General features: G+C 47.2%; 4 protein-coding genes and 1 pseudogene across 4 annotated transcripts; 3 read left to right on the forward strand and 2 right to left on the reverse strand.

Moving 5' to 3' along the window:
- The first annotated feature begins 1,705 nt into the window (after positions 1-1,705).
- LOC138819820 (olfactory receptor 13G1-like) lies at positions 1,706-4,831 on the forward strand. The gene is made up of 3 exons (XM_070011377.1): positions 1,706-1,877; positions 2,231-2,329; positions 3,745-4,831. The coding sequence occupies exon 3, from the start codon at positions 3,869-3,871 to the stop codon at positions 4,793-4,795; it is 927 nt and encodes a 308-aa protein (XP_069867478.1). The 5' UTR covers positions 1,706-1,877; positions 2,231-2,329; positions 3,745-3,868; the 3' UTR covers positions 4,796-4,831.
- Positions 4,832-17,303: 12,472 nt separating this feature from the next.
- LOC138819821 (olfactory receptor 13G1-like) lies at positions 17,304-23,175 on the forward strand. The gene is made up of 3 exons (XM_070011378.1): positions 17,304-17,533; positions 18,285-18,448; positions 19,174-23,175. The coding sequence occupies exon 3, from the start codon at positions 19,302-19,304 to the stop codon at positions 20,226-20,228; it is 927 nt and encodes a 308-aa protein (XP_069867479.1). The 5' UTR covers positions 17,304-17,533; positions 18,285-18,448; positions 19,174-19,301; the 3' UTR covers positions 20,229-23,175.
- Positions 23,176-27,243: 4,068 nt separating this feature from the next.
- LOC138819818 (cytochrome P450 2E1) lies at positions 27,244-36,417 on the forward strand. The gene is made up of 9 exons (XM_070011375.1): positions 27,244-27,457; positions 27,839-27,998; positions 29,919-30,068; positions 30,410-30,570; positions 30,948-31,124; positions 31,852-31,993; positions 33,883-34,070; positions 34,561-34,702; positions 35,608-36,417. The coding sequence occupies exons 1-9, from the start codon at positions 27,281-27,283 to the stop codon at positions 35,796-35,798; spliced, it is 1,488 nt and encodes a 495-aa protein (XP_069867476.1). The 5' UTR covers positions 27,244-27,280; the 3' UTR covers positions 35,799-36,417.
- A 2,170-nt stretch (positions 36,418-38,587) lies between these two features.
- Positions 38,588-52,320, reverse strand: LOC138819819 (synaptonemal complex central element protein 1-like). Its single transcript, XM_070011376.1, has 13 exons — positions 52,218-52,320; positions 49,266-49,346; positions 48,624-48,683; positions 48,205-48,279; positions 47,637-47,684; positions 47,361-47,415; positions 46,880-46,969; positions 46,620-46,683; positions 45,918-45,984; positions 45,719-45,842; positions 45,519-45,650; positions 45,304-45,388; positions 38,588-39,368 (listed from the first exon to the last, which is right to left on the reverse strand). Exons 1-13 carry the CDS (start codon positions 52,294-52,296, stop codon positions 39,351-39,353), a joined length of 978 nt encoding a protein of 325 aa, XP_069867477.1. The 5' UTR covers positions 52,297-52,320; the 3' UTR covers positions 38,588-39,350.
- Positions 52,321-56,726: 4,406 nt separating this feature from the next.
- On the reverse strand, positions 56,727-57,525 carry LOC138819843 (olfactory receptor 2B11-like; annotated as a pseudogene).
- Between the last annotated feature and the right edge of the window lie 12,352 nt (positions 57,526-69,877).

Genomic DNA, 69,877 nt, shown 5'->3' on the forward strand with positions numbered 1-69,877 from the left:
GGTCGGCCTTTTTATGGCTGAATGACCGTATGTATATTGTTGTATATATAACATATATGTATAGATGACCCAATTTCTGTTTCTATGTATCAATAGATACTTGATTGTTTCTTTCTGTAGGAAATTGTTAATAATGCTGCAATGAACGTAAAGATGGGACATCTCTTCAATATAGTGATTCAATTGTCTTTAATACTCAGAAATGATCCTGCTTATCCATATGGAATTCTCTTTTCAATTGTTTTTGAAAGGTCACCATTTTTGTTTTCCATAATGGTAGTGCCCACGCTTAGTGTGCAAGGTTCCCTTTTCTTCTCGTCTCCACCCATACCTGTTATTTTTAGTCTTAGTGAAGGAACTTTCTAGGAAGTGTGAGGTGATAACGGATTGTGGAGTTGATGGGCAACTTCCACATGAGAGGTGCTATTGAGAATCTTTGTATAAGCCCTGTTGTCAACTCTGCATCTTCTTTGCAAGAATGTCTATTCAAGTTATTTGCCGGTCTTAAGTACTTCTTATACTATTGAATTACTTGGCTTCTTCATATTTTTGGACAGTGACCAAATATTTCCTCACACTCCATAGATGGCCTTTTCATTTTGACTATGCCTTCCATTGAGGTGAGTAGTCTTTTCATCTGATGTAGGCCAACTAGTTTATTTCTAATTTGTTTTTGCCTATGTTTTCATGTGATATCCAAAATATACCTGTCATTATGTCAAAGAGTTGTTTCTTTATGTTTCTTTTGAGCACTTTTACAAGTGTATAACTTATGATATAAGTTACTAGCATAAAAGAAGGCTGATGAAGGTGATTAAAACTGTATAGTACATCTTTAATTCTTCTAGAAGTATCTGCAAATCTCCCAGATGAAAAAGACCTTAGGCTATGCCAATGCTTTGGGCAACACAGAATGGTTGCTTATGAGCAAAAAGGAAGGGTAAAAGTTGCATAATTGAACAAATCCATTTGGAGAAGCCTGACTACTAAATCCTGATTTAAGTAGGGCTTTGCCAACAGAAGCAATCTCCATTCACGGACCAGACCCTGGTTCCTTTAGAGTCTGGCCTCAGGCTTCTTGTCTGGCCTCTCCCATGTGGAGGTCCCAGTAATCTCTAGTGTCAGTAATCTCTGTGTCAGTCACAACAAAGGAAGTAGGTTTTATCCTTTCCTGTACACATTTTGTCATCGGAAGATCAACCACTGCAAGCACTTATTTTGGATGGGCCAGTGAACTGAGAAGTTAAGATCCTTTCCCTCATTGAACGGATCCCTCCACTGCCTTAGGTCTTCAATGCCAGCGATTAAGCAGGATCTGGGCCAGCATCTGTTTTCTACCATGTGTAGGCAGCACGCTGCAGTGGGACCCCTGTACTTACCTTTCTTGGGGCCACTTGCGTTACCCTGAGGTTGGCTTTTGGAGTAACTCTCTATCATGGACCTCACAGGCAGCATCAAGGCCACCTCAGTGGCCCGGAGTGAACCCTAGGGCACAGCCCCCTAGGGCTTGGGTTGCACCACACAGCCAAAACCAACCTTATATAACCAGGATGACCTGGAGCGAGCAGCTACCTCTGGACTCCAGACAGCAGGATCATAGCCACCGAGTGTGGACGGGGTGGGGGGGCCGTGCGGGGCTGACCCCTGGGGCATGTCTGTCCACACTCTCTCTGGGCAAGTGCATCTTCCCTGTGACACAGTTTGTCACCCGGGGCTCATCTGGAACAGTCCATTTGTCTAGAGATGCCCTGGTGTGCTGTGTACAGGCAGGCTGTACTTCCCCAGGCTTTTCCTCTGTCAGTCGGGATATTCCCTTGCAGTGTGAGTGCCCCTGAGGGCCCAGTGACTCCCTGTCAGGAGGACACCGACTCTGTGCTGTGAGTACTTCTCATGTCCAGGGAGGAGGGAGTTCAGGTATTCTGATAAATATCACAGGAATATGAGCGACTCGGGGACAGTCACAGACCCTGCTCTCCCCAGCCTCCTCTGCGTTGACTCTGCTGGGAGCCAGGGCTCATGCCTGCCTCAGGCGGTCGGCTCCACAGTCACACCATGCACTTGATCCTTGGAAACGAAGATATGGTGTTTTCTATGGAGCTGATGCCCCAGACACGACAGTAGCATACAGTTCATGATTGGGAGGGTACGGAGCTGTGTTTGACCACAGAAGCTGGAGGCGGGCGGGAGGGTCCCTGCTCTCTCTCAGCTGCCCTCTGCACCTGCCCCACAGGAACCATCCATCTGCACTTCCCCAGGGCTCCGGAAAGGTTTCCACCGCACGTCCATCCAGAGGGGTAGAGGACACAGAAAGGACACCTCCCCTCCTTGGGTAGGAGAAACTGCTTCAGACATCCCCCACTTGCATCCTGTCACGAACACAAACAGGGTTTGGGGCTGCGGTCTTTCTACAGTCCCTCTGGTTTGGCAGCTGTAAAGTGGTGTTGGAGGTGAGAGTGGTGTTTGGGAAAGGAAAGTGGTTGCAGTGTTGGTGCTGAGCTGGTGTGATAACCATTCAGATGTGTTGAGCCTCTCCCTCTCTCTCCCTCCCTCCCTCTCCTCCTGTTTCTCTAGTGTGTGTGTGTGTGTGTGTGTGTGTGTGTGTGTGTGTGTGTGTGTGTGTGTGTGAGTCCTGAGGCACTCTAGCACTCTACCACTTAAGTCACAGCTTCACTTGTGGCTTTTTGGGTGGTTAGTTAGAGGTAAAAGTCTCATGAACTTTCCTTCCAAGCTGGCTTGGAACTGCAATCCTCAGATCTCAGCTTCCTCCGTAGCTAGTATTACAGGTTTGAGCCACTGGCGATCTGATAAGGAGAAGAGGGTGGCTGATCCCAGAAACATATTATGTTCATTTCAAGAATTTCTCTCACAGGATTTGGGCCAAGCTTATACTGAAAATGATGACCTTTATTACCAGAAATTGAGGTTTAACAGGACATGTTGCAGCTTATTTGCTAAACTAGGACCATGTCTAATGCATGTGGCAGGTAGGGAAGCTGTGTGACCAATGACTAGATGTGTGCTGTGTAACTGAGAGCTGCTCGCCCTACACAGACTGAACGGGAACAAAGTGTGACTGAGAGTCTGTGGGCTGGCCAGATAGGAAGCAAGCAGAAAGAGGACCAGCCCATGGAGAGAGGCTGGGAATGGGCAGCTCCAGCTCTGAGGATGTTATTTTTATCACAATGAATTTTGGTTGTTCGTTTTGAAATGTGAGCGGAGCTGGTACAATGTAAACTTGGGCTGATTCATGGGGTGAGTCTGGATGGCCATATGACCCTGGAAGTTCCTGCAATGTGGTCCCAATGGCAGAATCTCCAGGATGGCAGGGGTAGAGAAAACCATGCAGAGAACTATTTGTAGACTCTGCTGTCTGCCATCACAGCTGGGACTGGCTGGCGCAGCTACAGCATGCCTGGATCTGGCTGCCACTTCCTGCATAGACCGATTGTCTATGAACAATTGGAGCCAGTTCCCACCCTCCCCTCAGCTGTCCACATGTAGGCAGGTACCATGGTCAGCTCGCTGAATCCTGGCCATCTCGGCCCCCATGGAGTGGAGTGGAGAAAGTGTGCCCCCGTTCCCTCCGTGGGTGGAATGGGGCCTCCGTGTCCGCCTGTGTTCACACACAGGTCTCTGGGGAATGTCTCACCGACCTGCCCTTCCCTTTAGTTAGAGAACCAGGAGTTTGCTGTTTATGTTTGGATCCGATAATGTAAATTTAAGCAATGATTTTCTACCAGACAGGCTGCCATTGCATGGACTTGGTTTTTCACATCTGAAAAAGTGACATTTAGGTAAAAGCCAAGTTCATCTGCCCTCGAGAAGGAGGCTCAAGCCTCAGACCCCTCTGGTCCTGCTCAGGATACTCATGGCTCCTGGAAACCAGTCTGCGGTGACCGTGTTCATCCTCCAGAGGTTTGTGGATGACCCTTGGCTCCAGGACGCCCTCTTCTGTCTCTTATTCATCTTGTTTGTCACAGCTCTTCTTGGCAATGTCCTGATCATCATAGCCATCCACTGCAGCCCCAACCTCCATACTCCCATGTACTTCTTCTTGGCCAACCTGGCCCTGATGGATGTCATCTGCACTGTGACTGTCCTGCCCAAATTCCTACAGAGCCTTGTAGCTGAGAACACCATCTCCTTTGGGGGCTGCCTTGTCCAGATGTTTGTCTTCTCCTGGGTCCTGGGATCTGAGTTGCTGCTTTTCTCTGCCATGGCCTATGACCGCTACCTGGCCATCTGCCGGCCCCTGCACTATGGCACTCTGATGAGTGGCAGGGCCTGTGTGTCCCTGGCCACCTTCGCGTGGTCCACAGGGGCTCTCAACTCCTTGGTGCTCACCTGCCTGGTCCTACGTCTGTCCTTCTGTGGCCCCAACCTCATCACACACTTCCTCTGTGAGATTCCACCGGTGCTGCAGCTGTCCTGCAGTCCCACCTTCATCAATGACATCATGACGGTTATTGCAGACATGTTCTTGTCTGGCCTGAACTTCCTGCTGACCATGGCATCCTATGGTTGCATCATTGCCAACATCCTGCGCATTCGCTCGGCTGAGGGCAAGCGGCGTGCCTTCTCCACCTGCTCGGCTCACCTGGTGGTGGTCACGCTCTACTACTCTACGGTACTCTACACCTACGTCAGGCCAGCCCTGGGCTCCACTGGGCTCCTGGACAAGGCCATCGCCATTCTGTACACTACCGTCACTCCCTCTCTCAACCCGCTCATCTACACCTTGAGAAACACAGAATTCAAGGCCTCCTGCAGGAATCTCCTGTCTTTTGCCAGATGACCCTGCAGAGAGAGGAGGTCTGGAAGTGGCAGGAGTGGGCCTGACGCTTCTCACATTTGAGTCTGGAGGATGTAGGTTTTTGTATCCTGGGGCTGTCAGTGTCTGAGACCCTGTGTAGGAAATGCCATACTTTGTGCCATAGACTATCTGGATTTTCACTCCTCTAAAGGTTTTACTAAGCTGCATGCATTGCTATATTTGTAGTACCTTAAAATTTATGTGTACATTAGATTCTCTTAAACATTAAAACCTTTGATCCTTTCAACTAGATATCAGTAACTTAACTCAAAAGTGTAGGTTCTTTTAACAGACAGGGGTTTTGGTTTGGTTGTTTTTTTTGTTTGCTTAATGTTGGTCTTTGTGCTTGAACTCAGGGCTTAAGCACTGTCCCTGGGCTTTTTTAAAAAGTTATTCTCACAGCTAGTACTATACCACTTGAGCCACAGCTCCACTTCTGGATTTTTGTTTTTAATTGGACATAAGAGTCTCATGGACTTTCCTGACCAGGCTGGCTTTGAACTATAATCCTCAGCCTCCTGAGTTGCTAGGTTTAAGATGTGAGCCACTGGCACACAGATTCATGTATCATTTTTAAATGTTTTCAACTCAAATACTGGTAGGACACCTCCTTGCTGCAGAATTGGCAGAATTTGAATATTTATAACAACACAGGCAGAAGGCCGAGGCCCCTAAGGAGAAGCGTAGGAGGAGCACAGTTGGCTGTTCTACCGGGTACCAGATGATTTTGTGGACTGGTGTTCCTTGCCCTCACTGCCCGTACTGTGCGTTGTACTGTGCGGTCCCGCTGACTGCGGACTCCGCACCCTACTCATACCTGGCTCTCTCTGTCACCACTTTCTAGTCTCTACTTTTCTGAGTTCAACACTTTAGATCTGTACAAAGTGAGAAATGTGACATTTGTCTTTCTGAGCTATTCTTATTTCATTCTGTGTAACATCCTCCAGTTACATCCTTATTATTGGATTTTCTTCCTCTACAGAGCGTTAGCTATATTGCTATATATCTAATATATATGTGTACATGAGACATTTTCTTTATACACCAATGGGCATTTACTTGCTTTTTTTTTTTTTTTTTTTTTTTTTTAACTCTGGGCCTGGGCTCTGTCCCTCAGCTCTTCAGCTCAAGGCTAGCACTCTACCACTTGAGCCACAGCGCCACTTCCGGCTTTTTTTCCTTTTTGCTTATGTGGTGCTGGGGAATCGAACCCAGGGCCTCATGCATGCAAGGCAAGCGCTCTACCACTGAACCACCTTCCCAGCCCCTGGCTTGGCGTTTTTTTTTTTTTTTTTTTTTTTTTTAAATTTTTTTTATTGTAGAGATACTATACAGAGGGTTACAGTTACATGAGTGAGGTAATGAGTACACTTCCACTTCCTCTTGAACATTGTTACCCCCTCCATTGTTTTCCCCCTACCATCCCCTCCCTCCCTCCCTTCCCCAAGGTTCTTTTTTTTTTTTTTTTTTGATCGTGATTAAGTGATTACTTAATTTCCAGAAATTCACAGTATTGTGGAATAATGATGCTCATTTAAAGTCACAAGTTCATTCTAACTTTCCTGGAGCAAATTGTCTATCACAGTCTGTAATATATAACGGTGCTCATATGTTATATACCATATATGTGATCAGCAGCATGGGGATATTTAGTAGTGGTTCAACCAGATGAGTGGGAGTTCTTTGTTTCTTAAGTCCTGTTAGTTTTGTCATATCACCTAACCTTTTGGATTCATCATCCACTTATCAGGGAGACCATGTACTGTTTGTCTCTTCGTTCTTGGCTTACCTCGCTCAACATGATTCCTTCTAGCTCCATCCATTTCCCTGCAAATGCCATTATTTTGTCATTTCTAATGGCTGCATAATATTCCATTGTGTATAGATACCACAATTTTTGGATCCATTCATCTGTGGTGGGGCATCTAGGTTGTTTCCATATCCTAGCTATTGCGAACAGTGCTGCAATAAACATGGAGGTGCACGTGTCCTTGTATATTGGTTCCTGTTGTTCAGGGTAGATGCCTAGAAGTGGTATGACTGGGTCGTAAGGGAGGTCAATCTTTAGCTTTCTAAGGACCCTCCAGACTGCTTTCCAAAGTGGTTGTATGAGTGTACATTCCCACCAGCAGTGTAATAGCGTTCCTCGTTCTCCACATCCCCTCCAGCATTTGTCGTTGGCTGATTTGTGGATGTGGGACATTCTGACTGGGGTAAGGTGGTATCTCAGGGTTGTCTTTATTTGCATTTCCTTCACCACCAGGGATGATGAACATTTCCTCATGTGTTTCTTTGCCATTTTTATTTCTTCATTTGAGAAGTCCCTCTTTAGTTCCCTTGCCCATTTAGTAATTGGTGTGTTGGGTTTGGGAGGGATTAGTTTCTTGAGTTCCCTGTATATACAGGATGTTAACCCCTTGTCTGATATATTGCTGGTAAATATTTTTTTCCCAATTAGTTGGTTGTCTTTCTAGCTTGGTTGCGATAGCTTTATCTGTGCAGAAGCTTTTTATTTTAAGGTAGTCCCATTTGTCGAGTCTCTCTCCAATTTGTTGTGACCCTGGGACTCTGTTCAGGAAGTTCCTTCCTGTGCCTATTAGTTCAAGTGTCTCTCCTACTCTGTCCTGCAGTAGTTTCAGAGATTCAGGTTTAATGTTAAGGTCTTTAATCCATTTTGAGTTGATGTTGGTGCATGGTGATAGGCTGGGGTCCACTTTTAGTTTTCTGCATGTGGCTGCCCAGTTTTCCCAGCACCAACGGTTGAAGAGGCTGTGTTTCTTCCATTGTATGTCTTTGGCTCCTTTGTCGAATATCAGCTGGCTGTAGGCCTGTGGATTTATTTCTGGATCTTCTATTCTGTTCCATTGGTCTTCGGGTCTGTTTTTGTGCCAGTACCATGCTGTCTTTGTTATTATAGCTCTGTAGTAGAGTTTGAAGTTCGGCATGGATAGCCCTCCCATATTGTCTTTATCCCCTAGAATTGTTTTGGCTATTCTAGGTCTTTTGTTGTTCCATATGAATTTTTGGACTGTTTTCTGTATTTCAGTGATGTACGTCATTGGGATTTTAATAGGAATTGCATTGAATTTGTATATTAGTTTTGGAAGTATTACCATCTTTACTATATTAAGTCGGCCTATCCAGGAGCATGGGAGGTCTTTCCATTTCCTAGTGTCTTCTGCAATTTCTTTCTTTAACTTTTTATAGTTCTCATTAAATAGTTCTTTTACATCTTTGGTTAGGTTAATTCCTAAATATTTTATTTTTCGGGAGGTTATTGTGAATGGGGTTGCTCCCTTTATTTCCCTCTCTTCCTGTACATTATCTGTGTATAGGAAGGCAACTGATTTTTGTGGGTTTATTTTGTATCCTGCTATTTTGCCAAAGTGATTTATGATTTCTAAGAGTTTGGGGATGGAGTTTTTGGGATCGTGGAGGTATAGTATCATGTCGTCTGCAAAAAGGGATAGTTTAACTTCTTCTTTTCCTATGAGGATCCCTTTAATGTCTTTTTCTTGCCTTATTGCCCTGGCTAAGGGTTCTAGGACTATATTGAAGAGGAGTGGAGACAGTGGGCATCCTTGCCTTGTTCCTGATTTTAGGAGAATTGGTTGTAGCTTTTCCCCATTAAGTATAATATTGGCTATTGGTCTGTCATAAATGGCTTTTATTGTTTTTAGAAATGTTCCTTCTATTCCTATTTTCTCCAGAGCTTTTAGCATGAATGAATGTTGAATTTTGTCAAAGGCCTTTTCTGCATCTGTAGCGATAATCATGTGATTCTTGACCTTGGCTCTGTTGATATGTTGGATTACATTTATTGACTTACGTATGTTAAACCATCCCTGTGTCTCTGGGATGAAGCCTACCTGGTCATAGTGAATTATTTTTTTTATGTGTTTCTGGATTCTGTTAGCTAGAATCTTGTTAAGGATCTTTGCATCTGTGTTCATCAAGGAGATTGGCCTGTAATTCTCCTTTTTGGTTGGGTCTTTGCCTGGTTTGGGGATGAGTGTGATATTGGCTTCGTAGAATGAGTTTGGGATAGCTCCTTCCTTCTCTGTTTCTCTGAAGAGCTTGAGGAGTATGGGTATTAGTTCTTGTTTAAAGGTCTTATAGAATTCTGCTGTGAATCCATCTGGTCCTGGGCTTTTTTTTGTTGGAAGACTTTTGATAGCTTCCTGTATCTCATTATAGGATATTGGCTTATTTAATTGGTTAACTTCTTCTTTGCTCAGTTTGGGCAACTTGTATTTCTCTAAAAATGCATCCATTTCTGCCCGATTTTCTTCCTTTAGAGAGTATAGCTTTTGAAAGTAGTCTGTTAGAATTGTTTGGATATCTTGGGTACGTGTGGTGATGTTTCCCGTGGCATCCCTAATCCTATTAATATGGGTTTCCTCTCTTCTTTTTTTAATTAATCTAGCCAATGGGCCATCAATTTTGTTTATTTTTTCAAAGAACCAGCTTTTTGTTTGGTTTATTTTGGTTATGGTTTTCTGATTTTCTAATTGGTTAATCTCTGCTTTTAATTTGGTTATCTGGCTTCTTCTAGTAGCTTTAGGTTCCATTTTTTCCTGTTTTTCTAGCTGTTTTAATTGCAACATGAGATTATTTACTTGGTCTGTCTCCATTCTCTTGATGTGGGCACTGAGGGCAATAAATTTGCCCCTCAGGACTGCTTTTGCTGTGTCCCACAAGTTTCTTTGTGAGGTGTTTTCATTTTCATTGAGTTGTAGGAAATGCTTTATTTCTTCTCTGATCTCTTCTGTTATCCAGGCATTGTTAAGGAGTGTGCTGTTCAATTTCCATGTATTGGAGAAATTTCTGCTGTATGCTTTGTTATTGAGAGCTAGCTTGATTCCACTGTGGTCAGATAGGATACAGGGGATTATGTCGATCCCTTTGTATTTGCTTAAGTTCCTTGCATGAACTATGATATGGTCTATTTTGGAGAAAGTTCCATGAGCTGCTGAGAAGAATGTGTACTGTGTTGTTTTAGGGTGAAATACTCGGTAGATGTCAGTTAATTCCGCTTGCAGTATGGCCTCTCTTAATTCGGTAGCTTCTTTGCCAATCCTCTGGTTGGTAGACCTGTCCTTTGGTGAGAGTGGTGTGTTAAAGTCTCCTAGTATTATCGTATTGGGATCTATTTTATTCTGTAAGTTTGAGAGCATTTGTTTGACATATCTGGGTGCACCAATATTTGGGGCATATAAGTTGATGATGGTTATATCCTCCTCTTGGATTGTTCCCTTTATTAATATGTAGTGTCCGTCCTTGTCTTTCTGTACTGATTTTAATGAAAAGTTTATTTTGTCAGATATCAGGATAGCTACACCTGCTTTCTTACTGGGGGCGTTTGATTGGTAGATCCTTTTCCACCCCTTCACTCTGAGTTTGTTTGTATGTTTGGCTGAGAGGTGGGTCTCCTGAAGGCAACAGATGGATGGGTCTTGTTTTCTTATCCAGTCCTCAGTTCGTTTTCTTTTAATTGGCGAATTCAGCCCATTTATATTAAGAGAAAGTATAGAGAGATGCATTGTTGTCCCTGCCATTCCATTTTCCTAAGTTTTTCTTTTTTCCTTTCCTCCTGTGCTTGCTCAGTTAGACTTTGAGTAATGCCTGTTTGGGGCAGGCCCCAGTTCCTGGCTGCTTTCTTCAGGTTGTGTCCCCCCTCTTAGAATTCTTTGTAATGCTGGCTTAATGTTTATGAATTCATTTAGTTTTTCTTTGCTATTAAAAGTTTTCAGTTCTCCATCAAATGTGAATGCTAGCTTTGCCGGGTAGATCAGTCTGGGTTGGCAGTTATTGGCTCTCAGGGCTCGTATGGTGCTTTCCCAGGCTTTTCTTGCATTCATTGTTTGTGTGGAGAGATCTGCAGTAATTCTTATTTTTTTCCCATTGTAGTATAGCTCCTTCTTCATTTTTGCTGCATGCAGGATTGTTTCCTTATTATTCAGATCTATCATTTTTACTATAATGTGTCTAGAAGTGTTTCTCCTGGGGTCTTGCTTGTTGGGTGTTCGATAAGCTTTTGTGATGTAGTTAAGATGGTCGTTTTTGAGGTGGGGAAAATTTTCATTGATTATCTTGTTAAATAGGTGTTGCATTCCCTTGCTCTGGAATTCCTCACCTTCGTCCACTCCAATTATGCGAAGGTTAAATTTTTTAGCATTATCTGCTTGCTCTTGAATATCCCTTTGGTTTAATTTGAGTAATTTTTCCATATCTGTCACTTTTTGGTCCAGTTGGTGTATTCTGTCTTCTGTATCTGACACTCGACCTTCCATTTCATTCACTCTGTTGACAGTGGCTTCTATTGTGGTTTGCATGGAGGAAATGGATCCCTTTATGGATTCAATGTTGGTTCTCAGAGTACTGATCTCACCTCTCAATGAGGTATGCATTACCTCTAATTTGGCGTTTATCTCACTTCTTATTGAGGTTTGTGCAGCTTCTATTTTTGCATGCATCTCTTGTTTGATACCCTGTATCTCTTTGGATAGTTCATCCTTGTGCTCTTTCAATTTCTGATAAATTTCTCGCTTTATTTCTTGAGTCATTGCCTCCAGCAACCCTTGGAAGTAGCCTTTGTCTTCCATTCCTGCTTTGCTCCCACTGGGGCTCTCCCCTGTGTGGCTGCTGGCTTTTGGGGTGAGCTTGCTGTCCTGGGTGGTAGTAAACCTTGTGATTTTTCTCTGTGATTTTTGCATGGAGGTTCAGGAGACTGCTCTTCAATTTTGTTTTGGTGTGTCTGTCTTTGCTTGGTTGCTGATTCTGTATTGGTAGAGAGAGTCTGTGCCTGATCTGGGTTCTGTTGGGAGCCTATTTCCAGCTGCTATTCTGACTTACTTAGGATTCTCAGCTCTCTGCTGTAGATTGCTGACAGTTCCCGCCTTTGGAAGGGTTGAGCAGCCTAGACTGCTTGTGTTTGCTCCTACGGGTGCTCTTGTGAAGAACAGATGCTCTGGATGCACTCTCCCAAATGCTGGAGTCTGCTATGGGCTCCTGATGTGTTTTTGTTTATTTGTTTTGGGCTGGTTGTGGGCTTGAACTCTAGGTTTGGGTGCTGTCCCTCAGCTTTTTCAGCTCAAGGCTGGCACCCTACCGTTTGAGCCACAGCACCACTTCTGACCCTTTTTGCTTTTGTGATGCTGAGGAATCAGATGCAGGGCCTCATACATCCAAGACTATCACTCTATTGCTGAGCCGCCTTAACAGTCTGAGCTCCTGCTTACTATCAGGTGCTGGCAGCCTGTGTTGCCCAATTCCCAGTCTAGGGTATATGGGTGGAGTTTTGGTGGGGTTTGGGCTTCTCTTGTCCTGGGCCTCCAGGTCTTTTGTTGTCACAGGCGTGCTTCCCGGGGGAGTGTTGTTTCCTGGTTTTCTCCCCTCTGTTGAGGCGTATGCTCAGCTTTTTACTTCAATTGGGAGGAGTTGGTTGTGTTGTTCAGGCGCCGGATCCCCGGGCTTGGTTCCGGCCCCAGCCTGGAGCGCGCTTGTTAGGCCTGTGCTGATGTGTATACCCCCTAGGTTATACAGCCTGGGGGACACAGTTCAAATTTCTTCTACTGTTGGTAGTCTTGACCCAGGGGCGCTGTTCCTGGCTTGGGCATTTAAGCTCCCTTCCAGGGGTGCTCTTGCTCTAGCCTGGCCAGCTGAGTGTGCTCCACGGGCTGGTGGAGCTCTCAAACAGTTCCCAGTTTTAGTGGGTCCTGTGGTCCGGGTGCTGGGGTAGGGAGTCTAGGTCAGGGTCTGGGGATTCCCTCCAGCTCTGGTCTCCCTTGAGGAATACACTTCCCCTGTGGGGTACTCACCCTGGAGCTGGTTGTTTCTGTGTGGTGTAGGTCGTCAGTTGTTGCAATCCGGGCTGGGTTGGGCGGTGGTGGCTCTGTGTGATTCTTTTCTGTCTCTGCCTCTGTCGAAGCTGTTGGGTCAAGAGTGTCCACGCTCAGGCAGCTTCTTCTCGGTACCTCTGGGGCCCAAGTGACCCCGCCGGGTTGTTGCGATCGTGATCGGGCGGGCGGGTGGTCTGCAGACAGGACCCTTTGTCGCGCCGAGCCGCTTTGGCGGGCCATTTACTTGCTTTTTATTGGATGTTGTGATTATTATGCAATGACCATGAGGATGGAGCTATCTCTTCAAGACACTGATTTGATTTGCCCCAATATATACCCAAAGGCTGGTCTGGTGGCCCATATGGAGTTCTTTTTAAAATTGTTATGAAGAACCTACATATTGTTTTGTATAAGGGTAGTACCAACTCTTAGTGTGCAAATTTCCATTTCTCCCCATTCTCACTCACACTTGTGAATTTTAGTCTTATTGATAATAATCTTCTTAGAGATGTGAGGTTATATCTGATTGTGATATTGATGTGCAACTTCTAGGTGATTAGTGATACTGAGAATCTTTGTGTGAGACCTGTTTTTTTAAAACCTATTTTAAGACAGCTGTGTATCTTCTTTACAAAAGTGCCTGTTTAGGTATTTGTGTTTTTATATTTTTGGATCTTAACCATTTATCAGATTCAGGGTTTGCAAACATCCTCTCACTCTATAGTTTGAACTTTCTTTTTTTTTTTTTTCTTTTTCTTTTGTCAGTCTTGGGCTTGAACTCAGGGCACTATTTCTGAGCTTTTCTTTTCTTTTCTTTTTCTTTTGTTCAAGGCTAGCATTCTACCCTCTTAACTACTACCACAGCTCTACCTTTGTTTTTTTTTGGTGATTAATTGGAGATAAGGGCCTCATAGGCTTTCCTGCTTGAGCTGTCTTCAAACCATGATTCTCAGATTTCAGATCCCTGATAAGCTAGGATTACAGGCCTGAGCCACCAGCACCTGGAACACTGCATTTTCACTTCAATTTAATTATTGTTTCCACTTAAGTAAGCAGAAGTTTTTTCATTTGATGTAGTCACCCTAGTTTAAATTTATTTTGCCGATGCTTTAATATCTAATATCTAATTGTAACTAAAGAATGTCATGGGTTATTTCTCTTTGGGGATTTTATGGGCTTACAGTAAAACTTCAGCACACTTAATTTTGTATGTATTATAAGTTAAATTTCAATTTCATTCCTCTGCAAAGGATTTTACCCATTCCACTTTCTGGAATGACTGTTCTTTTTTTTTTTTTTTTTTGGGTCCGGTCGTGGGTCCTGAACTCTGGGCCTGGGTGCTGTCCCTCAGCTCTTCAGCTTAAGGCTAGCTCTCTACCACTTGAGCCACAGCACCACTTCCTGTTTTTGTTTTCTCAGCCTCCCAGTAGCTAGAATTACAGGTATGAGCCACTAGAATCCCATTATGGGTGGGTGGATCAGTGGATGAACAATGGATGGTAAGTTGGTAGGTAGACAAGTACACATTTGATTGCATGGATGGAACATAATAGGAGGTATATGGAGGCAAGTGATTGCATGTGAATCTAGGAATGAGGATGAGATGCATTCACAGGTGATCACACACTTAAGAGGGACAGATCATTCTCTATTGAAGAGTGAGTATGTATTTAATGCCGGTTGGTCATGATCACCTCTATGCCAAAGCCTAGAATTTGAGCATAAAAACAATGATCAATGTGTCAGTTCAGTCAGAACAGAAATCTAAGTATGTTTTCAGAAGGTCCTGTGAGAAAAGTGAGCCAAGCGCTGCTTCTACCACATATGTGAAAGCCCCTGTGCCGCCTGGCTCTGAGGTGGCACCAACGTGGCGTTTGCTGTTGGCAATGTAGGAGTCCACAGAGAAGGCACCTCTGACTGAGCAGGCCCCACTCATTGCTTCTTGTATTTTCTTCCTGGGTTATGAATATCAAAATCACCAATCTCCAATTCCACCACCCACCCTCACACCATCTTGTCAATAAGCTCCTGGCACACAGCAGAACTGAGCCCAGATAAAAGGCCTGGAGGCAGAAATTAGAAGGTGTGTGTCATCTAAGCTTCTGTGTGGCTCAGGATCTTCAGTGCACTCTGATCTTCCATGAAGCCTCCATTGTTGACAGTCCCAAGCGTTATGTTTCTGAATGTTGCTGGCACATCTGTAAAGGTCGTCTTCTGCCTCCCCGACGTCACCCCCAGTCGGTTCCCCCATGGGCATGCACTCTCCCACGAGGCTGTGCCAGGCTTTGAGTTTAAAGTGTTGGTGGGTCCTTGAGGAAGCTCACACCAGCAGTGCTTCTTGCTGCTGTCCGCCTCCTGGCCTCGTGGGCCCAGCCTTGGCCTACATCACACTTGTCCTGCCTGGGCCTTACTCTTGCGTTGGTGGTATAGTGGTGAGCATTGCTGCCTTCCTGATCTTTACTCTTTCTGTCTCTTGCCTGTGAAGCAAGGCCACAAAGAGTGTCACTACCGGACAACAACAACTCATTCATACAGGCTGCCAACAAACCTATAGCTGACAGTCAGGCCTCAGTGGGGTTCCCCTTCTTATACAAGGAGTCGGGTTTTCAAAAGGTTACTGGAAGGTTCCATGGTTGTCCCTTCTGCCCACTCTGCCATCAGGCTTACCATAAGTTAATAACAAGATGCACATATACCACAGAAGCAAAGAACTGTTTTCAACTAGCATCACTCTGTCCTATATTAAATCTATGGAAACTCTCACTTCTCTATCTAAAACAGAAACTCTTTTCTTTTACTTCAGCCGTTTTCCCCCAAGCAACACTGCACACAGTCCCTACAAGGACTTGCCCTGTTTCCACTGTTCTCTTTCCTGGTCTGTTCCATTACCCTCTTTCCCAACCGCTCTCTGGGAATGTGGCTCATGATTTCATTGTCTTTAGTGTTTCCAAATTAGCTTAGACTCTGTCTCATATTCTGATGTTAATGGCATAGATGAACTAAGTTACGGAAAGGATGATACTTTCTGACATAAGAATTCCCAGGAGTAAATGAAGATGGAATAGGGGAAATAAGAATTCACCAATATAGCTGGGCACTGGTGGCTCACGCCACCTAACTACTCAGGAGGCTGAGATTTGAAGATTGCAGTTCAAAGCCAGCCTGGGCAGAAAAGTCCATGAAACTCCAATAAACCACCAGAAAACTGGACGTGGCGCTGTGGCTCAAGTGGTAGAGTGCTTGCCTTGAGCTGAAGAGCTCAGGGACAGCACCCAGACCCAGAGTTCAAGCCTCATGATCGACCCCCCCCCCCAAAGAAAAGAATTCACCAATACAAATTAATTGCCTCAGACTAGAACTTCCAGTCTGAGCTTAGTGAAAGATTAAAGAGAGACAAGTTATTTGCAGGGTTGGGGACTCTTGATTTCAATTAGGAAGAACGTTCACAGAGGAAAGCACAAAGACATCACTTTATGCAAAGGTCTAGGTTCAAGTCACCACAGATGCTACAGGCCCTGGAGTGATACGCTGGAAAGGGATGCTAACCTGCTACTCTTAACTAGCACCCCCGTCAATCACAGAAAGCTACAGCAAATCTGCCTAGGGTCTTCTGCAAACAAGAACTCCTCATTCTTTTCTTTACACTCACAAAAGTCAAGAAAACACCAAGCTATTAAACAGCCATAACAGGGAAACACAAAGAGGTTCCTGTGGGGGAGAAAAAGGGCATCATGGGAAAACTGTGACAGGATTACACCAAGAAAACTGTCCTAGTGTCTGTCCTTTGCTAAACGACAGGGTCAGGCCCTAGCATAAAAGTAATGAAAAACTTTATACCGTGTCTTCAATTACTCTGTAAGTCTAGGAGTACCTAGACTTACTTCCCTTGATGAAAAAGACCTCAGGCTATTCAAGTGCTTTTGGCAACACCAAACAGTTGTACGTGAGCAAAAAGGAAGGGTATAAGTTGCATAACTGAATAAAACCATTTGGGGAAGCCAGGCCATTCAATACTAGTTGGCTTTGCCAAGCAGTCTCCATTCGTGGACAAGATCCTGGGTCTCCTTAAGAGTCTGGGCTGAGGCAGCACAGCCCTTGGTTTCAGGCCTCTTGTTGGCCTCTCTCCCATGGTGAGGTCCTTATAGTCTCTAGCTGAGTTTGTGTGTCAGTGGCAAGAGAGGAGATAGGTTTACCCTTTCCTATCCTCATTTTGGCATCAGGGGTCAAACACGGCCCTTCCTTTGAAAGGGACAAGGATGCTGGGTCCTCTTCTGGTGAGTACCGAAGACCAGAGCCACACCCTGTCGGTGTGAGGTAGATGCTGAGCATTGAGCTGGCTCGGGGCCAGCTCCTTTCTACCATGTGCAGCAGCAAGGCAGTAGCAAGACACCTGTGCCCTTTCTTTTCTGCCCCTGGGACCAATTGACTCTCTTCTGCCTGGGGATGGCTTTGTGACTTAGGCCACCTCAGTGGCCCGGAGTGAACCCTAGGGCACAGCCCCCTAGGGCTTGGGTTGCATCACACAGCCAAAACCAACCTTATATAACCAGGATGACCTGGAGCGAGCAGCTACCTCTGGACTCCAGACAGCAGGATCATAGCCACCGAGTGTGGACCGGGTGGGGAGGACGTGCGGGGCTGACCCCTGGCTTCATGTCTGTCCACGCTCTCTCTGGGCAAGTGCATCTTCCCTGTGACACAGTTTGTCACCCGGGGCTCATCTGGAACAGTCCATTTGTCTAGAGATGCCCTGGTGTGCTGTGTACAGGCAGGCTGTACTTCCCCAGGCTTTTCCTCTGTCAGTCGGGATATTCCCTTGCAGTGTGAGTGCCCCTGAGGGCCCAGTGACTCCCTGTCAGGAGGACACCGACTCTGTGCTGTGAGTACTTCTCATGTCCAGGGAGGAGGCGTGGCGAGTTCTGACAGGTGTCACAGGAGGGTTGTGTGGACCTAGGTGATCGCAGACTTACAGCTTCCTCTCCCCCTCAGTTTGTTTACTTTGTCCCCACCAGGATCCCAAGCCCCAAGCTCGGGCCACATGGTAAGCTCAAATCACATAATTATTTTTAGTGTCTTGGAGACTGAGCAATTGTGTTTTCCATCCAGCGTTGAGTGTTGTTCACAACTGCCCCAAACAAGATAGTGGCACATGAACTGACATGTGCCAGGAGCAGGTGGAGCTGTGTTTCACTCCAGAAGGTAGGGCAGGATGGAAGGGCTCCTGAGGTGGCTTCTCAGCTGAATTTCCAGAGCCCAGCCCCAGCACCATTACACCACACCTGTTCCCGTGTTTTCCATCTCAATCCATATTAGACATGCAGAAGACACCTTCTCCTAGGCAGGTGGAATTGCCCCTCACATTGCCCACTCAGGTCTCCTAGGCCCCCACGTAGTCTGTGTGGGTTGAAGGCTCTGGTTCCTCTGAGTAAGTGACTGTAGGGGAAGTGTTAGAAGTGAGTATGGGTTTTGAAACAGGGAGGGGCTTGGAATGCTGTGTGGACCTGTGACCTGTGTTCATCTTCACATAAAGACATTCCTGCAGAGAGAAGGGGCATCTGGTCTTGTCTGGACCAAGTTGGGCAGACAAAACCAGGATGTCCATTTGTTAAATATTAGAGTTTCCCACACAGGACTTGGGCCATACTTGGACTCCAGGTGTATTCACTGATGACCAAAATTCAAGTCTACTTGGGAATCTTGCTGTTTGGTACATCTGGCAGATACTTGGACACCTGTGACATCTAAGAAGCCCGTGAACAATTTGGACACAACCAGTGACTTGGAGAGCTCTTAGGTAACTGAAGTTTGCTAATTATGTAGAATCTGGTCAGGAACAGACTTTGGCCCAGGGCTTTATTGGCTCAGTGATTAGAAAAGGGATCAAATAAAAAGATCAGTCCCTGAAAAAGGTATGCCAGGAACCTCTATCATGGAGTGATTTGTTTGCTCATTTCGAAATGTGAGCAGAGGCCTTGCAGCATGCGCGACCCTTGCTGGCTCACAGAGCAAGCCATCTGTCAGATAGCTTGATAGAGTGAATCAGTTCTGAGAGCTTCAGCGAGGGTATTGCAGTGCCTGAATCCCCAGGATCACAACTGCACAGAACATCATGGGGAGGCATGGTGGCAGGCTTGGTGGGCTATCCTTCACAGGCCCAAAGTCTGGGACTGGCTGGCGCAGCTACAGCATGCCTGGATCTGGCTGCCACTTCCTGCATAGACCGATTGTCTATGAACAATTGGAGCCAGTTCCCACCCTCCCCTCAGCTGTCCACATGTAGGCAGGTACCATGGTCAGCTCGCTGAATCCTGGCCATCTCAGCCCCCATGGAGTGGAGTGGAGAAAGTGTGCCCCCGTTCCCTCCGTGGGTGGAATGGGGCCTCCGTGTCCGCCTGTGTTCACACACAGGTCTCTGGGGAATGTCTCACCGACCTGCCCTTCCCTTTAGTTAGAGAACCAGGAGTTTGCTGTTTATGTTTGGATCCGATAATGTAAATTTAAGCAATGATTTTCTACCAGACAGGCTGCCATTGCATGGACTTGGTTTTTCACATCTGAAAAAGTGACATTTAGGTAAAAGCCAAGTTCATCTGCCCTCGAGAAGGAGGCTCAAGCCTCAGACCCCTCTGGTCCTGCTCAGGATACTCATGGCTCCTGGAAACCAGTCTGCGGTGACCATGTTCATCCTCCAGAGGTTTGTGGATGACCCTTGGCTCCAGGACGCCCTCTTCTGTCTCTTATTCATCTTGTTTGTCATGGCTCTTCTTGGCAATGTCCTGATCATCACAACCATCCGGGGCAGCCCCAACCTCCATACTCCCATGTACTTCTTCTTGGTCAACCTGGCCCTGATGGATGTCATCTGCACTGTGACTGTCCTGCCCAAATTCCTACAGAGCCTCGTAGCTGAGAACACCATCTCCTTTGGGGGCTGCCTTGTCCAGATGTTTGTCTTCTCCTGGGTCCTGGGATCTGAGTTGCTGCTTTTCTCTGCCATGGCCTATGACCGCTACCTGGCCATCTGCCGGCCCCTGCACTATGGCACTCTGATGAGTGGCAGGGCCTGTGTGTCCCTGGCCACCTTCGCGTGGTCCACAGGGGCTCTCAACTCCTTGGTGCTCACCTGCCTGGTCCTACGTCTGTCCTTCTGTGGCCCCAACCTCATCACACACTTCCTCTGCGAGATTCCACCGGTGCTTCTGCTGTCCTGCAGTCCCACCTTCATCAATGACATCATGACGGTTATTACAGACATGTTCTTGTCTGGCCTGAACTTCCTGCTGACCATGGCATCCTATGGTTGCATCATTGCCAACATCCTGCGCATCCGCTCGGCTGAGGGCAAGCGGCGTGCCTTCTCCACCTGCTCGGCTCACCTGGTGGTGGTCACGCTCTACTACTCTACGGTACTCTACACCTATGTCAGGCCAGCCCTGGGCTCCACTGGGCTCCTGGACAAGGCCATCGCCATTCTGTACACTACCGTCACTCCCTCTCTCAACCCGCTCATCTACACCTTGAGAAACACAGAATTCAAGGCCTCCTGCAGGAAGCTCCTGTCTTTTGCCAGATGACCCTGCAGAGAGAGGAGGTCTGGAAGTGGCAGGAGTGGGCCTGACGCTTCTCACATTTGAGTCTGGAGGATGTAGGTTTTTGTATCCTGGGGCTGTCAGTGTCTGAGACCCTGTGTAGGAAATGCCATACTTTGTGCCATAGACTATCTGGATTTTCACTCCTCTAAAGGTTTTACATGCATTGCTATCTATATTCCTAGTACCTTAAGATGTGGGTGCATATATTAGGTTGTCTTAAACAGTAAGATAGACCTTTGACTCATTTAATTAAAGGTCACTGCTACTTAGGTAGTTTCTTTCAATGAAATGATTTAACCTATTCACTAGTGTGACATCACCTTGGGCCATTTGGATATACAAATTTATCAGTGAATGATCCTGTTGGGTCTGGAACATAGAAGTAAATGCCAATATGAAGTCATGTTTTAGGTCATATGTATAGATTGATATAAGAAGTGACATACACTGGTGTGTAGGTGAGTATGAGAACATACACATGCACAGTTCTGTATTTCCTAGTTACGTTTGCTAAGAGCATTGAGAAGATCTAATATCCAGTAGTAGTGAGCACTTTCAGTGTTCCGATCTCAGTATTTTCTCATCTATTTATTTGTTATTCTACTCATTTATTTCCAGATCACAGCATATGTTCATCTATTCATTCACTTTTGACTCTGAGTCATACTATGTAGTTTGAACTGGCCTGGAAATCACAATCTTTCTGCCTCTGCCTCCCAAGTTCTACCATTAACGGCATATTCACCATGCTTGGTTGCCTTTTAAGTACAATTATTCAATGATAGGAATCCTGAGTCTGATAACTGGCTGTATGCAGGGCCAGGGTAAGTGTAAGACAGATCTGAAGCATTACAGCACAGTAATAATGTGCATCCAGAAAGAGAAAGGGTGAGGAGCCCGACTGGAAAGAGCTTCTGAAGAACCTAGAGATAAGACTGAGAGGAATATTAGCCATCGAGGAAAACTCACATTCTCAGAATGATAATGAGTTGGAAGTATTGAATATTAACAAAACAACTGATTAATCAGATCTGCACTGAATAGTCAGTCACAAGCAGAACCAAGTGCAGTGAAGCCATCAAACAAATTTAAACCCTAACAATAACTGAGGGCAATGATTCTCAAACTCTGTAGTAGTTTCAACTTATTTGATGGTTCTGTTGCCTTTTTATGAGCTAGTACATTAAACAACATCCATTTTAAGGTAGATTACTGTAAGTAGGACTATGTGCTGGAAAGGGCAGTGTGTAGAACTGCACTGGGCCTCCAGGCCCTGGAGCCTCTGTCCCAGCCTTTTCCCAAGCCCGCACCATTCCCAGAACATCACACTCCGTGCATCGCCACACAGCCACGTCCAGTCCCATGAAAGGGATGGCAGGCGTGGCAGCACTCTGATGCAATGAAATAAAGGTGGGTAGAGAGAATAAAGCTGTAAAGTGAATAAAAATCACTAGGAAGCAGGGCTCTATTTGATGCTTGTTTGGATGTTGGTATTACTAACTCCAGGTACAACACAAATTATATGTATTTGGCTCATTTAAAATCTGATGGGTACATACATTTTTCTACTTTTCTCACTAATTTTCTACATTTGAACTCTTTTCTAACTGAAATAATTTTTATGTATTTTGAAAAATATCTCATTTCTACATTATGGATTAAAGAAAGGAAATTAACAAAACATTTAGATCCCAATTAATAATGAAAGTATCAAATATAAAATTTAGGGAAGCAGAGCTGGGAAGGTGGCTCAGTGGTAGAGCACTTGCCTTGCATGCATGAGGCCCTGGGTTTGATTCCTCAGCACCACATAAGCAGAGAAAAAAGCCAGAAGAGGCGTTGTGGCTCAAGTGGTAGAGTGCTAGCCTTGAGCTGAAGAGCTGAGGGACAGAGCCCAGGCCCACGACCAGACCCCCCCCAAAAAAGTTTAGGGAAGCATAAAAGTAGGAATTGGAGGTGAGAGGAAATAATAAATTCCTGTATTTGGGATGTAAGGTCTGAAGAGTAAAGAGGCTAATGTCAAACATGAGCATACACAAAATAATGGACCCAAAGAAAGGAAGATAAAGAAATGATAAAAAAAATAAAGACAGACATTGTGAAATGCAAATAATGATAAGCAGAAACAATACCAAAACATGTTCTTTAAAGAAGATCAAATAGGTAAACTGCTTATGAAGCTCAGAGGACATGTTATTTTCCTAATCGAAGCAGTTTGTTGACCCTTGACACATCCTGGATCAGATCATCTGATGAGGGTCAGTGTGTGTCTGTGCAGGGAGTCTCTACTTTTATGTGATTCAGGAGAGGGAATACTGTCAGGCCTGTGTCTAGTATCTTAAGTTCCTGCCCGGTGTCCCTGATGTGATTTATTTGCCCATGTAATGGTTTATTGGCATAAAGTCCTATTGATTTGACTCAGAGTGTGCTGATAGATGACAGTTGTTTGCTTTCATAAACAGATGTAAAGTCATTCTTGTTTTGGCTCTGACACTGAAAGTGGAATGCTACACATCACGGAGTAACTCTGAGCAGGCCCCGTGTGCGATCATCAGCTGCACAACTTCCTTGGAATGCACATCATGCACTAAATTCTAGACATGAGCTGTTTGCCCTGCTGAGTTTGTTCTTATTTTGGTCCAATTCTTCCTCAGTATTCTTTTAGTTCTCTTTTTTTGGAATGAGAGTATTTGCTCTGTTCCTATCCTATCAATATGTATTAGAAGCATGTGACTTTTTTTAAAGCTAATTTTCTCAGGCACTTGTTTGTAGCAACAAAAAATTACTGACAGCACACACGATAAAAACCTCAAAAGGTAAAAATATAGGATAATACCAAAATAAACTATGTTGAAAAACTTGAAAGTTCAAGAGAAATCACATATTTTCCTAAGAATATAATATTCTTCAACTGAGCCAAGAAAATATAGAAAGCCTGAACAATAATATTGTCCTTAAATAAATTGATTTATTAATTCCACATGTTTCTAATTTTTAAAATATCAGGTTATTTCATGTATGTGTTCTTTCAAACTTCCAAAAATTAGATCATCCTCATCTTACACAAACTCTTCTAAAAGATCAGAAATGAGTGAGTAGTCATGAGATCAGTCTATGATACCTAAATGATCTTGATATGAAAGGAGAAAATGGCCCTAGGCGAGAAGTGTGGACCTAGTTTACCTTGAGCATAGGTACAAAAGTCCAAAATAATCAACTAGCCAAATACAGCCATTGGGCTGATCCTTTGGGGTACAAGTTGATCAATATGTGAAAAGGGCAGTATCATACTTAAATTGAGCTTATTCTAGTATTTCAAAACTGGTTTAACATTAGGGATGTGTAAATGTTAAGTGTCACATTCACAAATTAAAGGGAAAATACAAATTCTCTATAAATTTGAAAAGTTTTAATCATTAATACAATTCAACACCAACTGCAAACTTAGTATGTTAGAAACACAAGGGTGTTTAACCTCCAAAAGAATATATGTCCTTGACCTAGTTGTAGAAAATTATATTTTTTGTTGCAAAAATCCTGTAACAAATTCCATTCTTAAAGGAGAAGTGCTAAAAACATTCATTAAAATAGAAACCAAAGCAGAATGTCACCCCCGCAGCTCAGACCTGGAGGAAGAGCCACGGGCAGATAAGAGAATACATCACAGACTGCTCAGTTCTTTGATGTGGACAACTTTGTCACTAGTCCAAACTGGCTTGCCCTTTGGACACTGATGTTGTACGTTTGATGCTTTTGTTGTACTTGGAAAGATTTTGGCTCTGTGAAGGTCATTATTTACAATGAAGACTCATATTGAACATTAGATACTGGTTCAACAAATTTTTGTTCTGGAAACTTCTTTTATTATTAGAAGTAAGAGAGCTTTCCAAGGCTAACCTCCTTTTACCATGCAAAGCAAAATTATTCCTAGAAGAAGTCCTCACACCAACTATTCTGAACTGCTTTTAACACGACCCCTGCTCTACTCTGTTTTTATTCTGTAGTGTTCTAGATTCTCAGAAGTGTGATATTATTCTATCTTCCATCATGCCTAAGGCGTTGTGGCTGGTAAGTGTCCTCTTAGAGATCTTCTGCATATTTCACACTCCTTCTTGTGAATATGAAGGAAGGGAGACAGCTGAGCTGTCTCTGAGAGAACTTGACTGTGGAAGAGCCAGGGGGCAGGGAAATGGATATTTCACATAACTTTGTTAGCTTGCCCTCTCCCGTTAAAATCTGGTTCTAAGTCTAGAGGAGTCTACATACCTGGAACAGGCATCCAAGCAGATAAGATATGACGTGAAAGACAAGACAAAATACTAGTAAAGCACCAATACTCACTCGACTATAAGTATTAATGTTTTGTAAAATGTAACTAATGAAGTAGAAAACTATATTTGAACAAATTTAAAACTTTTATTCTGAAACTGAAAATTTCTTATTCAAATCAGAAACTATTTATTCCAGTTAATCAAGAGCATAAATATTTAATTAGAAATTATATAGTGTCCAGTTGTACAGTAGTTACTAATAGATTAATAGAAAGTCATTGTAATTCCAAAACATCAAGAAAGAGAAGGAACAAATAAAATATAATCAAAGCCAGCAAAAGACAGAAAAGGAGATTTGCTCAGGTGCTTTCATGTCTGTACACACACACACACACACACACACACACACACACACACACCACACACACACCACACACACACACACACACACACACACACACACACACACACACACACACACACAGAGTGCCAGTTTTACCAGGGATCAAGTTAAACATGATTGGTTCTCATGTTTAAAGGAAAAGCTTTCCAATTATATCAATGCTGTTGACACATCAAGAAAACGATGTAAGGAATGTTTTAAGTGCTAGAGTTAACCAAGATAGACCAGAAAAGTACTAGAAACAGATACTGCTTGTGTCTGTAATGACCAGCGGTGGTGACTTGTGTCTGTAATGACCAGTGGTGGTGACTTGTGTCTGTAATGACCAGCGGTGGTGATTTGTGTCTGTAATGACCAGTGGTGGTGATTTGTGTCTGTAATGACCAGCGGTGGTGACTTGAGTCTGTAATGACCAGCGGTGGTGATTTGTGTCTGTAATGACCAGTGGTGGTGACTTGTGTCTGTAATGACCAGTGGTGGTGATTTGTGCCTGTAATGACCAGCGGTGGTGATTTGTGCCTGTAATGACCAGCGGTGACCACTTGTCTCTGTAGTGACCAGGGGTGATGACACAACTGACGTCACTTTTCAAATGTTTGCAGATAGGATAAGCCATGTTATAACCAATATTTTACAAATCTCAGATTTTTAGAGGCTTCCTTAGAAGTGGTCTCATTTTCCTGGTGAAAAGGACAGGCAAGAAAGGCAGAGGAAGAAGGTCTGTAGTCTCTTCCTCTAGATGGGAAATGGGAACACTAGCAACATTTTACATTAAAAACAAATCTTAGAACAGAGCCTCAGGAACATGTAAGTCATCCATAATATCTAACCCAAGGAGAAGAGAAAAGAAGAAAATAGAAAAACTATTTAAAGAATAGTGCTGATTACAATAGATGAATAATGGATCAGGAAAATGTGATATATATATATATATATATATATATATACACACACATACATACATACATATGTATATATGTGGATGTCAGGCTCAGAGAAAGGACACGTTTTCTATTATATGTGGGAGTTCTAAGTTATAAACAGGTATGGAAACATACATAGGGTCATATGCACATAAATAAAATATTGTATAAAGTATGGTGTTTGCAGGGGAAAACTGCAAAGGTGTAACTCCTTTGAACTACTAACTTATGATTCAACAAAATGAAACATGCTGTCAGGAGGTGGCAAGTCAAGGGGAGGACAGAATGGAGAGAGGAAAGATGGACAAATACAGTCCTAATATTCAATTCCATATGTGAAAATGGAACCATGTAACTTGGGAGATGGTGGGGCTGGGAAAGATAGCAGAGAACAATGGGAGAGATGCCATTGACTGGGAAGCTTTGTATTCAAAAACTGGTGTGTTGAATTTAAATCCCTCTGCACACTGTTTACAGTTAGTATTTTTAAAAAGTTAAAGGGAAGTTCCTGAAACTTCCCACATGTGACAGAAAACATTGATCTAAATGTCCAAGAACCTTAGCAAACTCCACATAGACTGACGAACGCGGTACCCCTGGATATCTGATAGTCCACCGTAAGAAGATAAAAACTCTGGGAAGCAGGGGAGCAGAGCCAGACTTCCCTGCAAGCCTCATTTCTCACACGGCATCAGACTCATAGAACTGCTGGCTTCAAATCTCAGCCCTGAGATCTCAGCCTCCTGAGTAGTTAGGATTCCATTCCTGAGGTACCAGCACCCGGCTTATTTTTACATTTTGAAAAAGTGATAACAGAATAATCTCCACTTAGTTCTCCACAAGAAAATTATGCCCTGTCTATATACAAACACACATATGTATCCAGAAATACATATGTATGCACATGCACATAGTCAGACCTTTTAAAATAGACCTTTTAAAAATAGTTACTCTAAAAATTTGTCAACTCTTTGCTTTCTTTTCATTGAATTTTCTAGTTGATTTGGCAAATGGAATAGGGCTCAGAAGTTAATTTTCCCTCCATAATAACATAGCTCGTGTTGCAAAACCCTACCCCAAGCTCATGAAAACATATCTGAATGCCCTCACATATCGGGGGGTGGGCAGTTTCCACCCCCAGGACTGGCCTCTGGGCTGGTGAATGGTTGATGTGTTTACTGGCAATGAGTCAGGGATCACCAACCTGGACTGGCAAACCTAGCCTCATCCTTGCCAGATCACCAGATGCAACTCCCAAAAGGCAACTACTCTAGGGACTGCACTTTGAAGTGTTGCCCAAGGGCAGCTAATAACCAGCCAAGCCCTGCAGCCAAGGCCATTGGCTGGTGAGTCACCCTCTTTCTCAATAATGCATTATAAAAGCTTTGCTTTCCCTGCAGATCCTCTGAATAGGTCAGCCAGGACCCTAGGTGCACCATGGCTGCACTTGGCATCACCGTGGCTCTGTTGGTGTGGATGGTCTCCCTCCTGCTCATATCCGTCTGGAAGCAGATACTCAGCAGCTGGAACCTGCCCCCAGGGCCCTTCCCCCTGCCCATTGTTGGGAACTTTTTCAATTTGGATTTGAAGAATGTTCCTAAGTCCTTAAACAAGGTAAGAGAAATACTGTTGTTTTAGGGACAATGCATTGGCAATTATCTCTCATATGAGAGTTTTAAATTGCTATCAATACCAACCTATTATGAATTAGCTGAATTAATATCAGTGTCCAACAGTAAGAACCAGGGTCTCTTGTCCTGTACACAATAGGGTGATGAGGACAAGTATTGGCAAAATGACCACAGGAAAGAGACACAAGAGCCACTGTCCCCAGGGTTGCTGTCCAGGTAGAAAGAGGGTGTCCCTGCAAGTAATGCAGCCTCTGTCCCTACATCAGGCTAGGTGAAGACAGCCTTTCCCCAGACGCCTCCACAGCCAAAGTCATAATGATGCCTGGCAGTGTTCTTCCTGACCCACTCTGTGCCGACCCCACAGCTGGCAGAGCGCTTCGGGCCCGTCTTCACTCTGCACCTGGGTTTTCGACGTGTTGTGGTCCTGCATGGCTACAAGGCCGTGAAAGAGGTGCTGCTGAAATACAAGAACGAGTTCTCTGGCCGAGGGGAGATCCCCGCGTTCCAGGAGTACGCGAACAAGGGTGAGTCCACCTCCTAGGCAACAAGGGGGGGAAAGTCCATAGGGACAGTGCCAGGCCCCTCCCAAGTCCCTAGGGACAGTGATGTAGCCCTCACAAGTCCAAAGGGACAGTGACACACCCCTCCCAAGTCCTACACATACAACAGTAGTGACGGCAGGGACAGGATGAAGGCAGAAAGACAAAAAGGGGGTTGGAGGACTGATCTGCTGGTGGAGAGCTAGCCAATGAGCACACTTGTGAGCCGAGCTGTGAAGCCTGGAGCAGGTTTGAGAGGTCAGACCACTGCCTCGACAGCACTTGGAGCCCTGCGAGCTGGCCATAGAAGGGCTCAAACAGCAGCTCTGTGAGAGGCCACCCCACCCCCTTCCATGTCCTCGGGCTGGCAGCTGTATCCAGGGCCCTGACAACCTAACCCTGGGCTCAATACAGGGACACCATGTCCAGACTGTCCCTGGGCTGCAGTCTCTTGTCTCCAAATAAGAAGGGAATGAATGTCTCTTGCAAACTATTTTAGCTCCAATTGTGATATTAATATAGATGCTCTGTGTTTTGCATGTATCCATGGTAACCTTCCCTCTGTGAACTCAAGTAAACATGCTTGCTCGTGGGGAACCGGGGCCCAAGTGGCAGAGAGCCTTGGGACCCCCGACCCCGCTGATGCTCCTCGCTCATGTTGCATCTCTCTATTTCTGCCTTTTCTAATTTTCTTCGCCCAGTACCCTGTTGTGCTGCCTCCAGTTGTGGTTAGCAACACGAAAGTGTCAGGTACTGACTTTGAATGCTGACGTTGAACCTTTAAACAAAAAAAAAAGAAAAATAGAAAAGACCATTTGGTGATGACCTGTGCTTGTATGAAAGGTGCTGTGAAGTTTGCATTGAGTAGGAGCTGTGACTTGTTTATCCCAGAATGCCCAGTGCCCAGCAAGTACCTTATAGACAGCAGGTACCCACATACACTTGTTGGAGGAGGGAGGAGGTAGGGAGGAAGGGACAGGGGCCTCTGGAGTACAGGAAGCACAAGGTGCCAGAGACTCTGCTTGGCAGGAACAGAGTGGGGCTGTGGCGGCCCTGGACTGCTGAAACTCATTGCAAGCGACCCAAGTCTCTATTAACACTTTCAAGGACAAAAGAACATGGTTTTATTTTTTATTTTTGGGTCCGGTCGTGGGGCCTGAACTCTGGGCCTGGGCGCTGTTCCTCAGCTCTTCAGCTCAAGGCTGGAGCTCTGCCACTTGAGCCACAGTGCCACTTCCGGCTTTTTTTGCTTATGTGGTGCTGAGGAATCGAACCCAGGGCCTCAGGCATGTAAGGCAAGCGCTCTACCACTGAGCCCTTCTCAGCCCAAGAACATGGTTTTAGATGTGTTAATTCCAAATGTTTTCATGCTTGAGAATCTAGCAGGCCACATTCTGGAGGAGGGAAAGGCAGGGTAGGACTGTGTCCTAGAAGGCTGCTGAGGGGGAAGTGCTCAGTCTTCCCAGCTTGAGGTGCCCACAGCCGAGTCCGGAGGCCTTCAGAGCTTCGTGAACGAGATTGCTGCAAAGCCGCAGTGCCGGGAGTTGAGAAGTTTCTAGCTTGATGGTTAAAATCCATGGGAACAGAAGGCCACACAAGAATTTTGTTGATAGGCAGAAAGTGGCTAGCTCTCTTGATTTGGCTGTGGGGGTTTCATTTTTGTTTAGCATGGAGAAGACTAGCGGTAAGTGTAAAACCAAAGAAAATAAACTGCCGCTAAGACGCAGACATCCAGGAAGGGTTGAACGTGCCAGAGAAACAAGGCCTGCCCCTTCCCTTCTTGGGGACTTGTTGCACAGTTTCACATCACAGCTGGTACTGAGCCTCTGATGAGGTCAGCCCAGTCCTCCTGTTTCTTTGAGACTTGTGCAACTGGAGTAAATTCTGCTGGCCCCTATTTTTCAGGAGTAATTTTCAACAATTCTCACACCTGGAGGGATGTCCGCCGGTTTTCCCTGAGCATCCTCCGAGACTATGGGATGGGGAAACAGGGCAATGAGGAGCGCATCCAGAGGGAGGCTGGCTTCCTGGTGGAGGAGCTCAGGAAGACCCAGGGTGAGTATTCCCAGGCAGACAGAGGGAGGAGGGTCCTGGACAGGCCCCGAGAAGGCTCTGAACACCTGGAAGTGGTAGGCAGCTACTCTCCTCCAGGAGAGAGTGATGATGCTTCTCAGCACTGCTCTCTTGATTCATTTCCAGTTCTGCTCTGTGATGGAGCAGGATGCACACCAAGTGTGACTGCTGCGCTCTAGAGAGCACTGAACAGTGAGGACAGTGTTGAAGGCCCTGTTCTCACAGGGACTGGTGCGGACTCAGTGGAGTCTGAGGGGTTGGCCAGCCAGCCGTGGCTAGTGTCCTTCCCCAACATGGGCTCCAACATCTCACCTGTTTTCCAGGCCAGCCCTTTGACCCTACTTTTCTCATTGGTTGTGCACCCTGCAATGTCATCGCCGACATCCTCTTCAACAGGCGTTTCGATTATAATGACAAGACGGTTCATAGGCTCATGCGTTTGTTCAATGAGGACTTCTACTTGCTAAGCACTCCTTGGCTCCAGGTAGCTCTTTGCCTCCTTTTACATTCATCTTTGGTTGTATGGTGTACATTAGAAATAGAGGGACACTTTAGGTCATATGGGATAGACAAGGTTAGGCAAGCCGGAGAACAGGAACATGTCAGAAAGTGTTTGACTAGATAGCTCCAGGAGCCCTTCTATGGGGCCCTGAGCATCTTTCTCCTAACCTAGGCATGATTTTCTTTCTAAACGAGAGCATATTTTCACCACAGAAGATATAATGCCTGGGAGAATGATGCCCCCCTCCCCATGTCTGGTGATCTCAGCCATAAATTTATGCTTGAAGGTTACTAGCCCAGCACATAAAACCATGTAGCATTCAGAACAATGATACAGTAACATATTCTTGTTCTTTTTAGCTTTATAACAATTTATCAGGCTACCTACGCTTCCTGCCTGGAAGCCACAGAAAATTGCTTAAGAATGTGTCTGAAATAAAACAGTACACACTTGAAAAAGCCAAGGAACACCTTCAGTCCGTGGACTTCAGCTGCCCCCGTGATGTGACTGACTGCCTGCTGGCGGAAATGGAGAAGGTATCTGCCACCGAACATAGGGTGGAGGTGGTGGGGCACATGTAGTTTTCAGACGGAGGCCATATCCCACTGGCTAGCATCTAGACTGTCCACCTTTGTTGGTTTTTGATGTGCTTGTATTTATAAAGACACATTTTGGCTCAGCATGACCACTGAACTCTTCTTTGCACTCCTGGGAGGCATGGAGAGGGTGGACAGGCTGGTGGATCTCTCCTTCAATTTCCTCCAGGCCGGATAGGGCTGGCACTTATTCCCCAATAGTGCTGGACTTCCTGAGGTTCTGGCCCTGCTCAGATTCATGTTTCTGTAACCCCTGGAACTACTCTGGCTCAGATTGGTGAAATCTCTAACACCCTTCTTACAACATGTAAATTCTCGCTACTCCCCCACGGATGGCTTCTGGAGCGCAGAATTCCTCCTTGCCCTGGCCTGAAAGCACCAGCTTGAGGGTCATTAGCAGAGGCCAAGTGGCCTCAGTTCCCCCAGGACAGCCCTAGCTCTATTGATGGAGGCAGTTCCGTAGTCTTGGTGAGGAGCCTTGCCCTCCCGTTAGCTTGTTTTCTGGGGTCCTCTGCTTGCCTAGCTTTGAGGTAGAGATGATCAGATCCTGGTTGAACCAGGAGATCCTGCCGCACCTCTGGTTCAACTCTGTGAAGAGCAAAAGACGTCACTTTCAGCACCTGGGGACAACATTTTACCCAGTACCTGTCTGTCTCCTACTCCACAGGAAAAACATAGCAAAGAGCCTGTGTACACACTGGAAAATGTTGCTGTGACCTTGGCAGACCTGTTCTTTGCAGGGACAGAAACTACCAGTACCACTCTAAGATATGGGCTCCTGATTCTAATGAAATACCCAGAGATTGAAGGTATGCACATAGAAACCAGAAGCCGGTGTGTCAAGATAGAGTGTTTGCTTGGCTAGTCTCATGCATTTAGACCTCACGGTCAGTGTACAGCTTCTTGTTCCCTTTCTCAGGATCACATGCCCCTGTGGTGCCTTTGAATACTGGTTATTCCGTTCCTCAGCAGAGCCTTGGGATATGAAAAAGAAAAGCTGAATACTGACGTGGACAGAGGCCACTGGCCTGAATTCTGCCTTATAGATAACCCATTACGACTGTGACAACAGCTCCAAGGGAGCCTGGGCTTAGGCAGAGCTGGGTTCAGGAACAAGGCTGGAGTTGTTGGGACATATTACTCCACCAGGGTCTGAAGTTTTAGTTTTAATTATTAATTACGAGGAATTTCCAATCGAGACATAAATATGACAACTCTCCAACACTCATTGCCAAATTAAACATGTATTAATATTCTGCCTTGTTTGCTTCAGAGATCTTGAAAGGAAGCATGCTACAAAGCCAGCCAAGCCCCACCAACTCATGCCTCCCTCCCTGTTTGCCTGCCGTGTTTCAGGATTGCTATGTATTATTCCTCAGTACATTTACAATGAGCTGAATACCAACTCATATCTTTGCTGAATACAGCTTAATAATTTACCTTGTTTCCATACTGTAAATGACATATTGAAGTTTGCTTTTTCAACTAATATTTTATAAAATCCCTTGGGAAATCTCAAACAGAGAAAGTCAGAGACATTTTCCAATGGTTCTGTTACCTTTAGCAGAGAGGGGCCGTCAGACTTCAAGAGTCTGTGGCCATGTGTAATGGGATACACCTTTGGTTCAAGTTGCTTTGCAGTGGCGGCCACCCTAAGCAAAAGGTAGTGGTGAGACTCAGTCTCAAAACAAAACAACTGGTGGTGTTCATGCCTATAATACTAGCTACTCGGGAGCCTAATATCTGAGAAAAGCCAGTCATAGCAGCAAAGTTCATGCAATCATCTCCGATTAACCAGCAAAAAGCCAAAAGTGGAGCTGTGGCTCAAGTGGTAGAGTGCTAGCTTTGAGCACAAAAACACGAAATACATCAGGATCAGTGCCCAGGCCCTGAGTTCAAGCCCCAGGAACAGCACGCATGTGTGCATGTGCATGCACACATGTGTGCATACACACACACACACACACCACACACACACACACACACACACACACACACGCTTCTGGAGCCTAGTTTGACTGGTGAAGTATTTGTGTAGCATGCTCAAAGCTCAACCCTGACAGCATATCTAGTTACATTATTTACCTCTTCATATAATTTTGGAGCATCGAGTAAAGCAGCCAGGGGTGATAATAACACAAGTATTTCCCTACAAGGAAAACCTTTCAGCTCCTTTTTTGTTGTTCTTTATTCTTGACACTAACTGGAAAAACCATCATTCGGTAAGATAATGGATAAGAAACTTTTTGTTGACTGAATAATCTCACATCCAGGAATGTGAGACTTTAGGTCTTGTTGACATTTATAAGGAAATTATCCAGATTTTGAATTACCTGGGTACCAAATTTAAGATGTAACATAAATGTGACATGTGGTGAGAGGGTGATTGGACAGATGTGTGCATGGATGAGAGGTGCATGGATAGAGGGACAGGCATGTAACCGAGGGGTGGGCAGGTGAGTAGGAGGGTGGCATGAAGATGAACGGGCAGGTGATAGGTAGATGAGTGGGTAGATGGAAAACGGATTAGATACACGGGAGGATGTGGGTGGGAAATCATCTTATTCATCTATTCTCACATTTTTATTAGCACCAATTAATCATACCAAGGGGTTTCCTTTAGACATGTCCATATGGGCATACAATTTACTTTGATCAGGATCAGCTCTTTAAATGGATCTCATTCATATCTTGGCAGAGAAACTTCATGAAGAAATCGACAGGGTTATTGGGCCAAGTCGCGTCCCTGCCGTCAAAGACAGGCTGGAGATGCCCTACATGGATGCTGTGGTGCATGAGATTCAGAGATTCATCAACCTTGTGCCCTCCAACCTTCCCCATGAGGCGACACGGGACACCATGTTCCGAGGATACCGGATTCCCAAGGTCAGAGACAAGATGAAATGCCTCCTGTGAGCCTTGTCCTGATGACTGGCTCACCCTTGGCCTGCTGGGGTCCAGACAGGAATTCCAGGGCTTCTGTCGTGAGGGTGACTGGATGGTGGTCCAGGTCAGCACTCCCACGCTGTGGAGTGCCACTGCCAGGGACGTTCTCGCGTGACGTGGTGACTAGAGAAATGGGCATACTAGGAGAGTACATCCCTAAAGGAGGCCTGGAAATCCTAGCACATTCTAACCCCAGGAGCCAAAATCACCAGCCAAGACCGGGTTTTTGTCCTGTGAAGAGTTTCAGGTTGTTATCTCATTTAGGATTGACTCCTGGTTGTTTTCCGTCTAGTCCTTAACTAAACAACTTTCCTAACTAGATATTTAATATCCTGCACTATAAAAATCAGATAATCTTTATTCATTGGGACTTCCAGGTGAAAGACCATATTTTCTAAAGCTGACTGACCGATGCGTCTACTTTTTCTAGGGCACAGTTGTAATTCCAACTCTGGATTCACTTTTGTATGACAGCCAAGAATTTCCAGAACCAGATAAATTTAAGCCAGAGCACTTTTTGAATGAAAATGGGAAGTTCAAGTACAGCGACTATTTTAAGCCATTTTCTGCAGGTAAGCAGGGTCCCAGAGTAGTGCTTTCCTGGGTCACATCCTCCACTCCTCATTTCCACTCCTTGTCTGTCTTGCCATCACCCCAACATGGACCACACCCAGTCCTGCCATGCCCCGGTTTGTATGTAGAACATGATCTGAGCATGTTCCTCCCTGTTCAGAGAAGTTAGATTACATTTTTTATCAATGTGAGGTTTTAGATGGATTTGTTTTCCTACATTCGTTAAACTGTTTCTATTTTACCATAACTTAGTAAAAATGTCTCAAAACCATATTTCCTAATTCCTCATCATTCTAAACAAGGCTTACTAACCAAAACAAAACAAAAGCCCTGCAGCCTTTGATTCCGTAGTCTCTTTCTCCTTAGGAAGTAGCAAGGCCTTCTCTGATATGACTGGGTGCCTTGTTCCCTTGCCAGTGCCTCACCACGGTTCTGGTGAAGGAAGCTCCTAGGACCAGCTTGATAGATGAACACCTCCTGTTTGAACGGGCTTCTAACCTCAATCACTGCCTTTCCTGGGGAATCAGGGGGAGCGTTAGATGTTTCCTTCTTCACTGGTTGGAAACAATTTCCCTAACCTAATGCTGTTTTTTAAAATTTGATTTAACACCTCTTTATTGTAACTTTTAATTTTTATTTATCAATACTTTATTCTGACACTAGTTATTGCAGCTGAGTTTTGCATGATTGTTGTAGTATACAAACTGGTCCTTGAATAAGTTACTAATATTCTTGTGTTTTGTCAATAAGATGTTTTGTGCTTCTCATCGTCTGGGAGGGTGTCTTCTGCTTTAGGCTGTAGTTGCCTATAGCCCCTCCTGCTCTCCCTTTGAGGCCCTACTATTAATAGTGTTAATAACCTCTGGAGGCTCCCTTCTTGTCTCATCAGTATTGTTACTTCTAGGAAAACGAGTGTGTGTCGGAGAAGGCCTGGCCCGCATGGAATTGTTTCTGCTCCTGTCTGCTATCCTGCAGCATTTTAATCTGAAGTCTCTGGTGGACCCCACGGCCATCGACCTTACCCCGATGGCAGTTGGCTTTGGCAGCATCCCTCCACACTACAAACTGTGTGTCATTCCTCGGTCAGGACTGTGAACAAATGTACCCCAGAGACCACTGTCTGGGCGACAGCCCACAGAGCCCCTCAGTGTCAGGAAGATGGGCAGTGCAAGTGGATGAATTAGATCAAAGGAAATGATTTCCAAAGTTGGTATCCATGCAGTGATGCCAAGTCCAAGGTAGATGTTGTGAAGCTAAACTGTGGATCTGCTCCAGGCTGTGTTGAAGTCTTATATTTGAGTAGTTAAGAATCTGTCACTGTAAATTAAGCTCAGTTTTTTGGGAAAAAGTAGTGACTAGCCCATTCACCACAGTCTATTCTTATAAAAATGTGACAAAAAAGAAATAGGGACAGTCTAGGTTGGCAAAGGGAGAAGTAATATTGTTTGGGTAGGGTTTGTTAGCCTTGTCAAAAGCCAATCATCTTGCCTGGAAGTTATTTCAGAAGTTATTTCGAAGCTATTCCTTTGGCTTCACTTTGAACAACATTCTCTCCTAAGGTAAAATATGCACAAAAATGCAATACCACCACTTGCTATTATCTCTTAAATATTAATATATGACTCTGTATTTGGAAAAAATAATTCTACGATGTAGTCCCTCACGTGAACAATGTAAAAATGAAGAGTAAATTAAATGCTGATGTGAAATGGAAGAGGAGTTGATAACAGCATCCTGACCCTGTAGGCTGGCACACATAGCATGCTCTTGCTGTGGATAACATTGCCCTTTCCCTAGGGATGGGAGAGCGACCCCTCTCCAGTGCACACACTTCCCACCTCATTGAGCTGGCAGTGCAGCATCTCCCAGCCTGTCTCTGTCTCTGGTCCTCCTCCCTCTCCCTCAGAAGGCTGCCTTATGAATGGGCCACCCAGATAGTTCAGAGTGATCTCCTCATCTTAAGGTCCTGAACTCAGTTATGTATTCAAAGGATCATATCAATAAGAGTAGGATATGGGCATCTTTGGGGACACTGTTCTGCAGACCACACCTTCCAGCTCATCCTCCCGGGACACTACTGAGGCTCAGAGCTGACAGACAGGCTGAAGGGACAGTCACTCCACAGAAAGCCCTTGCATTTGTCACCATCATATGTCCACAGCACAAGACTGCTTTCAGAAGAGTGTGTATCAAAATGTATTTTAATTTGTCTTGGGTCAGGAAAGCATCAGCTTAATAGATTCTAAGTAATGAGGGGGAACTGGTGGGGCGGGTGTGGGAGCCTTTGGGGCCCCTGTCTAACTGACTGAAGTGTCTTTAAGCACTAGTCCTCTGAGGCTGACATCCTGGTCAGCTGCTTCCTCAGTGGTTTCCTGAGCCTGGGTTGTGACAGGCCTGCTGTCTCCTCAAGGGAGGAGCACTTTGGAAATGAGTCTTCCTTAAGAAACTATCTACTGCTACCAACCGCGTTTTTTGAAATAAGAGTAGTCAATAGAAAGGGTATGGATAAAGGGAGGAGAAAAAAAACCCCTTTGGTCACTGCTTGAGAAATGGTTGAAGAACTGGAATGGGATGTTTGATGGCAGAGACATTCAAGTCCCATTTCCATTCAACATTTTGACTCAGGCTTCACTTGTAGGTAACAAATATTAGTGACCAAGACTGTGGCTCCCGCATTTCATTGCTGTTAAGGGTCTTCCTGGATACTCATGAAATCACACAGGGCAGTCTGATTATTCTCTCCTCTCCCTACTTTTGGCTGGTGGATGATGTTATAAACCTGTAGATACCCCGTGTGACATGTATTTACTGGTCACTCCAGTGGGCCAGGCCTTGCTTCCTTCTGGTTCTGTACTGTAGCAGCAGTGTCTAGTAGGGAGGACCACAGTGTCAGGCCTGCTGAGTAGACTCAGTGCCCTCTTTGGAGGAGGAAGAACATGACCGAGAGCTCTGAGGGCTGAACAAGACAAGAGTGCCATTGTGCTTTGCTGCACCACAGTTATCCAGGCATAGAAGATGTCCAAGACCGGCTGCTCCCTCATATGCTCGGTTCCCCAATAGTTACAGCCACAGATGCCCAGAAGATCCACTCCTTTGAAGTACTATTCTAACTATCATTAAGAATATTGCAGGGGCTGGGAAGGTGACTCAGTGGTAGAGTGCTTGCCTTGCATGCATGAGGCCCTGGGTTCGACTCCTCAGCACCACATAAGCAGAAAAAGCTGGAAGCGGCGCTGTGGCTCAAGTGGTAGAGCTTTGAACACAAAAGACACAAGAAGCTCAGGTTCAGCACCCATGCCTCATGGGGGAGTAAAAAAATGAAAAAGAAAGAATACTGCAGCATTGGACATAGATGAAAATGAACTAAGCAACCCAAAGACAGTGATGGGTAGGGAGGAATGAGAGGGAAGAGGGAACAGCCCACACTAAGCAAAGGAAAGGAATGTAATCATCACCTGATGTGGGAGAAATCATTGTATTGTCAAAGCTCATAGAATTCACAAACTTTATAGACTATGATAATGTCAGTTTGCCTTGTGAAGGTTAAAATGTGTTTGTGACTTTAACCAAGTATCACTATTCTACAATACTGTGAAATATGTGAAATTTATGTAATCACCTAACCTCAATTAAAAAAAAAAAGAAAAGAAGGGGTAGGTTAGGAGCGACGGGTGACAATGTTATCAGACACTTTGTATTCATATACTGTTTTGTAGAATGGGAACTTCTTTGTACAACCACTTAAAGATAATAGAAAGAATTTAAAAAGAATACTGCAGCAACTTCAGCACTCTGGACAGTATTCAAGGCGCCCGTCCTCAGAACCAGCCCACTTTCTCACCATATTTCCCCTTTTTCATTAGCATTACTGAAGTGTGGTTTGTATATCATAAAATTTAATCAATTTTAAACATATAATGAGAGAGGCTTCCTAGGTATACAACCATGAAGATGCCACCACAGTGGCCTTTTCCAGTGGAACATTTCCAGGACCTCGGAGTTTGCTTCGTACCTGTTACAGGTGGGATGTAATCCCCATGCTCAAGCCTTGGTCAAGCTTGATCTGTGTTCTTGAAGGCCCATGGTCCTGGATGCTACTCAAACAAAGCTAGTGATTTTCCAGATGCAATGGCTTTTGCTTATAACCTTAGCCAGAGAGACAGAGACTGGGGGAATTACAGTTCAAGGCCGATCTGGGCAAAAAGTTTGTCAGACCCTATCCCTACCAACAATAGTATTCCATAGTACATGGCTATTATCCCAACAATACAGGGAAACGCAAATAGGAAATTCATGGTCCAGACCCGCTTGGACATAAGCAAGACCCCGTTTCAAAAATAACAAGTTAAAAAGGAAGGTAGAATGGCTCTAGCCGTAGTGCCTGCCTAGCAAGTGGTATGAGTCCTTGAGTCCAGACCTCAGCACTGCCCGGGCTGGTTGAAGACAAGTTGTTGGGGTGAGGAAAAGACAGCCTTTGGAGAGCTAGAAAACGAAAGGAGATGAGGCCATTTCTGGCAAAGACCTTCCTGCCGTGGAGTTTCCGGTTTAGGGCTCTCTGGGGTGTGTGGGCACATCAGACAGGCAGTCACCAGGGCAGTTTCAGATGTCAGGTGGTTGCTCCTCGGATGCATGGTCTGCTGCTCTCTGTCACTGCATCTTCTGCATCTGTAAAGCTCAAGAAAAGTTACTGATTATAGGGTCTTACGACTCTTGTCATTTTAGTTCTTGTTCCTAGGAATAGTTAATTCTGTAACCATTAGTAACTGAAACAGCATCTTTCCCCCAGAGAACATGGGACAATAGCAAACAGCTAATTTCCCCCAAGAGAACAGGAACAGTAGCAAAGAACTGGGTTTCCCCAGAACACTGTGTGAGAGAAAAAGTGTGCTCACTTTGTGAGCACAAAGAAGGTAGCCTTTGTTGGAGAGGAGTTTTTAACCAGTTCAGTGGCTTTTGTCAAAGGTGTATTCTGCATTATAGCCAGTGGGAAACCAACAGCATAGGCTCAACTGCAGGATCTCCAACATTAGATACTTAAAATCCAATAAAAGCAGGTGGAGTTAGAAGGTTTAAGCGTTTAGCTTTTCCACTAGTAATACTCCCTTAGCGTTAACTCTACAAAAATATGATGGAAATTGAGTGACATAGTCGGTAGAAGCCATGTCTTAAGACATTTTCAGTGTCAGTACTGGCCTGGCTCACTGTAGCACACTCGCTGTGATGGATGGGGACAGGACCTGGAGGGCTGGGAGGAAGGTGTCTTTCACCTCTAATCTGGCCACAAATGCACAGGACGTGGATTGTTGGTTTCAAGTCTCTCTTCAGGGAGAGAGCATGCTTTGTGCTCTCTACACCGCAGTGATACTCAGACACTAAGCCATAAGGGACTACTGATGGTAGAGGGGGATTTCAACTTCAGAGAATGACTTGGAGGTAGAGGTCGATTTCAAATTATAGGCGATAACCTCCAAGAACACAGTATGTCTGCAGTCAGAGCCTGAGTCAATCTGGCCTGTTTTCACATTTTCTATCGCAAATGGCCTGTTCTGAGTGGCTAAACCCTTCAGTGTGGTAGGTACCAACTTCAGACACCAGAATCACAATGATCTCATCACAGCCCACTGGCCCTATGCCCAGAATACACCGAAATCTACTTCTTTAACTTTCCCTGTGGTCCTCTTTCATTTCTTTTTTCCCAAATATATTGATTTGTTAAGACTTTGAGTGTGGAGGAGATCATCAGCAACCCTAAAGGTATATAGTCATGATGTAGGATGGAAGATCATACACTATTACATGGCAGATCAGTCCATTTTGTAATAAATGCTGACAATCGGTGGCAGTTAATCAAACTCTTTTAGTCTTGTTTAAAATGAAGGCAATAGTATTGGTATTTTGTGAAGATTTCTATCAGCATCTATCAGTTGTAGGTTTCATCTTGATATATCCAAATGTTTATTCCCTCTTGATGACACTCACCCCTCCAAATAAATTCTCTTATAAATTCTCCTCCCTTTCCCAAGTGGCCTATGCTATACCTAATTCTGAGGTTTCTTTTGCAGATTTTTCATCTGGATGACCTATCTATTTGTGATAACGTCTCCTATCTCTTATTGCCTTGAGGGCTATCTGTGCTCTTGAGTCTAGTAATGTTCTTTGAATAACACGCACCAACATTTGATGCATGTATGCTAATAATTCTCTTGTAGTTTTTGTGTTCATGCTCTAAGATTTATATACCTGGGGCCACTTCATTGGTTGAGTGGGTTCATCATTGGTGGTCTTGCAATCGAAGCATTCAAAGTGCTCTGAGAGTACGGTAGTGGGAGGGTGCAGTGGTTTCACTCCATAGCATTGCGAGATAGACAGCTCAGTGGCCAAGCTTCTGCCCTCATATGCAAAGCACCACACCTAGTTCCCCAGTACCACTCAGGTGGAGGAGAACGAGCTGGTGTCTCTGGTGTTTCCATGTGTTTGGGTTGGTGTTATATGTGAGTTGAAGGTAGGCTAGTCAAAGGTTAGTTGTCTACTTTTGTGCTGCTTCCACCTTTGCGTACTGGAAACCACTGCTGGATGCTAGATCTAATGGCTGATTCCTGTGTTTGGCTATGTGTTACAAGGTGTCCAATAACCAAAGATCAGACAGACACAGACAGACAGACACACACACACACCACAAACATTACTAAACCATAAAGAAAAATGAAATGTCATTTTCAAGAAAATGGATTGGAGATCATTGTGAGTGATTTCAAAACCTAAATGACACATATTTTGCTTATTTGTGGAATCTATGCCTGAAATGATGATGGTACTAATGCTTGTATGTTATGGTACATGTGTGGGCATTTCTTTAAGTCTGTGACTGTTCTCAAAGTTTAGCATACATCATCAACAGCCAGTTCCCTGTACATAGCAAGCTCTACTCCAACTTGAGTACACGGGAATTGAACTCTTCCACATCTTTATTGATACTGCTTGTCTACCTGATGTGATTTTAATTTACAGCCCCCTAATTACTAAAGAGATATAGCATGTTTTATATTTACTGAACATTCAGAAATTTCCCACATGAAGTGGATATTAATCTCTTGATGTCCTTTCTGATGAGTTATCTATGTTTGCCTAATAAAAAATCAAGTTATATGTGATGTTATTACTCCATATTTTGCTTACCTTTGTGCCCTTGAATGATACCATTTAATGATTAAATGTTATTTAAAAATTTAAATTTTAGCCGGGCGCCAGTGGCTCACGCCTGTAATCCTAGCTACTCAGGAGGCTGAGATCTGAGGATCACGGTTCAAAGCCAGCCCAGGCATGAAACTCTTATCTCCAATAAACCACCAGAAAACTGGAAGTGACACTGTAGCTCAAGTGGTAGAGCACTCGCTTTGAGCTGAAGAGCTGAGGGACAGCACCCAGGCCCAGAGTTCAAGCCCCACAACTAAAAAAAAAAAAATTAAATTTTAAATATTTTAAAGTTAACATAATTTAACAAATAGAATCATTTTAATTTTATCCAATTAACAAGTATTTCATTTTAATAGTTTTAATATATTTTAAAAAGAATTCTCATTATAAAAATCCAGAAATGGGGGTGTGTCTCAAGCAGTAGTGTGTCAGCCCTGGGCAAATAAGGGAAAGTCCCCAGGACCCCGAGTTCAAGCCCCAGTACCTGTACTACATAAATAAATAAGTAAATTTCTTTAAAATTACAATTTAAAAATGATCTAATAATCAATTTATGAGGTTCCTTTCCAAAAGCACTTTAAACTTTTAAAACTATGGCCCTTTTGAATGGTGTAGGGGGCAAATGCTACTATCTTTGCCTTAACCTACTATTTGACACAGCAATGTTGATCACAAATTGAAAACAGCTCTTTGGGGGCAACCTTTGTCACTCAGTTCAACATGCACCTGCCTCCTTCTAAACACTCTCTGTGTGCCCCTTGGCCCTCTCTCCATCAATACTACAGAGCTTCACTGCTCATATGCCATGCAGAAATGTCCTCTCGTCATGTTCATTTTAAACATTATGTTGGAGCCATTGGGTTTTTGTATTTCTGTATTTTTTTAAAATGGGCTGTGCATTTACATAAAAGTAACCTGAAAAATGTGTTAAAACTTTATAATAAATTTGTGTACCATGTTGGACATAAATGTAATACAAGAATTTCTAATTCATAACCACAATGTCTTTCCATTTATTTAGTTATTTTAAAATTTCTAATTATATAGTTTCTTTGGGAAGAATTACACAAATATGCCAATACCACAAAATGTGATTTTTTATATTGGAAGAATCCATGTAATTTTTTTGCTATTTCTTTTACACTATGTAAATCTCAGCTGGAGTGGAATAGGCTAAGTTCTTTTGTTGGGGTGAGGTGAACCTCTGTAGCGCTGAGGTATAAAAGGTATTAACAGTGGATCTGAGGGTGTGGGTGTGGCTCATGGAACTCTGTCAGCATTGTTTATTGATGTACATGAAATTGATGTACATAATTGGTCAGGCTCTCAGTCATCTTGGGGAGGGCACAGGAGAGGTTTCTGTGGAGTGCCGGTCTGCAGTTACAATCTGCTCACATGATTAGCAGGTGTAAGAAGTCCTGCCTGCTTCCAATTGGGGATTCCTGTATCTTAGGTGCTCTGTGTGCACACACCATGTTCCTGACCCAAGGAAGGACATGTGGTGACACAACACTACACATCTCTCTCTTGCCTCCATGGACTACATATGAGCCACTTGGGGCTGTCCTTCTTGTCCACACCAGATGCATAGATTGACTTCAATGTTACTGCTGGACTGTGCCTTTCTTGTTTAATAAACTTTAGAATCCTAAGCATTGTCAGGTTTGGTCCTGGACACTGGTATACATAGAGATGATTTTTGAAAATGGACCTGAATGCAGCAAACTAACTTTTGCTTTCATTTAGCCACCCTGCAATTTATCTGTATCCTTTTATCTTTATCTGCATCCTTTTATCTTTCTAACGGTATATATCTATCTATAATGTATATATACACTTAATAATTATTTTCTGTCTGCAAATTCTGAGGGTTTTGTATGAACAGACGTTGAATTCTATGAAAGGCCTTTCATTTATCAAATGAATTTTTTGCAGCAAACTGATAGAAGTTACAAAGTTACTACTATTCATGAACTTAGCTAAATACATTTTTACATGTGGTATTTTATTGCCACATAGTTCAGTTTGCTAATTTCTATTTGACATGAAAGTCATTTTGATAGTCTACATCAGTTCACATCTAACATAGGTATGATTAACCTCACTGTACTGTTAAAAAGAACTGGAGTTTTGAGGTTTGCTGCTGAAGACACTGGACAGATTGCCCACCTTGCCATCTAACTCCACTCTTCCATAGAAACAGTGCTACCCAGTCTGGGTGGCTTTTTGAAACCTCTCTCCTCACTGTGTGGTGTCACTGACCTATCTGGTATGGTAAAGGGAAGGAATCTCTGGTATTTACTGTATCTTGACCCAGGAGCTAGAGACTGTGACTCTCACCACTGGCCTTCTTCAATGGGTGGGTACATCTCAGTGGATCTGATATATGCCTCAGATGTAAGGACCATGGAAGTCCTAGCACTGACCTTGTACAATGGGCATTTGTAACAGCTTGTTCCTGACAATGAATGGTTTGATTAAATATTTTGTGTCCATGATAACACAGAACACACAAATCTCAAGTCACATTACTTTTTCCTCCCTCCCTCCCTCCTTTCCTTCCTTCTTTTTCTCCGTGTGGGTAGATGAGTCTCATCTGGAACTAACTCGGGGCCTGGGTGCTGTCCCTGAGCTTTGTGCTGGCACTCTATCAACTTGAGCCACTGCTTCCCTTCCGATTTTTTGGTGGTTAATTGGAGATAGAATCTCACAGACAGTCTTGCCTCGGCTAGCTTTGGACCATGATCCTCAGAGATCTCTGCCTCCTGAGGGGAGGGAAATTACTGGCATCTGGCCACATACTTTTTCTTAGTGAGAGTGACTATATAGAACCGACTGGCTTTGAATCCTAGCTGACTTATCTTCATTTATTTGGAGAGCACTTGAGTTTTTTAGGTCTACATGAAGGATTTAAATCATCACAGGATGTTTCGGATCTTCTCAGCCTTTTGAGAAGGCCCAGATTTGTATCTTCCTGCCTGCAGCTCCCACTCCTACCCCTCCCTCTAGCACAGACTCAGCTTAGATAGTTTGTATCAACAATTTTATTTCTTGGATCCCCATGAGATAAGATTGGGGTGAGATGTGTCTTCATGGTTTAGGAGGGTATCAGGCCCTGCTTGGTGAGTGACTCCTGGTCTTTCTCCTTACAGATTTCTAAACACTTAGGACTGGCCTGTGAGGAGGTCAGGGTCAGAGTGGGTATTCTTATACACACGCCCCAAAATCATCCCTTCCTATCCTTCTATGACCATCAAGGTTAAGTATCTAGTGCACATCTTTGCCATGGCTGTGTCCCTCGCTCAGTGCGCTTGCTCTTAGAACTCCCCGTACCCTTCTTGCCCCCCTTCCCCAGCCCTTCTTCAGGAACTGTCTTTGCCCTCTGCCACCTAATGCCAGGACTCACCGCCTTTTGTGAGGTGGCCTCTTCTTGCATGCTCTTGGCTTGAGCGAGGATCTGAGGCCCATGCTTTTCTAAGTCTTCCTTCAGCCTAGTTAGGAAGTTGTAAGAAGAGGGGAATGGGTGCCATGAGGAACAGAGGATGTTAGGCGAGGGGCGGGAGAAGGCAGCCCTCGTCCTCCCTTCTGCGTTGGGGGTGGGCAGAAGGGTTCCGTGCCCACCTCGGCTGCTTCTGCTGCAGCTGCTGGCACTTCTGCTGCAGCTGCTGGCACTTCTGCTGCAGCTGCTGGTGTTGCTGGGCTGCAGCCTCCAGGAGCTCCGCAGCTTTCTTGTTCTCCTCCTTAAACATTTCCCTGAGGGTATGGTGGGGTTAGCATCAGCCACTCCTTATTCCTGCTCCCCCTTCCCTTGCGTATCTTACACTGCTGCAGCTGCCTCCTGGCTCCGGAGGAAGAGTCCCTCCGTGAGGGTGGAGGGTCCCCCAGGACCACACAGGGAGAACAGTCGATGTTTCACATCCTCTAGCTTCACCTCAATCAGCTTCTCTGCAGAAGGAAGGGACAGTGAACAGTGAGAGCAGGCAAGGTCAGGGCTGGGTCGCCTTCCTGCCCTGGCCTTACCTTCCTTCAGCAGTTGATCCTTGTTGCTGTCCAAGGCACAAATCTCCCTTGCTAGATGATCTGGCCTCTGAGGACAAAACCAAAGCCTGTCCATACCTCCTAGTATTTCCATACCTAGGAGAAGCCTGCCTGGACCTGGTCATTTGACCCCTCATATCTCATTTCCTAGTACCCTGGCTCCTCTCTGCACACCAGCCAAAGCCCAGCTTTAGGGTCTTTTCTACTGGCCATTCCTATTCCCTGTCTGTTCCTCCACCCCCCACACCCCGCCACGGACCTCTCGTGAGAAATAGCTGCTGTGGCAAGTATTTAGTCACAGAAGTCTAGAGTTCCTACAACTCTGGCTGTTGCCCCAGCATGGCACTGTAGCTTCCGTCTCCCTCCCCTCCCTGTGATGGCCTACTCACTAGTCCTCTTCCCCACGGACATTGCTTCCCAAGGCAAACACTGGTCATCTGTTCCCTGCTGTCTCCCCTGTGCCTATGACAGTCCCATCATATCCAGGAGTGTTCTGGATAGGTGCTATCAGGGTTCCTCCTAACCACTGAATGGACACACAGGGCAGCAGGAGTAAAGGTGTTCAGACCAGCAATGTGGACACCAAACAGAGGAATGGATTTGGGGTGATAGTGGTGATAGGTGACTAAGGCTTGCAAATGGGCAATATGTGGGAGTTAGGAGGCATGGATCTGAATGACTCACATGAAATTCCCAGAGGTCCTTGTGTTGGCCCATCAGAGTCTCCAGCTGCTGCTCAAAGTCCAACCTGGAGGCCAACCACACAGGCATGAGGCTATGAGCCGGCAGCCTGGCCTGGGCCAGGCATCGTAGGGACCTTACTCATACTCTTCTCCATGAGGAGCACCTTCACCCCCTTGGCCCTCCAGGGCTCAGTTAGACTAGCTCCTCTCACACATCCTCAATATGATCTGATGCCCCCAGCCTCATGTACTGGAGTTTACCTCAGCTGCCTCTGTTTATTCTTCTCTTCCTCAATCCGGGAGTTCAGAGAAGAAATCCTCTCCTTGCACTCTTGCAACATGGTGTGCTTCCTGGGAAGAAAGGCAATCCTCAGCCATTCTCTGACTGACTTTCTTGGAAAGGAACTAGGGTTTTTTTCCCTCTATACCTCTCTATTTAGATCCATATCTGTAATGCGGTGGGAGGGGTGAGAGGAGGACCTATTCCTAGGTTGTAAAGATTTGGGAGATCAGGCTGAGAAGGTACTCGGAGGTGGAGTGCTTGCCTTGCATGCATGAGGCCCTGGGTTCGATTCCTCAGCACCACATAAGCAGGAAAAAGCCAGAAGTGGTGTTGTGGCTCAAGTGGGCTAGCCTTGAGCTGAAGAGCTGAGGGACAGCGCCCAGGCCCAGAGTTTAGGCCCCCCGACTGACAAAAAAAAAAAAAAAGATTTGGGAGATCAATATGGGCATAGTCTCTTACCTATGGGCCTCATTTTCCTTTTCTTGGCAATGCAGCCGATGGATTCTCAGGGTTTCTACAGAGAGCAATAGGGTCCTATAAGTGCCTGGTAAGGCATCAATTCTGAGGAGACAGAACAGGGTCAGATCCTGTCTGATTGTAGATATCTTTCTGGATTAGTGAAAGCCACAGAAGGATGCGACCTCAGGAAGTTTCAAGGCCTTTCTCGAGTATAGAAAGAGGGCTTTCTGCAGGATGGCACAGGCAACAGCTCAAAGATGGAGGAGTTCAAAATACCTTGTTTTTTGCTCAAGATCTCCTTCAGTCGTATTTTCTCTTCATGCACTGGAAAACATGGTAATGTTTAGTTATCAGAAATCACCCATGGCTCTGACTGCCTTGGCCTTGACCTTGACCCAAATGTGGACTCTTGAGGTGAGCCTTCTCCCCTCAGTGCTCATACTTCCTTGTAAACACTAAGAACCTTTACATTTGTGAAAAGTGTGCGAGGATCCTGTGTGATGCCCATTAGGGCTCAGAAAGTCCTGTATGGCCAGGATGGGATCAGGGTGGTGTCTTTATGTAGGATGACTAGGGAAGGCATCTCTGAGAAGGGGATATTTAAGCTCTGAGATAAATGGTGGTATGAGAAAAGAGAATTGTGTTAAGATAACCCAAGGAGCAGAGGTGTACTCGGAGGGCATTTCCAGACCATCACCACTAGGCAATGCAGAGATGGGAAGAACTGGAGGCTGGAGAGATGGCAGGACCCTTGACCAGGATGAAGATGCTCAGTGTCTGGAATATTGGGTCAGGAAAGGCTCTAGACACTTTGGGGACCTCTAGTGGGCCGCAGCCAACTTACATGAGTCCAGTTCCTTCTGCAGAGCGTCCCAGACAGTTCTAGCCTCTCCCAGCTCTTCACTGGCTTTCTTTTTTGCTTACCAATGAGTAGAAAAGACATTGTGTGAGTGCAGCCTCCAGGTGCATTATTACCTTTCAAAGAACATTTCATATTTTTCTTCAAGTAAACGTGGAGGGGCCTAGATTTTCTAGACTAGGAAACCAGCTTTCAGAGTCTCAGGATCTTCCTGTTAGGCCAGCTTCACAGACAATGGTGGCACTTTCACACAGAAGGGCCCTGTGCTTTTATTTTGTGGCCTGTTATTGCTACTGAAATGTCAAAAGGTGTTTTTGAACAAGGGCTCCTGCATTTTCACTTTGCATTGGACCTAGCAAAACACACAAGCTGTCCTAAACAGCAGCCAAGCTCCCTGAGCTCACCTTGCTGAACCTCATTAATTCGGTTAATCAGGACCTCAATCCGTGGTTCTAGAGTTCCCACTGCAGGGAGAAAAAGAGGTTGACTTGGCAAACTAACAGTCCATATCTCTGCAACTATCACTCCACACAAACCCACTGACCATCTCCTGTGTTCAGGGGCTACATCATGGGCTCAAAGTAGGGACTATTAGAAATAATGAGTTAAGTTGTGGTAACTTCATTTAAAAGAAATAAAGTGGGTCAAAGGTTTGAAGAGTGGAGCAGGAACTGATTCTTGGATATGGGAGAGCATCTTGTAGGTCCCACATTTAGTAAGGGATGCAAGTTCTGCAACTCTATGGGTGAAGTGAGGGACTATCAGTACAGAAACCAGCCCTGGGGTAAGAATGAAACCTCTGGATCTATGGGTATTGTGGAAGCCACTTAGGGTGGCCAGCAAGGAACTTGGGACAGGATTTTATGAAAAAATTTTTATTCAGTCTGCTTATGCTTCTGTAATTTTGAACCATCACTATTTTTGGTTAAAAGAATTAGAATTTAAAAGAAAGTGAAAGCTAAGGGTATAGTTTCCTAAATTTCTGACTTGTGGGGGTTGTAAATGAATCTGCAATGCCGGACCCCAAGCCTCAGCAAACCTCATACACAAAGGAGACACAAGACCTTTCTGCAACTTTTTCACCATTTCCATCAAGTCTTCAATTTTCTGTGTGTATGTGTCCTGCCCTGTGGAACAAAACCAAACATTTCAAAACCCAATAGGGTGAAATGACAGGGGAAAGATTCAACTTGTCTGGGACTGAGGTGAGCTGAAGGCATTACTCTAGCTAGAGTAGAGCCTTTAGTCTTTGTCTTCAGGCACTGTGTATAACAGATGAGTTTGGCTCCTTCCTGGTCAGCCTTTCCCTATGTTGTACAAAGACACCATAGATATGCCCTTCTTAAAACTCAAGGTGATGTCAGGTGTTGTGGTCAAACTGAGATCAGCACTCACAAAATAATAATGTATAAAAAAAATAAGTTGCTGGATATGGCGGTGCTCTCCTGTAAGTCTTCAACCCAAGCTCTCACGACACTGAGGCAGGAGGATGGAGAGGGGCATGAAAGGCCTACAAGGTGATACTCCGTTTCAAAAATAATAATGGTTGGAGATGTAAGTCAGCAAAGCACAGCCCTTGCCTAGCACATGCAAGGACCTGGGTTCAGTCAAGTAATCAATTAGCATGGAGAGAGAGAGGGAGGGGAGGGGGAGGGGGAGAAAGAGAGGGGGGAGGGGAGACAGACAAAGAGACAGAGAGGAGGGGGAGAGAGTATTAAAAATGGAAATGAACTGAAAGTCATTGTACTGGCAGCTAACATAATCAATTAGGAAGCTTCTAAAAAGTGTTACACAAGGGACTGGGGATGTGGCCTAGTGGTAGAGTGCTTGCCTAGTGTGCAAGAAGCCCTGGGTTTGATTCCTCAGTACCATATGAACAGAAAAAGCTGGAAGTGGCGCTGTGACTCATGTGGTAGAGTGCTAGCCTTGAGCAAATGAAGCTCAGGGACAGTGCCCAGGCCCTGAGTTCCAGCCCTAGGACTGGGAAAAAAAAGTCTTACACAAAAACACAAGAACTAGTAACAAAATGTAGTCAACTAGTGGTTAATTAATACAAATACCTTCCTGTGTAAAACCAATGCTAACTATGAAACCTCCATTTAAGATATTTCATAGTAATTTTCTGTAGTCACTACATGTACATATTTTGATGAATGAATTAAAAGATGTAGGAAATTATTTATACTAGCATTGTAATAATGGTAACAAGACATCATGAGCCACCTGATATAAGAAGACATTATAACTGGGTGTCAGGGGCTCACATCTGTAATGCTAGCTACTCAGGGGATCTCAGCTGAGATCTGAGGATCATGGTTTGAAGCCAGCCTGGGCAGGAAAAGTCCCTGAAACTCTAATCTCCAAATAGCCAGCAAAAAGCCACAGTGGAGCTGTGGCTCAAGTGGTAAAACACTGCCTTGAGCATAAAGCTCGGGACAAAGCTCAAGTGAAGTTCAAGCCTCAGGACCAGCATCAAAAGAAGTAAAAAACCATTATCACCTATTGATAACTTGCTGAAAATGATAGTGATATTTATTAAAGCGTATGGTCTAAATTCAGAAGATATTTAGGGATAGAACAACAGTGTGTGGCACAGGGGGTGTAGTTAGTAACATCAAGAATAAGAAATCAGACAGGAAAGATAGCTGTTTAACAAATAAATCTGAAGGGGAAAGCGAGAAAAGAAGACACCCAAAGAAAAAATGCAAAAAAGATACAAGCAACCTCTGTAATTGGGTGTTGAAGGAGAAAAAAGTATTTTAAAACTTCCTGTCACAATCAACAAACTTTGTAAACTATTTGATGAAATAAAGGAATTATTGCTGCTACTATATAAATGTAGCAACAGTATCACTTTTCTGAAGGGAACTTACCTTTAGAGATACACATGGAAATATTTATGGATAATTATGAGATACTTTACAATCAAATAGGAGTGCGGATGTTAAAGAATAAAAAGATTTGTCAACAGTTGAGAACTGTGAAAGCTGGTAGACACCTGGATCCACTACAGCTGTTCTCTATTTAATATATGCTTAAATACTTGTCAATGGAGAGAGGGTAAGTAATCTTCCTCCTCAGCAGAATGGTGTTGTTGCTGGCTGACCGTCCTGGTGCATGCAAGCTCCTCTGTCACCTTGCATGGCTGAGGCTGGGCTTCTTCCTTGGGGCTGAGGATGGCAGAAGGGTGGGGATCTCCTTCCCTGCAGGACTCTGACCCTGGGTGATGCTTTTTTCCTAAGGGACTGGCTGACCCCGGACATCTGCCTCCCAGGGTCACCCTCCCTGGGGTCTGGCTGACCCCAGACATCTGCCTCCCAGGGTCACCCTCCCTGGGGATTGGCTGACCCTGCACACCTCCCTCCCATGGGTCTGGCTGACCCCGGACATCTGCCTCCCAGGGTCACCCTCCCTGGGGTCCGGCCGACCCCGACGCCTCCCTCCCTGGGGTCCGGCCGACCCCGACGCCTCCCTCCCTGGGGTCCGGCCGACCCCGACGCCTCCCTCCCTGGGGTCCGGCCGACCCCGACGCCTCCCTCCCTGGGGTCCGGCCGACCCCGACGCCTCCCTCCCTGGGGTCCGGCCGACCCCGACGCCTCCCTCCCTGGGGTCCGGCCGACCCCGACGCCTCCCTCCCTGGGTCTCCCTTCCCCGGACGCGGGCCAACACAGCGGCGCCAGGTTCCACCCGCGGTCTGCGGCTCGCGGCGGGCGCGAGGCGCCCCGGGCGGCCCGGGGCGCGCGGCCCGGCTTTCGGGAGCCAACCCCGGCGGGCACGCGGGGCCAGGCCCACGGCGCCCAGCGCAGATGGGCACTGAGCCCTCGGCCGCGGCCTAGGCCCGGCTCTCGGGAGCCAACCCCGGCGGGCACGCGGGGCCAGGCCCACGGCGCCCAGCGCAGATGGGCACTGAGCCCTCGGCCGCGGCCTAGGCCCGGCGGGGCCTCGGGCGCCCGCGCAGCCCCGACGCTCGTCCGGCCCGGGCCCAGCACGGCTGCTACCTCCGGCCACTTTGGGCCCCTCGGGTGGGTCCGCAGCTCCTGGGCGCTCTCCGCCAGCCAGGCTGGGCCTGGCCGCCATGTCTCCTCCGCGCCCGCCGCAGCCTGGACCTGGCCGGAAGTCAGGGCCCGAGGCGCGCGCGGCGGTTAGCGCGGGCTCAGGCGCCTGCGCGGCAGCTGCTGCGCATGCGCAACGCCACCCCTGCGACGCGGCCGGGCTTGGAGACAGTGGCGTGCGCAGCTTCCCGCGGGCTCCCGCCGGTGCGGCCACTCCCCGGCTCTTCACCCGCGGCCCCGTCCTGCAGGGAGACCCGTGCGACGTGGCCGCCGCTGGAGCCCAGGCCGGGAGCAGCCGCGCGGGGCCCAGCGGGCGGCGGGGTGAGTGCGACCGCCGACGCCGGGGGCCGGGCCTCACGGCGGCCCCGTGGGGACGGCGGAGCCCCGGCCGGGCCGGCCCCGGCGTGAGCGGTGACTGCCCGGCCCGGCCCCGGCCCGGCCCCGGCGTGAGCGGTGACTGCCCGGCCCGGCCCCGGCTGCTCTGTCTCCGAAGCCGCCTGGCCGCCCGCCTCGTGGGCCGGTCTGAGGCTCGGCCTCGGCCTCCTCCCGCCTCCCTCGGGCCGCAGGGCCGGCGTCAGCCCCAGGCGTCCCCGGCCTCGGCCTCCTCCCGCCTCCCTCGGGCCGCAGGGCCGGCGTCAGCCCCAGGCGTCCCCGGCCTCGGCCTCCTCCCGCCTCCCTTGGGCTGGGGGCCGCCGTCAGCCCCAGGCGTCCCGGGCCTCGGCCTCCTCCAGCCTACCCCCCTCAGGGTGGAGGCCCGAGCCACCTTCAGGCTACCTTTGGAATGGCTGTCCCTTGTCATCCAGCACCAGAGGAGAGCTCAGGTCAGCTTTGTAAAGAATGCTTTTTCCCCAGGAAAACGAACAAACACTACTAGCACTGAGCTGGCTCTTGGTCCCTGTGACCCTAGTCCTAAGGAAGCAGGGAAGGGCCCTGGTTAGCAGCGAGCAGGAGTCCCAGAGTGTGTAGGAACTGGTGTGTAAGAAGTCAGTATTACACAGAGTGGAAAAGCAGAGTGTGTAAGAGGTCAGCGTCACACAGAGTGGAAAAGCAGAGTGTGTAAGAGGTCAGCATCACACAGAGTGGAAAAGCAGAGTGTGTAAGAAGTCAGCGTCACACAGTGGAAAAGCAGAGTGTGTAAGAAGTCAGCGTCACACAGAGTGGAAAAGCAGAGTGGAAAAGTAGAGCTCACAGCAGTGCCCAGGCCCTATTTGAAGCCCCAGCATCAGCATAAAAAATATGAAGTAAAACCAGAAACAGAGTACAAGTATGGCTGAAGAGGTCCTAAGTGCCTAAGTCTGTTGTTACTGCCAGAGGAAGTAAAATAAGGTACTCAAGAGAGGATTCATTGAAATGCTCCAGGATATGTATTCATATACAAGATGTAACATGGAAGAAAGGCGTCAAGGAGCTTTTTTTCTTTCTTTGCTTTGCTTTCTTCCTTTTTTCTTCCTCTCTCTTTCTCTTTTTTCTTTCTTTCCCTCTTTTCATCTTTCTCCTTTTTTATTGGTCAGAAATCATTACTCAAACTCAGGATCTGAGGCTTGCTTTTGAGGTGGCTGGCAACCATCCAAGCCCTCTTTCCCTCAGTCTCATTGGCCTCATGAATCTTCACTTTCTTCCTGGGAGGCATGTGATCCTGTTGCCTTCCAAGGATCCTTCAGCTGGACACATCCTGAGAGGTGAGGGGTAATTAGGGCTCCAGTCCAAAACGATTTCCTCACCTGGCTTTATTTACTCAGACACTTAATCCTACCTACACAGGAAGCTGAGTTGTGAGGATGGTAGTTTGAAGGCAGAATGTTGAAAACAGAAAAGAAGGTCATCATGGTAAACTTAGAGAAAGAGTAGAATAACATCAATGTAGGCTTGACTTGCAACCCCTAGGTCCACTTGACTGCCCATCTGGCAGCTTGGCTTGGATATCTCCACTTTTCTCAAGTGCCAACCTGGCTGTGACCCAGCCTTTAGTCTCTCAGCATCCCACTCTTACTCTGAACCCCAGAAGGCTTGGCACAGCGACTGCCAGTGACACCTACAGAAGCTGGAGTAAGGGCGTCATTGAGGGAGCTGTGGGCCCTTGGGGCTGAGTGCTGATGGCGCTGACCTTGTCGTAGCTGCGGAGGGGACACCACTGCCGCCTGGGTGCTGGCTGTGAGGCGGCCATAGCTGATGGCTTGGGCCCCGTTCACTCCTTGCACCATGTCCGTATGTGGCCATGGTCTTTTGAGGGCACTGTGGGCCCTGGGCCTGAGGGATGCTGCCATTGCCCTTGTTGCCACAGCTGCCAAGGGGACACTGCTGCTGAAAGGGCTCTGCCCATTAGGTGGTCATGTTTGATGACTCTGGGCTCCATTTCACTCCCTGCCACCCTGTGTGGCCATGCCCTTCGACCTCACCACGTGTGGCTCAGGCTTGGTGTGACCACCTGCTGGTACTGTGGGGCTGAGAACTGCTTCCATACATCACCAGCCATCTCTATTAGCAGCTGCTACCCAAACATTGACGTGGATACAGCCATTTCTAAAATTTCCTGGATTCTTGCTCTCTCCCCTAACCTCTGAGCCTGGCTGTGGGCATCCTGTGCATCCTCACAGGTGCCTGGGGCCTAGGCCTGCCAGCCACAAGAGGTCCCTTGGGGCTGCAGGCTGATTGCATCACCAGTGCAGCCATAGAAACTGTCTTGAGGTCACTGCTGCCAGAGTGCTAGTTCCCAGGTATCTCTGTCTGAAATCGTACTTGCCCTGCTGTTTGTCCTCATTCTTCCGTAAGGCAAGGAGGGGGCATTGCTTGTGACCTCAGCCATGCCCTGTGCGGAGAGTAACAGTGACCGCCAGTGTTCCTTGAAGCTGGGCTGCCGGGGCACAGTCCTGAGGGCAGCCTTGTCTCAAATCCCGGTGTGCTCTGCTCTGGACTCCCTGCTCCACCACGAGGCACGGAGAGGCCACTGTGTATGACTTCTTCAGCACTCACGACCACAAATTGCAGGCCTGAGGGCCTGCTGGTTGCTTGTGAAACAATCGTTACCAATGAAGCCTTGTGAGGACACTGAGGCCAGGGTACCTGTCTCAAGGCATCGTCGCCAGAAAAGTTGGGGAGCCTTTCTCTGTCCATGCTCTCCTTGAGGCTGAAGAGCACCACCCTCTGAACTTGAGGATGCCCAGTGCCCTGTGGCTGGCCCTTGGCCCTGGGGGTTGCCTCTCTCACTGTGGTCAATGATGAAGCCATTATCCACCTTTGTGATTTCTTTTGTCCCATATTAGTTTACTTATTTTTTTTCTATTTGCTGAAATATGCATTTGAATTTCTGCAGAATGTTACTATTTTAATTATTGTACTTTTTATTTCTAGAATTTTCATTTGTTTTTTATGTTGTGTTTCTTTACTGGTATTTCCAGGTCATTCATGTGTCAGTTCCCTTTTACTCACAGTTTTTCACAATTTCTTTGTTCTTTATTGCAGTGTAGATATAGAAAATGGAACATTTTGGAAATATGCAATTCATAACTTGGCATGCTGTTATGGTGTCATAAAAATTATTGGTGGCTGTTACTATTCTCTCACCTAATTTCTATGTTGAAATCTGTAATACGTATGTTTGAATAGGGTAGAACATAGGTAGATATAGTTCAACTAGTTATCAGTCAGTGGAGAATGAACCTTCTATAGTAGGAAACTTGAGTTCAGGAGAAAAAAAGTCATCTATAATCACAAAAGAGGAGAAGAATCCACTTATTCTTATAATATTTTGAAAACATATTAAACTCAGGAGAGTTTAAATCTATGGAAAAATGTGTAAGACACTCTTTCAGTTTCATATTACTCATAAGTAGGAGTAATTGAAAAGGAAGAAAATAGTTTATAAAGAGACAAATTGAGGGAGAAGAGAAAAAAACTAGGAAGGAGAAAAAGGAAGAGCCAGAAAATTAGAAATGAAATAATTCAATAAAATTGAGTGGTTTCAATCTATAAAAATATATGACCTATTAGAATTACACGAATGAGCTTAACTTGCAAATCACTGGCACTATGAGCATATGAGAGATGAGATGTTTTGGGGATTTTCAAGGTTCTCAAATCTCTCAAAATAATTGCTTTTTTTCTTTTTTTTTGGGTCGGTTGTGGGGCTTGAACTCTGGGCCTGAGCATTGTTCCTCAGCTCTTCAGCTCAAGGCTAGCGCTCTACCACTTGAGCTACAGCACCATTGCACCATTTCCAATTTTCTGGTGGTTTATTGGAGATAAGAGTTTCACGGACTTTCTTGCCCGGGCTGGCTTTGAACCACGATCCTCAGATCTCAGCCTCCTGAATAGCTAGGATTACAAGCGTGAGCCACTAGAGCCCGGCTCAAAATACTTTCTACTTAGCTACTAATTCTGTAAGTATAAGATACTCCGAGGAAACAATACACTTGTGCAGCGTTCTTGAATAACTGGTGATAGCCTCATCTCAGATCTTCATAATCTGCAGAGCTTCCAGATCCTTGCCAGGAGTCTTCTGAGAGCTCCCTTCACACCCTTATTCCTTAGAGTATAGATGAAGGGATTCAGGGTGGAGGTGGTTATGGAATTGAGGAGAGAGATAAACTTGTCCTGCTCCTGGGAGTGTCTGGAGGAGGGCTGCAGGTACTGTAGTTGGCAGATATGTAGAAGAGAGAGACCACCACCAGGTGGGAAGAACAAGGCCCAAAGGCCTTGTGCCTTCCCTTGGAGGACTGGATCCTCCTGTCGCCCACAGAAAGGCATTGTACAGTCAGAACCACTTAACCAAGAGAGTTGCCAAAGCCACTGAGCCAGGCCACAGCCACCAGCTGCTGGCAGAGAGAGCGGTGCATGATGATGGCATACCGGAGGGGCTCGCAGATGGCCACGTAGCGATCCAGGGCCATGGCGGCCAAGATATAATGCATTCTGTGCTTCCCAACCAGTGGAAAATTGCATACTGCACTGTGCAGCCTCCGTAGCTGATGGTCTTCTTGGAGCTGTCCATGTTGAACAGTATCTGGGGGACTGTGGTGTTGTTATAGCAGGGGTCCAGGAAGGACACGTGGCTGAGGAAGATGTACATAGGGCTGTGGAGTTGGGGATCTAGGCGGGATACCAGAATGATGGAAATGTTTCCTAACATTGCCAGAATGTAAGACACCAGGAGGACCACAAAGAGAGGGAGCTCCAGCCATGGTCAGTCAGAAACACCCAGAAGGATGAAGTCTGTTAGGAGATTCCCCCCCAAGGAGCTGCAGTTGTCACTTCTCATGCTGAAATTTGCTGGTAGCTGTCAAGAGGTTTAAATAAATAACTCCTGAGGTAAATAGTGAGATCATTTTCTGATGCCAGTGTCTTCTTTCTTTGTTACAACCCCTTCTTACCCTGCTTCCCAGTGTCAAGACACGGATGTGGAGGAGTCAGAAGCAAAGCCACAAAAGCAGCATGCAGTTCTTACTTTCTCCTTATCTTTGTGATTTTAACTGTGTGTATCTCAAAACTTCACTTTCTGCATAGGGAAAACAAAACTTGCTTCAATGTCAGAATCTTGAAGATGGTAAAAGTCTTTATGCGATACATATTGCATGAATGGCAATTTTAAATATCCTTTCAGCTCTTTTAAAATAGTTATTGTAGTTGATATACAGAGGGGCTACGGTTACACCAATCAGGTGCGTGTGCACCGTGCTCTTCTCATGACCCGGGGTGCAGTGAGTGCCACTTCCCACCAGAGGGTGCTCTAAGTGTGCACACCCTCCTCCTCAGGACCCGGGGTGCAGTGAACAGTGATTCCCACCAGAGGGCGCTCCAGGCATGCACACACCATCCTCAGGACATGCTATGCAGCGAGCCCTGTTTCTTGCCAGAGGGCTCTCCAGGTGGGGGCACCGTCCTCCTCAGGACCCGGGGTGCAGTGAGCGCTGTTTCCCGCCAGAGGGCGCTCTAGCTGTCCTCAGCGGTCCTCCTCTCCTGAAAGCCAGGGGGTGCAGTGAGCACCGATTCCTGTGAGAGGGCCTGTCTGTCGCCTGCCTGCTGTGGTATCCATGGCATCACATGTGCTAGACAAAGTGCTCAGCCACTGAACTACACACAGTTTTTACATAACTGAAGCCATCTTGTCAAGGTGACCGGTCAGACTTTTCACCACGTAGCCCAGAGTGGACTAGAACCTGCAGTCCTCTTGTACTGGGAATACAGCACTGGAACACCATGACAGCTCCTTTGGGCTCTACTCCAGGTGGCTTATCACTGAAAATGCAAGAGTCCTGTGGTTTACTCAGTGGGCTCAGCAATGGTCTACATCGACACGTGGAACAGATAATGAATGAAAGCTGGCTGCGGTAGGCCTGCCTTCTCCCTCAAAGAGGGCGCTCAGAAGGGTGGCGTAAGGGGCTGTCTGCCACATCTCAACTTGGACGGCCTACAAGGAGGCTGTGAGGCCAGCATGTCCTCCTGGAGGCCCAGCAGGAGTGGGCTGCTTGAGGACTCAGAGGGCATTTGGCTCTCCCATTGGGCAGGCAGCAGACTGTCCTGAAAGTTCTAGACTCTGACTTGGCAGCTGCTTCATGTGCACATTGAGAAAAGCTGACTGTTGCTGGGCCTGGGCCTCCTGAGAAGGGTCACTCCACACTGGTCAGAGGCCCTCATGTGGATGGAGCAGGAGGCCCCTCGTCAGTCCTCAGCCCGTGGGAGGAGTCCCTAACCTTAGCATCCTGACACCCAGCCTCTTTCTTCTCTCTCCCCCTTGTGGTTTTGCCCCAGGCCTCTCTGAGAAGAAGGGTGTGGATACACAGCCTGTTCCACCCTCCTCCCCCACCGAGCCTGGGCTCGGTGGACACAGGCAAGACGCCATGACCAGCTGGAACAGCCTCTTCAGGAACCTTCCTGAGTCACTTTCCCCACTGAGTTCACAAGGGACGTCTTGGCTCTTCCAAGTACAGATGACCTAAGCACTGGGATCCTGGGATCCAGCATCAGCAGCATAGAGGCTCACCAGCTTCAGAACATCATGCCTCTGTTTCTTGTCCTAATTTCCCCACTGGTCTCAGGAGGTTGAGGGCTGAGGCCAAGGATGCCAGACAGATGCAAGTGACCACCTGGCCATGGCTATGTCCTATGAAGGGCCCTGCTTTTCATAAAACCTTGTTGGACGACCCTGGGGGAGGCACCCATGGTCTGGAGAGCGAGTGGAAAGAGCAGCACATTTATGTGTTATTTCCCTAGGGTAGTTCTGACACATCACCCTCCTCAGGACCCAGTGAGTGCTGCTTCCCACCAGAGGGTGATCTAGGCATGCCCACCATCCACCTCTCCTCAGGACCCAGGGTGCAGTGAGTACTGATTCCCCCCAGAGGATGCTCTAGGCATGCACACTGTCTGTTTCTCCTCAGGACCCAGGGTGCAGTGAGCACTGAGTCCCCCCAGAGTGTAGTCTAGGTATGCTTACCATGCTCCTCTCCTCAGGTCCAAGGTGCAGTGAGCTCTGATTCCCCCCAGAGCATGCTCTAGGCATGCACACTGTCTGTCTCTCCTCAGGACCCAGGGTGCAGTGAGCTCTGATTCCTCCCAGAGGGTAGTCTAGGTGTGCTCATCATGCTCCTCTCCTCAGGTCCCAAGGTGCAGTGAGCTCTGATTCCCCCCAGAGGGTAGTCTAGGTATGCTTACCATGGTCCTCTCCTCAGGTCCCAAGGTGCAGTGAGCACTGAGTCCCGCCAGAGGGCACTGTAGGCATGCCCACTGTCTGCCTCTCCTTAGGACCCAGGGTGCTGAGTGCTGATTCCCGCCAGGGGGCTCTGTAGGCATGCCCACCGGCATCCTGTCCTCAGGGCCCAGAGTGCAGGAAGTCCTGGTTCCCACCAGAGGGTGGTCTAGGTGTGTGCACTGTCCTCCTCAGGACCCCGGGGTGCTGTTTGCCCTGATTCCCCCCAGGCATTGCTCTAGGCATGGGCTGTCTTCCTGGGGACCTGGGGTGCAGTGAGTGCTGCTTCTAACTGGAGGGCACACTAGGCACATGCACACTGTCCTCTCCTCCGGATTTGGGTGCAGTGGGTGCCGATTCCGACCAGAGGGTGTGCTAGGTGCCTGTGCACCTCCTCTCCTCAGGACCCGTGGAATAGAAGACATGCAGAGACCATGTCCTATGGGCTACGTGGAGTCACGGCATCCTGGAGCTGAGAAAGCACACAGGTGAAGTGGTTCTGTCTGACTCCATTCTCGAGAAATGATTATCAGAGTCGGATTTAGGGTTGCTTCAAATAAAATACAAAATGAAATGAATACCTTGGATGTATTATAATAACAACTAAGATCTGAAATAGAATTAGTATTGAAATATATATATATTTTTACTGTTAAAGGTTGTTTGGATAGGTGAGGTGAACTGATTATCATCATTAAGTGTGGGAAAAGTCAGGCTAATAGGGTTAGAATGAGGTGAAGAGAAAATAAAACTAGTGAAAAATAAGCAATTTTCATGACATTGAGTATGGATGAACAGTCATTCCATACTAATTAGTAGGTGAAGAATAATTTCAGATCATATGACTTTTGGAATATCAAGTTTAGAGACTTGTATGTTTGTGGGGAGAATAATTTTTAGCATTGTCAAAGATTAAGGCTTTGCAGGTAATGACTGCTGAAGTTACTTGACATAAGAATAAAGCCAGGGCTGGGAATGTGGCTTAGTGGTAGAGTGCTTGCCTAGCATGCATGAAGTCCTGCGTTTGATTCCTCAGTACTACATAAACAGAAAAAGCCTGAAGTGGTGCTGTGGTTCAAGTGGTAGAGTGCTAGCCTTGAGCTCAGAGAGGCTCAGGGACAGAGTTCAAACCCTGAGTTCAAGCCCCGGGACTGGCAACAACAATAAAAAATAATGCCAAACCCACAGCAGCTTCACAGGCTGTCACTGTAACAATAATAATTGCAATTTGAAAGACACTAAATGTGTTCAGGATTATTAAAGTAGACTGAGATAGCAGATAGGAAGGATATGAGACTGGAAAATTAAGTTGCCTAATAGAAATGCCACAATCACAGTATGTAGAGTTAATACAGTTTAGCACACATTGGTGATTACAAAATTAACACAATTTATGAGTTCTTTATGTGCTGTCCTGGATTATGCTGGTCAGGGCAGAGTGTTTACCTGCATTCCCAACTCTGGGAAATAGGTGTCAATAATGTCTGCCCAGGCCTAAAGAGCAGCCATGTCTACCTAAATCGCCAGTATCAACTGTGGAGCAAACCTCCCTGGTTGAGAACCATTCATGACTCTGATGGCTTTGTACAACCTGGACAAATGTTGCCAGGGGCTTCTGATTGTGTGCAGCCCTCCATTGCCCTTCCTTAAGTAAGTCACTACCTGGCGGGACCCTATCCTGTTCTCATCAGGTGACAGTCCCTGTAAGAACCAACCACCTTGGAGTCACATACAACCACATCAGGTCCCCTGGCTGCCTACTCTCTGCCAGAGCTTGGAGGACTCATCCATGAGAGGATAAAACTCCTGAGGGCGGCTGCCCTTTGTGTGGCCTTACAGGGTAGCTCATTGCTATCTGGGGTCCAGAGCTGAGGAGGACCCTCTGCACAGACGCCTCCTGGCCGGAAATGATAAACCAATCCCGGAATGGACTCTAGGGCTGCCTGTACCCAGGACTGCTGGGCAATATGGCTGATTGCCAGTAGCTCCTGAGGGAATAAAGCAAGCACTTCCCTAGATACCCCAGGGGCATCTCCAGGGGAGAGAAAGAGAAAAGGGAGTGTGGAAAGAGCAGAACATTTATGTGTTATTTCCCTAGGGTTGCTCTGACACACCACTGCAGGCTGGGTGGTTTAGAGATCTGTGTTCACAGCTCTGAAGACCAGGGTCATGGAATCAGTGTCTTCTGGGCCACATTTTGGGAACACAACCCATTACAATGTCCATGCCTCTGCCTGCAGCCTCTACCTCCCTATTGACCTTGTGCTCCTCTGGGGCCCCACCTCCTTCCTTGGCACCCAGCAGATCACTACTGGCCCTGACTGCCAGGCCTGAGCTGACACTGTAATGATTCAGTGAGAGCTGGGACAAGACTGCTCTGGGACTCTGGACACTGAAGTTTGGAGCAGGACCAGACAGAGGCTAGTCTGTCTCTGGCCCTGAGGCATTGGGACGCTTCCTCAGGACTTCAAGTGTTCCTGGGCAGAAGGAAGTAATTGCAGCTACAGGTTAGGAGGAGGAGTGGGGCACTGCAGGGGTGGGGCAGAAGGGAGGGCCAAGAGCTTGGGAGTGAGTGGCCCAGGAACAGGGCTTGTGGGAAGCAGAATGTGAGAGGGGCGGGGCAAGAGTGAGGAAGTGAGGGGCTCGGGTGGGGTTTGTGGGGGGCACAGTGTGAGAGAGGTGGGCAAGAATGACGAAGGGAGCAGCCCAGGGGTGGGGTATGTGGGGGGGGCAAAGCTTGGGAAGGGGGCTGGGAATGGCTCACTGGTAGAACGCTGGCCTTGCATGCATGAGGCCCTGGGTTCTATTCCACATAAGCAGAAAAAGCCAGAAATGGCACTGTGGCTCAAGAGGTAGAGTGCTAGCCTTGAGCTGAAGAGCTGAGGGACAGTGCCCAGGCCCAGTTCAGGCCCCACGACTGACAAAAAAAAAAAAAAAAAAAAAAAAAAAAGAAAGAAAGAAAAAAGAAAAAGAGAAAAAAAAGCTTGAGAGGGATGGGGCAAGAGCGCAATTCGGTGGCAGGACTTGTGGGGGGACAGAGCACGAGAAGGGAGGAGCAAGAGCATGGAAGTGAGTGGTCCAGGGGCGGGGCTTGTGGGAGGCCCTGGGGTCCTGAGGAGGATGGTGCACACACCTAGAGCACCATGTGGTGGGAATCAGTGGTCACTGCACCCTCCCTGGACCTGCGAAGAGGATGGTGTGTACACCTAGAGCACCATCTGGTGGGAATCAGTAGTCACTACACCCTTCCTGGTCTTGAGGAGGATGGTGTGCACACCTAGAGCACCATCTGGTGGGAATGAGTGGTCACTGCACCCCTCTGGTCCTGAGACGAGGAGGCTCGTGTACACAGCTAGAGCACCATCTGGTGGGCATAAGTGGTCACTGCAACCCCTGGACCTGAGAATAAGACAGTGCACACACCTAGAGCGCCCTCTGGTGGGAATCAGCGCTCACTGCACCCCTTGGTCTTGAGGAAAGGAGGAGGTGAGCATGCCTAGAGCACCCTCTGGTGGGAAACAGCCCTCATTGCACCCCTGGTTCCGAGAAGAGGAGCAAGTCGCTCACCTGTCTAGCGCGCCCTCTGGTGGAAATCAGCCATCACTGCACCCTAGGTCCTGAGGCGAGGACAGTGTGCAAGCCTAGAGCACCCTCTGGCGGGAATCAGTGCTCACTGCATCCTCTGGTTTTGTGGGCGGAGCAGAGCAAGAAGTGAGAGGTGCAGGGGTGGGGCTTGTGGAAGAGCAGAGCACACGAGAGATGGAGCAAGAGCAAGGAAGTGAGCAGTGCAGGGGTGGGGCTTGTGGGAGGACCTGGGGTCCTGAGGAGGACAGTATGCACACCTAGAGCACCATCTGGTGGGAATCAGTGATCACTGCACCCATGGCCTGGAGAACAGGAACACAGTGTGCACACTTAGAGCGCCCTCTGGCCAGAATCAGTGCTCACTGCACCCTCAGGTTTTGTGGGCAGAGCAGAGCACCAGATAGGTGGGCAAGAGCACAGAAGTGAGCGGCCAGGGGCGAGGCTTGTGGACTGGCAGAGCACTAGAGGGGAGGGGCAAGAGCCTGGAAGTGAGGCAGAGCTTGTGGAGGGTCAAAGCTTGAGAGGGATGGGGCAAGCGTGCAAAAGAGAGCAGATCAATGGGGGCTTGTGGAGGGGCAGAGCACGAGAAGGGAGGGGCAAGAGCTTGGAAGTGAGCGGTCCAAGGGCGGGGCTTGTGGAAGAGCAGAGCACAGGAGGGGTGTGGCAAGGGAGCAGAAGTGAGGGGTCCAGGGGCGGGGCTTGTGGGAGGCCCGGGGTCCTAGGAGGATGGTGTGCACACCTAGAGCACCATGTGGTGAGAATCAGTGGTCACTGCACCCTCTAGACCTGAGAAGAGGACAGTGCACACACCCAGAGCGCCCTCTGGTGGGAATCAGTGTTCACTGCACCCTCTGGTCCTGAGAAGGACGGTGCACACACCCAGAGCGCCCTCTGGTGGGAATCAGTGTTCACTGCACCCTCTGGTCCTGAGAAGGATGGTGCACACACCCAGAGCGCCCTCTGGTGGGAATCAGTGTTCACTGCACCCTCTGGTCCTGAGAAGGACGGTGCACACACCCAGAGCGCCCTCTGGTGGGAAGCAGCCTCACTGCACCCCCACCCCCCTCACCCTGTCTTCAGGAGAAGATAACGATGAGCCTGCCTAGACACCTTCTGGGGGAATCAGCTCTCACTGCACCCTGGGTCCCGAGGAGAGCAGCAAGGAGCTCACCTGCCTAGTGCGCCCTCTGGTGGGAATCAGCCCTTAATGTACTCCAGGTCTTGAGAGGAGGAGGACAGTGTGCAAGCCTAGAGCGCCCTCTGGTGGGAATCAGTGCTCACTGCACCCTCTAGTTTGTGGGAGGAGCAGAGCATGGAAGTGAACGGTCCAGAGGCGGGGCTGTGGAGGGGCAGAGAGTGATAGGGGTGGGGCAAGAACGAGTCCAGAGGCAGGGCTTGTGGGGAGGCAGAGCACAGGAGGGGTGTGGCAAAGGAGAAGTGAGCAGGCCAGGGGCGGAGATTGTGGGAGGCCCCGGGGTCCTGAGGAAGACGGTGCACACAGCTAGAGCACCCTCTGTTGGAAAGCAGTGGTCACTGCACCCCCTGGTGGTGAGGAGGACGGTGCACACAGCTAGAGTGCCCTCTGGTGGGAAGCAGTGGTCACTGCACCCCCTGGTGGTGAGGAGGACAGTGTGCATACCTAGAGCGCCCTCTGGTGGGAAGCAGCCCTCACTGCACCCAGTGTCCTCCATGGACGGTGCACCTGCCTAGAGCACCTTCTGCCTAGAGCAGGGAAGTGTGCAGCCCAGGGGCAGGGCTTGTGGAAGAGCAGAGCTCAGGAGCATTTTGGGTACATGTTAGGGTGCATGTAAGGCTCACTTAGAGTACACGTTAGGGTACTTGTTAGGGTACATGTTAATGTTTACCACAAATTTTAGGGTTGAGGTACATAGGGTGTTAGAGTTAGGGTACATGCTGGCGTATGGATGTCAGTCAGGGTACATGTTAGGGTGTGAGTATGGGCCACAGTTAGGGTGTGTGATGAGGTATATGTTAGGGAATATTTTAGGGTACATGTATGTGTCAGGACTAGGGCCTGGGTCAGGTTACACATTTGGAGTACACATAAGGTTACCTGTATGGTTTAGAAATGTATTAGAATTTAGAGTATTTATTAGGGGATGTGCTATGTTTAGGGTACATGTTAAGTTATAGTTTGTTAGGATACAAGTACAGTTTATAGAGTATGCGAATGGGTACTTGTTACCATATGGGTTCGTGTCCAGAGCATGTTTAGTGTATTACAGTATATGGGGAATCTGTTAGGTTTAACATACATGTTAAAGTAATGGCACATATTAGGGTATGTGTTTGAGTCCATGTTAGGGTATGTGTTAGAGTTAGGGTACTTGATAGGGGATTTGTTAGGGTTATGGTACATGTTAGAGTGTGTGTTAGGGCACATATTATGGTATGTATTAGAGTTAGCATACTTCACAGGGGATTCGTTAGGGTGAAGGTTCATGTTAAGACTATAGCACATGTTAGGCTATATGTTAGGGAACATTGAGGGTACATGTTAGGGTGCATGTAAGGATACTTGTGTGGTTTACAGTACTTGTTAGGGGATGTTAAGGTGCATGTTAGGATACATGTTAGGGTTAAGGTACATGTTAGGATATGTTTGCGTCACGTGTTAGGGTACATTTATTTTTTAGAGTACGTGTCAAGGTATTTGGGGTATATGTAAAGGTCAGAGTTAGAGTATGTTAGGTACATTCAGGGTACGTGTAAGGTTACCTGTATGCTTTATAGAGTATGTGTTAGGGTATTTGTTAGAGTATGTGTGTCTAGAGTATGTTTAATGTGTTAGAGTACTATTGGGAAATCTGTTAGGGTTAAAAGACACGTTAAAGTCAGGGCACATATTAGGGTGTACGTTGGGTTACTTTTGGGTACAAGTTTGAGTGTATTTAAGGGTATTTGCATGGTTTTGAATAAGTGTTAGGGTCCTTGTTAGGGTATGAGTTAGTGTTTAGAGTACATGTTAGCAAGCAGGGTATGTTTTGTGCACATGCTAGGGTACATGTATGACTTGAAGTACATGTTAGAGTACTTGTTAGGATACACGTAAATGTTTAGAGTGTGTGTTAGAGTACGTGTTTGGGTATGTGTTAAGGTTACAGTTATGGTTTGGGTTAGGCAACATGTTAGGAAGTATGTTGGGATAAGTTTAGGGTACTTGTTAGGGTATATGTAAGCTTTAGAGTACGTAATAATGGTTAGGGTCTGTGTTAACCAGTAGGGTACATGTTAGAGTATTTTTTAGGGTTTGGCTTAGGGTTAAGGTATGTATTACGGTATGTTTGGGGTACATGCTAGTTTACCTATAAGAGTACCTGCATGTATTAGAGTGCATGTAAGAGTTGTTGTTACCACACATTTTAGTGTTTAGAGTATATGTTATGGCATGTGTTTGAGTTAGGATGAAGTTTATGGTATATGTCAGGGTTTGTGTTAGAGTTCGGGTATTTTTAGGGTTAAGGTATATGCTATAGTGTATATTAGGGTTATAGTTTGGGTTAAGGGCAAGTGTTAGGGTATGTGTTAAGGTGAATTCGAGGTAGATCATAGGGTGTACATAAATATACCTGAATGGTTTACAGTACTTGTTAGGGTACTTGATAGAATGTGACACTGTTTACTATATTTGTTATGGTACTTATTAGGGTATGTGTTACAGTTTAGGGTTTTAGAGTAAAGGTATGTGTTAGGATAACTGATAGGGTACATGTTGGAGCATGTGCTAGGGTATGGGTTAGGGTTGTGGGTTAGGGTCAGAGTCAGGGTCATTGTCAGTGTTAGGATTATAGGTTAAAGTTATCGATCTGGTGAGGTTAGGGCTAGCATTTGGATTATGGAATAGATCAGGCTTAAGGTCAGGAAAGGGTGTAGGGAATATGGTAGACAAAGGGTGATGTTGGGATGCACTTGAGGAAATGTTAGAGTAAGGGTCCAGGAAAGGTTTAGGGTTAGCAGCTGTCACCTGGGAGGAATCCTGGGCAGCCTGAGGCACAGGGTTGGGTCCCCAGCACATGCCACATGCCAGCCACCTGCTGTACCCACTCTCAGCCTCTGCTGCTCTTTGGGCAGACACTGACTCCAGACCTCAGGCTGCTGAAGATGACCCAGGAACATTAATGAAACCCCAGAAAGACCTTGACCTCCAGGAGACCCTGACCCCAGGCCTAGGAGACTCTGTCCCCCAGGAGACCCTGTCCTCTAGGAGACCCTGACCCCAGGAGACCCTGACCCTCAGGTCTAGGAGACCTGAACCCCAGGAGACCCTGTCCCCTAAGTCTAGGAGACATCTCTGCTGCCGCCTTTGATCTCAGCCCCTGCCCGGTCCCTTGTCTTCAAGTTCTGACCACCCCACGGCCACTCATCCCTGTCCCTAAATGCCCCTGGGCTCAGAGGAGGGGATCCTGCCCTCTTCTACCATCCCCTGTCCACCTGACCCCTATCTCCTGACCCCTCCTCCTGACCCCTCCTCCTGACCCCTCCACCTGAGCTCTCCTCCACCTGATCTCTCCTCCACCTAACCTCCCTCCACCTGACCCCCTCCACCTGAACCCTCCTCCATCTGACTCCTCCTCCATCTGACTCCTCCACCTGAGCCCTCCTCCATCTGATCCCTCCTCTACCTGATCCCTCCTCCACCTGAGCCCTCCTCCACCTGACCTCCCTCCAACTGATCCCTCCTCCACCTGACCTCCCTCCAACTGATCCCTCTACCTGATCCCTCCTCCACCTGACCTCCCTCCACCTGATCCCTCCTCCACCTGACCTCCCTCCACCTGATCCCTCCTCCACCTGACCTCCCTCCACCTGATCCCTCCTTCACCTGATCCCTTCTCCACCTGACCTCCCTCCACCTGATCCCTCCTCCACTTGACCTCCCTCCACCTGACCTCCCTCCACCTGACCCTCCTCCACCTAACCTCCTTCCACCTGACCTCCCTCCAGCTGATCCCTCCTCCACCTGACCTCCCTCCACCTGACCCTCCTCCACCTAACCTCCCTCCACCTGACCTCCCTCCAGCTGATCCCTCCTCCACCTGACCTCCCTCCACCTGACCCTCCTCCACCTAACCTCCCTCCACCTGACCTCCCTCCAGCTGATCCCTCCTCCACCTGACCTCCCTCCACCTGACCTCCCTTCACCTGACCCTCCTCCACCTGATCCCTCCTCCACCTGACCTCCCTCCACCTGACCCTCCTCCACCTGACCCTCCTCCACCTGACCCTCCTCCACCTGATCCCTCCTCCACCTGACCCTCCTCCACCTGATCCCTCCTCCACCTGACCCTCCTCCACCTGACCTCCCTCCACCTGATCCCTCCTCCACCTGACCCTCCTCCATCTGACCTCCCTCCACCTGATCCCTCCTCCACCTGAGCCCTCCTCCTGACCCCAGTACCCCTCCCCTCACCCCTGCACAGACGCGGACTCCTCCCCCCCCCCCCCTCACGGGTGTGCTGAGTTCCAGTACGGGGTCGGATCACGCGGGTTCGGGACTTATTTGTGCTTTTCTTTTTTCCTGTAGGGTCTCGAAAGCAGGTGGTGCCGGCCTGTCCAGCGCTCCGCCCGTGGGCCCTGGCGCCTCTGACTTCCCGCCACTGCCGCTGCACTGCCCGGGCCACCGCGCCCGGGAACTCCTAGCCCCGCCCCTCCCCTCAGCCCCTCCCCTCCCCGGCCCCGCCCCACAGGAAATCCAGGCCCTGCCCGCGTGCCACACACCTGCGCCTCCAAGTCTCACAAGCACCACCACCTTGGCGGGAAATCCCGGCCCCGCCCCGCAGCCCACCCTGCTGGCCCCGCCCACGGGCGCTGGCTTTAACCCCGCCTCCTTCCCCTCTGCCACACCTCCTCCGAGATTGGCCGCGGACCCCGCGGCTGCGGACTCCCATGACCACCACCAGAGCACCCTGCAGCGCTGGCCCGCCACCATTGGTTGGCTGCCTGCTGCTGGGTCGCCTCTCGGTGCAGGGTGGGCGGGGCCTCTGCGGGGACCAGGGCGGGGCCTGCGGGGCGGGGTCTTCCGGCTGTGCAGGAGCAGGGCGGGGCTGGAAGCAGGGCGGGGCCTGCTGGGCTTTGCCGGACCAGGCGGGGCCTGTGGGGAGTGGAGTGGAGTCAGGGGCGCTTTGCAGGGGCAGGGCGGGTCCTGTGGGGAGTGGAGTGGAGGCAGGGGCAGGGGGGGCTGGGAGCAGGGCGGGGCCTGTGGGGAGGGGGCGGAGCCAGCGGCGCTTTGCAGGAGCAGGGGGGGCGGGGCCTGTGGCGAGGGGGCGGAGCCAGCGGCGCTTTGCAGGAGCAGGGCGGGGCCTGCGGGGCTCTGCCGGGC

The sequence above is a fragment of the Dipodomys merriami genome, unplaced genomic scaffold, assembly GCF_024711535.1.
Source record: "Dipodomys merriami isolate MVZ:Mamm:240054 unplaced genomic scaffold, mDipMer1.0.p SCAF_82, whole genome shotgun sequence".
NCBI lineage: Eukaryota > Metazoa > Chordata > Mammalia > Rodentia > Heteromyidae > Dipodomys > Dipodomys merriami.

Coding starts and splice junctions, on each gene's coding strand:
- LOC138819818 (XM_070011375.1), top strand. CDS start 27,281: ATGGCTGCACTTGGCATCACCGTGGCTCTGTTGGTGTGGATGGTCTCC. Junction 31,125..31,851: donor TGCTGGCGGAAATGGAGAAG/GTATCTGCCACC, acceptor CCTACTCCACAG/GAAAAACATAGCAAAGAGCC. Junction 34,703..35,607: donor TTTTAAGCCATTTTCTGCAG/GTAAGCAGGGTC, acceptor TGTTACTTCTAG/GAAAACGAGTGTGTGTCGGA.
- LOC138819820 (XM_070011377.1), top strand. CDS start 3,869: ATGGCTCCTGGAAACCAGTCTGCGGTGACCGTGTTCATCCTCCAGAGG.
- LOC138819819 (XM_070011376.1), bottom strand. CDS start 52,296: ATGGCGGCCAGGCCCAGCCTGGCTGGCGGAGAGCGCCCAGGAGCTGCG. Junction 49,347..52,217: donor GGGGCCCAAAGTGGCCGGAG/GTAGCAGCCGTG, acceptor TTTGTTCCACAG/GGCAGGACACATACACACAG. Junction 48,684..49,265: donor AGGTCTTGTGTCTCCTTTGT/GTATGAGGTTTG, acceptor TTCTCCCTGCAG/TGGGAACTCTAGAACCACGG.
- LOC138819821 (XM_070011378.1), top strand. CDS start 19,302: ATGGCTCCTGGAAACCAGTCTGCGGTGACCATGTTCATCCTCCAGAGG.